We start from the raw sequence: 72,089 nt of genomic DNA on the forward strand, positions 1-72,089 counted from the left end.
TCTCCTGCTTGAACCTCTAGAACCCCTCCTCGCTTTCGAACCTGCCGTCGACGTTTCTCTCGCGTGGCCCATCTCAATAGAGTACGATCTGCGGACCGGTCCGACGACACTGCGGTGGCTAACTCGCGTTCTTTTCTGCGTTCTTCAACCTCTGCCTCTTCCTCTTTCATCTCCCTAAGCCGGTCGATGTGTAAGCCTGCAGGAATTGTGACGTGACTACCGGATCCGGATCTTTCTCGCAACTTCGACTAGATAATCTAGCTTCGTGTGTGACTAGCAAACGTATTTTCCGCGAAAATTGACCATCACGAGAGTAGGTAATAACTTCATTGCGAGTATAACGTCTCGATGAAATGAGACTTAATAGAGCAAAATCGCAATTCTCGCCCGTAATACGCGATATCGTCGGAGCTGTTACGCGAATGGTTGAGCCCGATAAAAAAAAAAGAAACAGCCGGATAAACGAGATCGCAATAACCGATACACCTATCCTCGTATTAAAGAATACCCTTGCGCCTTGTACGCCCGTCCGCGATATTATTGATCCTGCGCACGCAATCGTTCGTATCCCATTGCGATTTAATTGATCGTGCCGATTAATAATCGCGTCTCCGCATAGCCGCACTCCCTTCCGCACTAAAAGTTAGCTCTCTCTTCCCTTCCCTCCCTCTCTCTTTCTCTCTCTCTCGCTCTCCTTTTATCTTTCTTCTCTCTCTGATCCTGCCGATCTTCCCTACGCCGCCAAACGCGAAAGTGTCTCTCTCTCTTTCTACATCGACCTGGCACCTAATATAGCGAAACGAATTTATAACAGTCGATGAGTAACGTCGCGTATTTTATATTTCTGGGCTCGCCTGCTCGAGTAATCGAGCACGTATCGCGCACGTTTCCGATCGCACGCACACGCGTTTCAACGGTTCTGGTTGCGTGTGCGCATATACACTGTCGCGTAATAGTTCGTCGTAATAACAACGCGTTTGTAATCGATATTTCACATTAGCCCACTATACAGAAAAATATCATTCTATTGCTAAGAAAACTGATTACTTAATTTACTTGCTTTCTTTTAAGTAACATGGAAAAAAAAATGTTTCTGGTTTACAGCTAATTCTGATTAGCTGAAATTGCATTAGCTACTGTAGCTATGAATTTGCTAATACATACAAAGAATTTGCTACTGTAGCTAATATAAGGACGTGATAGCAAAATATGCATGTCTGTTACAGATCGATTTATTTAGCAATATGAAGTTAGTTGTCACAATTATCGGATATATCCGTGTAAAAGAAAATTGTCTCTATCACAGTTAAATATGGTTTGCTGAAACTGTACTTGCTACCAAATTGTCTGTTACACAGGTTTGCTGCAATGATCAATATATCGACATAATAGCAAAATGCTTGTCTGTTACAATGATAATATTTAGGTCTCACAGCTAATGGAAATTAGACCTCGCAGATGTGACGTTAGGTGTCCATATAATGCTACTGAATTTAGCTGTCATACCTAATTTTTAGCTGTAGCAGCTAATCTTTTTTTTCCGTGAATGGTTTTTTTTACAAAGAATATTTTCTTGATAATAATCTTAAAATATATCTACTTAAATTACAAATTTTAGAAAAATTCATTAAGTACTCAAATCTAGATTTTTTTCTTTTAAAGATATTAGAAAATTGATCGAAGAAACGAGTTTATATAATAAGCAAATCGAATTTGTTTTAATTTAATAATCTTGATAGAAATATTAAACTTACCAGGAGATTCAGAATATATTTTAGATAAATTTAATGCTTGTGATAAACTCTTCTGATAAATGAGGATATATGAATTTTTGAAACAAGTAATTATTATTCGAGTACACATTTTTCTGTGTGTCATCGCGTAAATATTTTTCTATGTGTCATCTCTGTGAGCTCGTATCAATAATGTCAATAATATTATTAATACGAGTACAACACTGATGTTCCAGAGGTCTAATTTACATAATTAATCCGTATCGTGATATCTTAAAGAGGAAAACTATTGAAAAAATTACATAAAATCGAAGAAATATCAATGAAAAAGGATAGAATGTTAAGTACAAGGATACATAAACATTTAAATGAATATTCAAATAACTCTCGATCCCATGATCGAGCAATTCAAGGGAATCGACGCGAGTGCGTCCCGCGTAGAAACCGCCTCGGGCGCCTATAACGCAGCCACTCGCTCGCCTATAACGCAGCCACTCGAGTTCATCGACGAGTAGAACGGCGACTGAGAATCTGCGAGATTAATGGGACCGCGAGAAACCTGATTCGCATTTTTGTTGTCGGTACACCAGACCCACGGAGTCTTGCTCCCGCCGCGAATCACGGTTTAGCCTCGCGACGTCGTTCGCACAGCAGTAACGAACAGCACGATGCGTTTACCCTTTGGAAAAAATACAGAACGATGGGGCCATCTCGATGTTTCTGTCGGCGAAATGAATTTATCTCAAGGTGGACCAAATCGCTTCATTGAGACACTCGTTATAAGCGTGACTCCGTTGATACGTACAGTATTTTATCATCATGGAAAATTGAGGAGGGCCGTCATATCTCCCCCTTACATATCCCTCCTACTTTGCTGTAATTAATTAAACACATGCAGGATCGCGCGTGATTTTTTATTCTCGTTTTATTGAAGTAAAAACAAGACGCGCCTCTTTGCCTTTGCTCCTTCAAGCTTCAGGCGCGAAAGCAACTTCGCAAATCGATTGGTCGTTATATTCCCCCGACTATGTTAATGTTCATCTCTTTCTGCGCTGCACGCGATACAAATTGTTATTTATTGAATTCGAATCGAGATCGATATTTGTTGAGATAGTAACGTTAGAATAAGTACAAGTATATGCATATACGGCATGAACGATTTTGCCGAAGTATAAAAATTGAGCTGGATACAGATCTGAAAATAATTTTGTTGGATTTATCATAATTAATCATAATTATGTAGAACGCTCAAACATAATATGCAATGCTATAAAAAATTTTGACAGTCTAGCAGTCAACTTGAGAGTTCTATATATATAGTTATTTTAATCGTCTAACAAAATTATTTTCAGATTTGTATCTAGCCAAATTTTTAAATACTTTAGCAAAATTGTTCTTTTCGTGTACATGAGACAATTCAAAATGTCAAATTATATCCAATAAGAGTTATTTTTAATCATTTCTATAAGTTACTAACTACCGCTTCTACTCAATATATCGTTAATTTAACTAAAATAATAGAGTTAATTAATTTAACTCAAGGAAATGTATTAAATTTGATTCAAATTTATTATTTATTAATATGGATGTTATTTACTTGAAACTAATTATAGAAATAGATTAATTTACATTTTGACATATATAGAAGTTAAAAATAACAAAATTTTATTTAACTCAAGAAATTGAGTTGTTATTGCTCCTTTGATAACTAATAGTGTACTTGCTGCACGTCTTGATCAACGATTCTCCTCTTTGGATACAAAAGGCTATAGCTGTGTTCGAATTATGGACGAAAAAAGCGAGAAAGTTTCGACCAGGATGACAACTTAATAGATTACCAAGCCATTCAGCCTAATTTGCTGGCCCTTATTATCAGAGCACATCTCGAAACCGCTACGCGATAATATTCTCTTAATTCGTACTCATAGGCGTTAATGACGTTAATCTTGTCGACGGACGAAATCGTGATTAACAGCGCTACTCGACCAGATTCGTTGGATGCCAGTGCCCTTTTCGATCGTCTTCCATCGTCCCGATCTGCTCGACTCGCGAGGCCCTCGGCCTGATTCGCGGCTCCCTTTATCCTTACTCGCATCCAGTTGATATCTCGGGGAATCATATTCGGCATGAAGACGTAATGACGATCATTCGTCTTTGCATGGGGTAATTACTCGTTATTCTCGTTAATATTATCATGTTCATCCCCCACGCGTCATAACGAAGACACAGTTCGAGAGTTCTCTACGAAAGTACAATAAAATGCTCGTGGGATTTGCCTCTATCTGTAATTACCAAAAGCTGCTAACATCGTTAACCCTTAACTATTTTCGTGAAAAAAACGTTATACTTTTAACGTCATGGGTTCATTGGATCCTTATTTTTCAAAGGCTAATAAAATGAAACCCATTAATTTTGAAAACAATTTCAGCTTTTTTATGTTTGGACCCTTATTTATCTATTTTTGATCAAAACTAACAACAGGGATTAATAATCTTGATCTTTATTTAAAATTTATTAAAGTATAGTTAATAAACTTTCTACTAACTGTAAGTAAAATTTGATTCGAGTCCGATAGATCGCGAGTCATTGTTTTATCTATACATCACACTGCATGTCTGCGAACAACAAAAAAAATCAAGCGGCGTTTGACAGACGTCTTAATATATCGTTACGTGCGTGACTTACGGTAAAAAAAACTTTCTCGTAACACCGTCAGCCGATGTACGATGAGACACTGACGCATCGTAAATATTCCCGCGTGAATTATATGTGGACGATGATATCGGTCGCTTGATGATTTCGATGAAGATCGACGTGTCGCCAAGTTCGACGTCGAATAGAACGACCGACACGGCGGAAATCGCGCGGCGAGGATCGGAACGATCCCGCCCGGCTTACGGTACCACGCACGTATACGAATAACCGCCTTCTCGGATATATTACGATGTATGTATTAGCATAATTATTGGTTGCTCGCTATCAGTGCCGGCGGGCTGGCGTTCACCGATTTATGATTTCATCGCCGTATGTGCCGCGCGCCGAGAGTACGTCGACCAAGTTCGAGAGCACGAGCCTGGTGCACGTCCATTGTCGTTTCTTGTCTTCTTTCGTTTCTTGTCTTCTTTCGTTTAGCAATCTCGGCGTCTCTGGCATAGCGAAAACTTACCTTACAAGCTTACCAATACTGCCAGCATACACCTACTTCATTTACAACGGATTTTATTCGATCAGACGAATTATCCTGCGCCATTTAAGTGATGCGATCACGTTTCCAATCGTCACTTAATTTTCGTTTTACGAACTTCATTTTACATCGTAAATCGTAAATTCATTTTATAGTAAATTAAACGCAAATGGGATACCTGTATTTGATTAAAGAGGAGTTAATTATTCTCCTTGGCGAAGGACGGTTGATCATGAATTACGTAATTAAGGATTAGTATACGAAGGCGATCTTATAATATCCTCTATTTACGCTATATTTCCTCAATAATCAGCTCATACTTGTATTCGATTATTTATACGTCGATCGATAGCGGTTCGAGAAACGTTCGATCCCTAAGGATATAGCTTCTCTTCTTTACCCTGCTCTCAAGCCTCTATTCTGCTCTTTCTCCGCTTTCTCTTTCTTTCTCTTAACTTGTTCGATCTCTTCGCTTGCCCTCTCATTCCCGCGGTGCAATCCGGTCCTTAAGTGGCAGGTGCTTAAGATTCCCCGCGATCGCGCGAAGAGAACCAGTCGCGCTGCATTCGGATCGCATTCAATTCGTTCTCTTCCTCCTCGGATATCTTCCTTCAGGCCTCCTTTTCCTCTCTACCGATTTTACAGGCGCGGTATTAAACGTCCATGAAAATATATATTCGTCTACGATAAACGCGAGTCCATGAATTTACGATACCGCTAACGATTTAACGAGCTCCGACAAAAAAGATATTTGATTAAGACACAGGAAATAGAAATTATCCCAATTAATTTCAACGAATTTAATGTTTATTTTCGGATTCGTCAGAGCGTTTAATTATTCTAAGAATCGTGCCGTCATCTTTCACGCGGAATTCCAGATGGTAATCAATCTCGGGATAGTGATGGCATCGATTTGATTAAAGAGAAAAAGAAAGAGAGAGAGAGAGAGAGAGAGAGAGAGAGAGAGATAAAGATTTTGTTGCTCACCTCCAGATTCCGAACAAAATCATTTCATATCAATCTAGGAACGTTTCGGGTATCCGTTATCGCCGACGGCATCTTATATCTATGAAACCTACTAACGACAGTAGAGAGAAAAATAATTTGTCACTTCACAAGATCCAGCGGGGAGTCTCTGCCTATATCGTTTACTATTTCGTTTCTCACTCTATAACGTCATTCTCGCGCATGTCGGAACTGTGGCGGCTCGAGACTTCGTGTTCATCGTGTCACGCTAGGCCCGCGTAAGATATATTTCTTAATACCATCGCGGGAGAAGAGGAACAGATATAGAGTGTATGAGAATCGTGTATGTCGATCGATCATGCGTCGTACTGACGTCAAGATGTTGCGATCATCCAAATGATATCAATCTGAGAGACCTATCTGTTTTATCAGAAAATAATGCACTTTGCTTTCGAACAAAACGTATGTTGCAAGTATCTCTTTCTCTTGGTAGTACATATACAAAGCGGAGCTTATGAGAACTAAAGTGCCTTCTATTTCAAGACGGCCAATTCGGCTTTTTCTTTCATTAGCGCGTTCCCATCGCGCACCCTCTCAATTATCGCGAGACCCAGTTTTTCAGTGGACGCATCGGAGCTCGGAGCGTATGGGGCGAGATTAGTTCTAGTCGTAACCATCCGCTACCCAGCAGCTTCTTGCCATCCGCCGACAATCGGAGTTAATTAGGCGAATGGCGAAAAGCAAAGCGTACGAGAGTAGTGCCCGCAATAAGAGCAAAGAGCGAGGAACGTCGTCGAGATCGAATCGCGAAAGAATGCGCGCGTTATATTAGCGAGTGCGATACATTATCTCATTGTCTTTCAGTTTTTGTCATGAAAGTATGCGTTCACAATATGGCCTAAGTGTTTAATATCACACACACATTATAATATTATCAAGTATTCAATATACTCTCTGAATCAATTATACGCTAAAACAAAATTAGCTAGATTAGGGATTCCACGTCTCATACAAATGTCAATGATTTATCCATTGATTCAGATTTAGACAGTAAAAACTACAAGCACTATCGTAAATAAGCAACGCTAATAATATTAATATATTTGAGATAATTGCAAATATATATCACGAAATCGTATTTCCAAACGTTTTATTTCAGTATTATATTTTTATCGACTTTTGTTTTTCAAAATTAAAACGTTTGCAACTCAAAGTGACACATTAGAAGACTCAGAGTTTTCAATTTACGATCAGACACTTAAATGTTGCAAACTCTGAACTTTTCTTTTCTTTTTCGACAGATATTCATCTAACTGTTTGGTGAAGAACATTAAAATTGCGCGTGTTCGTAACAAGATAATGCCGTAACTGTTACATAGCTACAGGTGTGAGCCTCGCCCGATACAAGTGCATAACGGGGAAAGGAAGGAGGGAGAAGGCTATAGGTGGCGAAAGGGAAACGAAGAGGAAGAAAACGGGTGAAGAAAGAGAGATGGGAACGGCTGCGTCTCCTCTTTCTCTTTTCTTCGCTCTTTCTAGTTCCCTCCAGCTTCTTCCTCTGCCTCCTTCTTTCTTTCTCCCTGTCCTCTGTATATGTGTGTGAAATATAGGTTGATATCGCGATAAATAATGAGGTGGCCTTCGTGGTGATGCCCGGGGCTGCCGCTACTGTGCTTCCACGATGTGCTCCCCCTCGTCTTGTCGAGCAAAACGCTCGCCTTGCGCTTGGTACGCCTCAACATAGCCGGGTCGGTTCTCCTCCAAACGTCCCACGTAGAGCTGGTGCGCCTACATGCTGAAGATATATATTTAAGTTTCAACGACAGGATAATCTCGCGAATCAAGACGCACCACCGTTTAGCAGGCTTCCCTCTGACATCGCAGAGATCCACACGAATTTCTTGCAAAATTGCAAAGCGATCAGTTTTCTATTTGATCTTTGCGAGATTAAAATCCTTGCGTTGGAGCAGTTGGAGCCGACTTATATATACGCGATTTACGCACTCGACTTTACCTCCATCCCGGCTCGCTGTCGACCAGGGGTCGAGGCGTGAGTTATATCATCGAATCGCACGTCGTTACACGCGCGCGCACCACGGCCGATCTCACGCGGACCGTACCTAATTATCGGCGGGCGGTCGAGTGTGAGCGCGCACCGCACACGGCGCGGCCGTAATGGAACGGGACGATCTATTTGTTGAGGAGGCACCGTGTCGGGAGATCTGTGATCCATGTCCCTCTCGGGGATATTCTCTCCCTCCACGAGGGACACGCCGCGGATCCCCGTTTCTCGATCGAAGTCCAGGTCCAAGTCCGTGAGGACGGCGAAGCGAGTCGAGACTTGCGTACGACGTTTTTCTGGAAGCCAATGAATTCGCCATTTGCGACTTGATTAGTGGTGTCCGGCTTTGATGTCCGTCGGCCGTTCCGTCCAGATTCCGGTTAATAATGCACGAGATTCGCCCCATCAGGTTATTTCCTGGGAATCAATTATGCGGGGCAAGTTTATGCGGCGAAGCGATCCTCGGAAGATTCCCCGCCCGTCTTCGATTTCTTAACGCTGAATTTTTTTTACTCAAGACACAATTAGTAAATCAGTCCCCATTTATTAACAAGAATGAAATGCCTAAGGACTTATTATCCAAATAAAATAATATGCTCTGAATGAATTAAGGTAAACGTCTTAATGACCGGACATGTATCTATGCCCGGACACTTTTACACAAAATTTATTATTATTAATCTCTCTCTCTCAAATGCTTTTTTTATTACAATATTATGATTTAATTGTATTTAAATAATACAATTTAATTATAATATTATATTATATTTAAAAAACCATTTGAAATTAAAAATAATATTAACAAATACACAATATATATATATGTATTATATATAATATATATAAGTTTTATATGAAATGTCCGGACATAGGTATATGTTCGGTTACTGGAACGTTTATCTTAAGTATTATGAAACCTTCGGAAGAATGGCAGCGAATTTACGATACGCATTCTTAATTGGTTTAATCGTCGTCGTGTTTCGTCACTCTCAATTTAAATAACATGCTTAATTTCCTGACGCCCAATTAGGACATAATTGCGCGTAGCGCCGCGAGATTTTGCTGATTGCTACCCACGATCGTCGGCAGATTAATGTAACTGGTATTTAGCGGTGGGAAACTACTTGCGTAGTGCACTATGCACGATCTTAACGTCTCTTCGTTCTGGAAATGACAATTTTTCACTCCGTAGGCGCGATCGGATCATTACTTCGAACTAATAGAACGTTTTAATAATAATGAATGTGAGAGAAAGAAGGAGAAAGTACTCAACCGAGTTGTATTACGTGTAACAATCGTTACACGCGTACAGTACAGCCAAGAGAGTAATCGTACAATATCTAATTATCGGCAGGTGGTCGTATAAAAGGATCGCACGCGCTTTTACGACTAATGGAGCGAAACAATCTATTTGTTGCAGCCACAGAGAGATAAATACGTAGCTCGTATCCGTGCGCAATTAATCGAGATGTGGGACGTGGGATCTCATCTCGATCTTTTTTTTTCTTATTATTTTTACCTACAGACGTGTCCCGCGAAAGTACGGTATCTGACAAGGCGACGATAACGAAAACGAGACACCTAATTTACTCAGCCGGCATATCCGAAAGTATTCGACTGGCAACATTATCCGACTGGTCTCGTTACGGATACTCGTTTACTCACGCGTTGAAATCTATCAAGTCGGCGCATCAACGCGATGCGACATACTGACAATCAGTTTCGATACATATCACTCTGAAATTCACTTGCGAATCGTGTGTACGAGCGCTTCTCTAATGCAGCAAGAGACAATCTATTACATATCTATTATGTTACCACATACTTGTCACCTTTCACCAGTAGGGAAAAATTGAAATAAATTCAGTAGAAATATTTAAAGGATGGATCTCTCTATGAAAAATACTATTTTTGAAATAAATATTTTGCATATAAATGTAAAAAGATAAATAGTATATACTATTTATATTAACATTTACTTGAAATAAAATACTTGTTTGACATTTCGACATTTCATGGTTAAATAAATTCTATTTTCTATTTCAACTATGTATTTTCTCCAACACATCCTTTCACCATGTCTGAAGTTCTCGAGATCCGCATCACGTTACGTCTCTCTTCAGCAAACAGCTCATATCGTACGATAACTATGCGTTGAAACAATCATCGCTCATTGTCAAGAATGATGCAGTATCGCGCGTGACGATTGTTTCTCAGCAGGATATCGAAGTAACAAATCCATCGAGTAAAGTATTCTGCACTATGATCCAATCGAGTATACGAAGTCTACATCTTCCATCCGACTTGTATAAAGATACCGCGGGATATCACATTTCATTCTGTTCCCCGTCTCTTTTTACTTCAATTAAAAGCTTCACATTCATGTGAGCATCAATCTTTTTAAAATGAAACATCTCAAATTTTCCCACGTTTTAACAATTCGTTACAAACATACCTCGGATTCTTCGACGATTAAACGAAGTCCATGGAAAATGATTAACATCGTTTAGTCGGTCATTACACGACGACAGTACTTTTTTTCTCTGTCCATGACAAATATCTGCGAATGATTAAATCTACGCTTTTGCGGTAGGTACAGTAACGAAACCGACGGCCGTAGAGGTGTCGTGGACACGTTTAGATTTATAGCGCTTTTGTGTGTGTGTGTGTGTGTGTGTGTGTGTGGGTGTGTGTGTGTGTGTGGGTGTGTGTGTGTGTGTGGGTGTGTGTGTGTGTGTGGGTGTGTGTGTGTGTGTGGGTGTGTGTGTGTGTGTGGGTGTGTGTGTGTGTGTGGGTGTGTGTGTGTGTGTGGGTGTGTGTGTGTGTGTGGGTGTGTGTGTGTGTGTGGGTGTGTGTGTGTGTGTGGGTGTGTGTGTGTGTGTGGGTGTGTGTGTGTGTGTGGGTGTGTGTGTGTGTGTGGGTGTGTGTGTGTGTGTGGGTGTGTGTGTGTGTGTGGGTGTGTGTGTGTGTGTGGGTGTGTGTGTGTGTGTGGGTGTGTGTGTGTGTGTGGGTGTGTGTGTGTGTGTGGGTGTGTGTGTGTGTGTGGGTGTGTGTGTGTGTGTGGGTGTGTGTGTGTGTGTGGGTGTGTGTGTGTGTGTGTGTGTGTGTGTGGATCCCAACTGCGCATTCAAATGCAATTATATTGAGCGCCGAGCGGTGTAACATGCGCGACGCGCCACGCCGTGCGTTCATAAATTGACAGGACGTCGCGCGTTCCTGTTCCGAACCTGTTTCACGCTTATTTCACGCGGAACCGAGAGGAATACAGCGCGCGTGTCCTCCGAGAAGAAGTGGCGTTACGAGAGATTGGTTTCGATTTCTTCACATATATAAGAAGCACGTCCCGGAAAACGCGCGAAACATTGCTGCAACGTTCTTTTAATAAACTTGCCTTATAGTGTGATATATATTTAAATCAATATCGCGCCAATAAAACAGAAGCCGCAGCAGGTTGGTCTAGTCCATTTCTATGCACTTTGCAACTTCGTTTCTATGAAGATCAAGACTCGCTATCGCCCGTCACTATCGGCGACTTTATAACAAATGACATTCCAGTCGTCATAACTTTGTAACTTCAATTCAATCTACGACTTTTACATTCGGAACCAGACGTTTCAGTTTCCTCCTCGATATTCTGATGGCTCGTTCTCGATAGTTTCACCTTGAATACATTACTCGTCAATGGAATTGGCATATTGATCTGCAATATGCAATAACGAATTGCATTTGCAACTTGTTGTTTAATGCGTTGTTAAATAATATGTCGCTTATTTGAAATAAAAATAAAATTTTTGTAGTACTGAATTTCAAATTTATTTCGATATAAGAATATTGCTCTTAAATCTAAATTAAAGGATAATCACGGATTATCACAGTCCCAAGTATGCCACTGATAATCGGTGAATTCACAGTGAAGTTCAACTAAAATATCTATAAAACGTGGAATCCCTAACTTAGCTAACCTTGCTTTAGTATATAAATTCAATATATAATATATAATATTGGAAATGACGTGCAAATATCGATATTTTAATTATATACGTAGAAAAATTCTATTGCTGAGAAAAGTGATTACTCAATTTATTTTCTTCCTTTTAAGTAACGGTTATCTTTAACAAAGAATATTTTCTTAAATATTATAAAATTGATCAAAGAAATGAATTTTTCATAATAAGCAAATCGAATTTGTTTTAATTTAATAAACTTGATTGAAGTATATGGTATATTATAAACTTACTAGAGGATTCCAAAATATATTTTGAATAAATTTAATGCTTGTGATGAACTCTTATGATAGATTTGCGGGTATATAAACTTTCAAAATATTTAAAACAATTATTACTTGCGTATTTTTCTGTGTGTATAATGCTTTAATTATAAATATAACTTCTTTCTTTTCCAGTTGAATTTCATTGATTACGTAGTGGCATACTTAGGATTGATAAACGGATTATTCTCCGATTCGGATTCAAAAAGTGAGTATTTTAATTCGAGCGTCGATTTGAAATCGACGTCGAGTCGTAATTCTCGTTATTTCGAGCGTGTCTGCGTAGGTAGACAGGCGATACGTATCCCGATCGAGTAAAACGACGCCGCGAACGCGCTAATGCGTCCGATCTGAATTTATGGTTTCTCTCCGACCGCCCTGTATCGCATCCGCTCTCCTCCGGTACGAGAGCGATTAGATTCATGCGTTTCACGCGTTTCCAATTAACACGTTGCATCCCGGGGTCATCGACACTTCGGCGAGAGCGCGACATGGTGCAATTCTCGTTGCTCTTTTTCTTTTCGTCTCCTTCCCGTTGAATCTTTTGTGCTTTTTTACTCACGATTCCAGAAACAGAATTGCACAGCGACGCTAAAGCAGTCCCTAGATGCTCAATATTATTGTGTAATTATTTTATATAGCCCCCATACAATCAATAATATTACATAATATTAAATATTGTGCAATAATATATCTGAGAGCCTTTTACTTAACATATATTTATGTAAAAAAAAAAACTAATTGCGACTTAAATATTTTTTATTGAAACTTAATATAATGAAAGTAAAGTATTGTAAACAAAGTATAGGGCTCTTATTATAAATATACGTCTTTGTTAATTGCACGTGGTCATTCTTATCAAATAGCGCGTGGTCATTCTTACACAGTAGCTAATCTTTATCATCAAGAAAACGCGTCATTACTATAGACTTTGTATCTTTTTTTTTTTAAGCTAAATCAATGAAACTATTTTTAAAACATATTAGGTGGAGCTATATTGGACGCAACCAACTTGCTGATAATTTAATAAAATTTTATTAAAAACAGAAACTTTACCAAATGCGTATACGGAAAAATAGAAGGAGATTCTACAAAGGTAGATATAAAGGATACAGAGATAATTCAAATAAATACGATAGGATATATTGTTCATGTACGTGAACCGCATGGAATTGGAACGGACGGTACTCGAAACAACGCTTGCAATTTCTACTTGGCAAATCAGAATCACTCTTCGTGTTGTGGCGATTCTTCTTGCTAAAAAAAAAATCTAAGCGCGCGGAAAAATCCGAGAGGCAATGTATCATACATAATGCCCGTGTTATAGCGCAGCGAACTTTTACAAGCGATTCTTCGTAATAGATGCGTCGTAATCGGTCGTAAGCTCGTAACGCGCATACAAATCGCAGTCGATGAAAAACGGGAGTCTATTGACTCCCACAGCATTAATCACTAGAAGAAGAGCGGCCGTCGAGTCTAAGGAGGGCACTTAAAGCGCAGTTTGGATCTCCGGCCGCGTGCCTTTATTCTTGCGGGACATTAAAAAATTAGCAGTTAAGACGCGAGCGAGAGTTTAAACCGATAGCAAAGAACAGAGACAACTTTCGCGTAATTAAATGTAAAATTAACGGAGTCGAATCAGTGATTGGACATAATGGCGATCCTTCGAAGAAAGAAAGAGAGAGAGAGAGAGAGAGAGAGAAACTTGCAGTTCCTTCTCCTCCTCTCCTGTGCTCACCGATGCATATGCGCCATAATTTGGTTGCGATTTATGAGTAATTAATTCGCGATCTCTTGATCCGTTATATCGTCATTTCAATCTTATTCTCCTTTTTATCGCGCGTTTCACTCTCTCTTTCCTTCTCCCTTTTTCTTTCTCGCTTTCTTTCGCTGTCGATCCACATTTCTTTTAGTTTTACGAGTATATGTTCGTTGCATTTGAGCATAATTCTTGAGAGAATCCGAAGATAATAGTTGTAATAACAAGTTATCGCAATTATCATGCGCTACACAATTTAGAATTTAAGTACTCGTAATTTTAATATTTTTTAATTGCAGAATCGCGGATATTATACATATACACCCCGATCCCGATCGTCGTGTTCTTCACTTTCTCCGTGCTACTTAACATCATTTCGTGTACCGACGTCGCCGTTCCAGACTTAACGATCCAATTTCGAGACGCGAGATTGCGAAAATCAACGATTTCGCGTTATAGTGATATTGCCTCATGCCAATAATTTGAAATTCGCGTTGAATTAATTACAGAACGAAACAAATATTGAATTCGTGCTCGGAAAGAACGATTTTGCTAAAATATCTAAAAATGTAGCTAGATAGAGATCTGAAAACAAATTTGATTGGACCATTAAAATAATTATATAGAACGCTCAAACTGATTACTATAATAGAGTGTCACTTTTTGCCTCATCATCATCAACTCATCATGCTTGAATTTCGTATATATAATCATTTTGATGACCCAACAAAATTATTTTCAGTTATATCTATATCTACTTAAATTGTGAGATACTTCAGTAAAATCGTTTTTTCCATGTACCTATACAATAATTTCGATACCAAAAATATCAATCACTTCACTTCAGCGTCGATGCTTATTTATTAGAAATTTGTAGATGTGTGATCTAAACTATTCGGTATAGCCATTTAGGCACGAAGGCAATAAAGATCTGTCGACAAGATAAAGTCAAGATTTTTTCCAGCTGATCGTGATAGACGCGGAGGAAGAAGGGAAGCGAGTTAAGTAGACAGAAGGTTACATAAAAAACGTCGAGGAAGTAAATTCTTTTGGTACTCATTTATCCCACGGATTTTCAATTACGTAATATCACCGGGTGTTCTTTGAGGAAGTAATGTATACGTACCAGAAAAAGAAATGAACGAACGCACATTGGAATCTGAATCTTAATTCCGCGCGTTATCCCCGCATTCTCCTAAACGCTAAAACGCTTCCACCCAAAGTCGGGTAGCGTTGAAGGCCGGCGCAATGACCGATGAATCCATCTCACAAGCGTTCGATCTCTCTCACTCGCCCTCGCCCAACTTTGCCGTAAGAATTTCTCTTTATCTCGCTCTCACCTCGGTCGTTATTGATGCCTCCATTTGTGTATCAGAAACGTCGAGCGAAATGAGTAATGTCGCTATTAGCCTCAGCCGAAAATCTTACGTCTCAATGTATCTCGAACCTCGTTATACATTGTACACTTTGCCGCCTTTTCGATCTCGCCCACTGTGACTGATACTACGATCACACTGTGACACGCTATCTTGGTAGAGATATGTATATTTTTACTTGACGGTAATCATATTGCGATAGAAAGAGAATTTAAACGACTCGATATTGAGATTTGCAACGTTAATCTACCTAGAACACTGCTAGTTAATCTCCCTTCGATCTACTCATTATCAGTCAAAATATGTTAAGACACTAATATTTCGTCAGTTATTATCTTATTTTCAGTGTCAATAAAAAAAATCATTTACTCAAATATGAAAAATCTGCGAAAAATATCTGAAAGATCTTTTATATTCTACACATTTTGTGTAGAATATAAAATATAAAAAGTTTATGTATTTTATATTTTAGATACACATTTTATGTAAAATTAAAAAAATCTTAAATTTTCAAATTCATATCTAATTAAATTTTTATACAGATTCTGTATATATAATAGACTTCAGCTTTTCTTCATACACACACACACAAAATTACCATTTCTTCAAATAAAAATATACACAATATATTCTACAGAAGTACTCTGTGTATGTGTGTATGCTTCAGTTTGACTTCAGTTTGCGGTACAAAGGTAAGAGATGGTAAAAAAGATAACTCCGTATCGAAACATATAAAAAAAAATAAAGTTGATGAGGAAGGAAAGGGGTAGAGTAAAAGGATAGAGAATAGAGAGAGAAGAGCACCAGGATATTGTCAGGAGTTACGAACGCATTACCGCGAGCTGGCGAGGTGTCGAGCATGTTTATGCCCCGGATCGCTGGACTCCCGATAGTCCCTAATGGGCCACGACCGCGCTGCGGTAAACTCCGTTCTTCTTCTCCACCATCTCGCACGGAAAAGTTCCCGTCAAGCTTACCCTTTGTCGTTCCACCCATCCGCGCTTGCGATCTACGTACATATTTCGTTCCTCCGGAGAGGTAGGACCGGAACCTTAATTGGTAATGGCACACAGGGCGGACGTCGAGCGAGGCCTTAATTGGGGATAATATAAGGCAAATGTGGAGATACGATTGCGATGAAATTATGGAGGCCCCTACGCGGAAAGAACGTGCTCGAAAGGTTGCTTCTTTTTTTATAATTTTTATAAAAAGGTTTCAATTACGGCGTTAATTGTCACTGATTGTTCTTGGTTTTGGGTGTGCGAGAAACAAGACGTAACAAGAAATGGTAAAAACAAAAGAGACCGAGCAACAGTTTAAAATTAAATTAAAAAATTAAAGAGAAAAATATGGAACTACTATCTTTCTTATTCTGTAATGGAAGAAGATGCGTGTATCTCAGAATTCCTGAAAGAAGAATTCAATGTTACCCGAAAATTTCAGGATTTCGTTCACATATGCAACGATCGAGCACAGTAAGAAAGTCATGCGTGTAAAGTCTGGTGTGTTGCGTGCACATCGCAGCCTATTTGAATTAAATAGGGTAGTGCGCGCCGCGGATAATGCCAGCGACTGTCGGCGGGCCCCGAATTGCCGGGCCACGAAGTGAGATGAGTTTAGCGCCACGGAATAATCATTCCATGCCGATCCCGGCATAATTCCCGGAGCGATTGCCACCGGACGTGATTCGTGGTTGCATTTGCATAAACAGCATCCGCGCTGCAACAGCGGCGGAGGAGGAAGAACGGGGGGATAAACTCTCCTCGTCTCATTACCCGCCGGGAGTGTTAGTGCGCGCGGCTAGGGACCCTCTATTTTTATTTTGCCTCCCTGTCTGCCTCACCACTCTCGTCAATTTCGCCCGTCCTCTTTCAGACTTCGCTCGGAGATATCTGGCTCGAACTGGCAGTCGCGTTGAATACAGGAAAGCGACGACTTAAGACGGGGGCAACATTACGTCGTGCGGGAGATCGGATGAAAATGAATGAGGCGAAGCGGTTTCTGCGGTGAATATATTATGCGGCGCGAGAAGAGTGCACTTAATAATGCAGCTGATAAATACGTACAGACAGAGCGCTTTAGAGTTATCGACTAAGCCACCTAATTTTTACGTACGTATCAATAAACAATCCCGCCTTTCAAGGGAGATGTTCGCGAGGAGTTGAAAAACGCTAAAGGCTAAATGAAACATATCTCATTGAGTGAAACGTCGAGATGTATATGTGGATTAATAACGATCGTTTCGAGACACCCCCGGGGATAAGACGACGCGGGATCGTCGCGAGAGCTAATTACGAATGCACCCGGGTTCCACTCGTAACACCGTACAAATTAGGGTAAAGGTAAAAATCGAATGTGCGGCGAGAGCGGACTCGTAGAAGTCGGGGATCCAGGCGAAATTCGCGGCGAATACCGCGGAACGAAGGATATAGGCAGAGGGAATAAATAAAGAGACTGTGTAGAAAGACTTCCTCCGCGGAAAAAGAGGGAGGGAGAGAGGAGACAGAAGAGAATGACGAAGCGAGTAGATGCGTGGCGTATGTGCGCGCAAGAAGGAAGGAATGAGCGGTACGGTTATCAGCAGGTAAGTGCCCTCCCGTGTCGAGATAACACCGACACCATGGGCGACAACATCATCCACGCCGGCGAATCGAACAAACGTAATCCCCGGCGCGTCACTAGATAACAACCGGTAGATAGATCCGTCCCACTTCCACTCAACGCAGCTTCCTCTCTTTAGCGCTTTCTCTCTCTCTCTCTCTCTCTCTCTCGCCGTCTGCACATACATCGGCGCCAAGAAGGATTCACCGAAAGCGACGGGAGTAAAGAGGTGCGCGACGAAAGGAACGAAGAGTAAATTGACACGTCATCTCTCTTGAGTAGCAAGCGCCCGATTGCCGACAAAAGAAAGCGGATCCCGATCCATGACCCGATACGCTCTCGGTGATCTACGCGGTAGCAGGGAAAAAAGGGTGGAGTAAGGCCGGGTACAATGTTCAGTCAAAAGTCAAACATTTCGCGATTTCTGATACACATTTATATCCGGGAAAGAGAGTTATAGGCCAGTAGTATTCATAGACGATTTTTATATTTGAGACTGTCTTAGTTTTAAAATATGCTAAGACAATCAGAGAGTTGTACAAGTCAGTTTTATAATAAGAACAGACTGTATCTGATATTCATAGTCTGTTCTTGTTTCAAGATTGTCTTAAGTATCTTAAGATGCTAATGCGACCCGCTGATTAGTTCGTGACATCTCAAGACTGTATTTAAGATAAAAATAGCCTTAAATATAAAAATCAACTGAATGCCGGCCATATAAGCTCTATTTATTTGCTCCAATAAGATATACTTCGTTAGCGTATATAAGTGTAGATTCATAATAAACCGATGTATTTATAGCGAACATTAATTTCTGAATGAATAATATAATATGCGGTCATCTAAACGGGTCACACCTATTATCGTAATCAAATAACTATGTGTATGTTCTGATGTTCTCTAACGAATAGATATGATGAGCGAATCGCGCGACCGTAGATATCTCCGTTAGAAAGAGATCCATCATCGTCCAGACATGGATCCCGTCCTGATAACTACCGTATAATATATTAATTTACTCTCGAAGCAACACTTCACGGTTGAAAAAACGCCGAAGAGAGGAGCCTCTGAACGATTTCGAAGCGGCGACACGCGCTCTGATCCTAAGGAGAAGAAGAGTATCGATTCGAGGCACGCAGGTCTTTCTTTATCTGTAGAAGTTTCTTTCTAATCGTCAAATCACCGACACGCATGTGCGCGACACGTGTGTGCGTAGATCCGTCGAGCATCTACGACGTGGTACGACATACATGTGAGTGCATCGGACTCGAAAGAGTCAGGACTGTGCATCCTCTCTCCTTGGACTCCTATCAAACGGACCCATCGCTTTCCGTTCGCGCCGGGCCTTGTCCCGTGTCGGTCATTATCGGCACTCATTATATTGGAACCGATCAATCACCTCACGTCTGAACCTCCGCCAGCAACTACCTCCCTTTTTCTCTCTTTCTCTCGCGGAGAGTCGCCAAGTTATCCGGATCCACGTGAAGGCACGGGCACACCCGCGTGCATCAGCGGCACTCATCGTCTCGGAGATACGCCATCGAAAAAAGCCCGGGGAGTTGCGGGCTAATTACAATGTTTCGTAATAATGTTCTGTGCCACGCGGTAGATTGCAAATTATTTGGATACAAAAAAGGCGTACACCTCCGATCCCTGCCCGGCATAATGGTCCGCTCGGCGAGCTTATGGCAGTAAAAAACGCTTTGCGAATATGCTTCCTCGGTCGGCTGAATCCGATCGGTCGAACACGATGATTCCCCCAATGATCTTCATCTCCGTTAAAACTTAATAACGCGGCACAAACGACAGTGATCGGTAGATTGTCATATTTATTAACCTTCTTATTATCAAGTTTTTCTTAATATCATAGTTCGTTTAATGCAGAAAGTTGAAATAAGACTCAAACAGATTCATCAATTTCTTACTGTCTAACTGTACCGAGCATTCAATAAGAGCCACATTTACTGTACATATATGAACAAATTGTAGTCAACAAATGGCCGTGTAATTCAAGTAAATGTTTCTAGCAAAGTATAACCCATAACGCTACGCACTAGAAGTAGAAGCATTATAACATCCGTGACTATTAATTTCAAGTCAAGTACTGTTTCGCGCATTTAGTGCTACTTAATGCAAGTAGATAACATCCGGTTTGCGTCGCGGAACTTGTTAACGTGGACTTCATTGAAGCAAAAAGCGCATCGTACGGGTTTAGCCACGCTACAGCACTGTTGGCGAACTCAACCGACGGTATAATGACTGTGGTATAAATTCATAACGGTGTATCGCACGCAGCAGCAACGTAATTAGAAATTTTTCAATTTGCCCTTGTGCGATAGCCTGCGGCAGAATCGCATTGGAAAACAACAATAAATCGAATGTTTCGTAATTGCTATCTCTATTAATGTCGTTGTCATACATGAAAAGTACAGAAAATACTTCTGTAACGGAATGGAAACTTTTTTTATGTTCCCTTTTGCGTAAACATCGTGACAACGTACGGCAGAATGTAACAATCCCAATGACTTGCGAGACCGTCATCAGTAGCATTGGTTAATGTTGTTTTATGTTAATAAACGGTAAAACAGCGAGGAAACATTTGTGACGCATTTATTTGCGAAAATTTATGGCTGACATTTCAGCAACGCTCGCGATGCGAGAAAGAAAGAGAGAGAGAGAGAGAGAGAGAGAGAGAGAGAGGGAGAGATCGATGAGGCCTTTCATGGAGTTCGCGGAATCGCGAGATTTCTTCTGTAGATCAGAGAAATAAGGAAAATGACGTTTCGAAAGGTGCCGAGGGTGCGGCGAGCGTATAGATCTTATCCGATTATCGTACTAAGAAGACGATCGCGCGTGAAGGCGAAACGAATAACGGCGCTTATCTCGTAAGAGCGATCAATGGCAGTTTAAACCGAAGTAATTCGAATGGGATATTAAATCAAACAAGGATTAATAAATCAAGCGCGTCCATATTAAACGGCCCGGTCGACCCGCGCGTTACATGGTGAATGCAGAAATAAAGGAATGTCGAATATCTATTCAGCAGGGGCGTATATAGGTGTCGGCGAGGGAAAGGGGCGTCGGGGGGATGGGGCACAGCGGCATAACGAGTCCGGGACTGCCCCCGATGGCCGAGCGGTTGATTAGCAATTTTAAAAGCAATAAAAACGATTCATAATTCGTTGGCAGAAAAAGCGGCCGCGCTAATGAGAAACTGCCGCACTCGTTTAGTGTGTGTGTGTACATATACATATATACATACATAGATATCTATCTATATATATATCTATATGTATATATATGTAGCCATAGTTGACTACCTGCGTGTTATGGTGTGCACCACGCTTTGGAGAATCCGGACGATTCTTTTCTTTCCTCCACGCGTTACGAGGCTCCTGCCGAAAACCTTCAAACCTTCCACCGGAACTTGACGTACGATGAGATTTCAGTATAATGGATAACGCGTGGGGTAAACCACGGGGCGGTGATTCCAAGCGAGTCGCTAAATTGCAAGGAAATGCTTTGTTACTAGACAGTGATGTACCGCGGACGTTTAATTAACTCTCGGCTTAATAACGATGTTATGATGCGATCGCGTACCGCGAGAAGCGATCACCTGCGTGTGCACGCGTGTATACTTGTGTGCGCGCCCTTCTGCTTTCGGGTAAATTGATATTTTTAATAAACGCGAGAGAGAGAGAGAGAGAGAGTTGCTAATTAGCTTAATTACGCGTTACTACTGTGTGCACTCTATCCCGACGCGCGATATGAGTACGTGTGCGTATACGCACATACGGGATTTGAAGACGAGATGATCGGACTTGGCCACTTACTGACGCACTCAGAAAGTGCTTCGGTACCGCGATCGATCCCATTTCACGCCTCTTCTCTGTCTTTCTCTCTCACTCTCTTCTCTCATATACGTATCTCAAAAAATATAATAACCGTACTCCATACCCAAACGTTATCACGGACATTAGAGTGTACTCAGGAAAGGGGAGTGACTGAGGCCGGAGTATCCGTGGCGAAGTATCGAAAAAAATAAAAACGGCGCGAAAGGCAGAGAACAGAGCGCGACTGGGGCCTCTCGTATCTCGAGTGCTCCCCCTTTTCTGCGCTGCGGTCGTTATCTGCATAATTAGTTACTCTGAGTGTAGGTATATACGCGCTGGGGGAACAGAAGCGACTCAATCCGTATTGCTCTCTCTTTGCTCTTTTCACACCACGGAAGTTCGCCGAGGAGCCGAGGAAAGATAGGAAGAAAGAAAAGAATCGTCGAGGAACGAAGAGATCCCCCGGAGGCTCGCTCTAAACACGCCCTGTCAGATATTGCGTCTCGATCAGGTAATATTTTTTCACAGCGGATACTGGTAATGGGGACAGCAACGAAAAAGGGAGAGATCAAGATGAAGAGAAATTGGAAGCAGGGAAAATAGTGACAGCGATACATATGGATATACCTAATTCTTCGCCACGGGATAATTATTGTCCAGTAAATTAGTAAAAACTGGCCAATTTCTAGCTAGTGATCAGTTTTTTTCAGATATTTTTCTACTTAGAATGTAAACGAGCACAGATACAGCATGATGCAAATAACGCGCGAAGCCATGATAAGAAAAAAGTGATCACTGTTTGATATTAAACGCATTATCTGATTGTGCTAATTAATTCTCAGGGCAATATGGGGTCTTTAGGCATCATTGATGTGTTAATTGCGAATTTTGGAAATTTTTCGTAAAAAATAAATAAAATACAATCCAACTTATTAAAACGTTGGCAAATGTACTAGAATTTTTTTAGATTTTTATATAATCCGAAACATTAAAAAAATTGCTATTTTTCAAGGCCCTGTATTACTGATGGGAGAGTTAAAATGCCAGCAGAGAGGTAGATATGTATATACACTTTACACTATCGTCCATCAGCACGTTTTAATTCAGAAGTTGCCCGCTTGTTCGCTGCAACGTGCTGCAATTGTTGATGTTACCGATCCCGTGTACCTCATCAGCGATTCCAGAATGAGCGTATAATAAACTACTCGCGTTCTTTCCAACCGAGGAAAATGCACGACAATACTAAAGGTGGGAAAGCCCGGCGAACGAACGCCGATTGCATAATTTACTTAACATTTGCATTGAGATCTTTTGAGAATCTCATAATTCACCTCCATCAACCTTATCGCCCCCGGCTGCGCAATCAATCAATTTAAGAAACTAATTTTATACAAATGCGTAACTGCAAAATCGATCTTTCTACGAATTGTGTCGGAGAATATAAGAGAGAAAGAAATATATTTTATTTCTGTTTCACTATTAATTACCGGAGAGCCTAAAAAAAATCTGGGTGTATACAGCGCGTTACAAAGCAGACTTGCGCCGGTCGTAAAGTACATACGTGGAGCTAAATTATTCAGGTTGTCATCGATCTTCCCATCAGGTGGCCCGATAAGCATTTCCATCGTGAAACGTCGGCAAAAGTCGCCTGGGTGCGACCGTTATACGTGAACGATTTGCATCACGCCGCATTTAATTGGACCGAGTCGGCTCTGTCGGATGTACAGAAGGTTAATTATTTATATATAATTGAAAGTATACGACACGTGCGCGCGCGCGCGCGTAGCGTGGTAGATCGCACCGATTGCGTATTTCGTCATCAATAAAGTTTTGCGCAGGTAGGGTCCAGGCGGTATCGCCTCTCATCTGCGAAAACATCCCGAGGCCCTGGGTCTACCCTTTTCTCTCTTCCTCTTTCTTCCTTATATGTAGTATAACCACACACACACACACGCATACGCATGCGACATCTTTTTTATTCTCTCTTTCGTTGTCTCTCTTTCACCATGGGCCCTACACAAACTTGAGCCGTGCATATAAACGTGTGCACCGATTCTGGCAAAAGTGACCTGCAGTCGCATTAATATCACCCGAGATGATAAATTACACCCGAGACGTGGCTTTGATTTATTTTTATTTCCATGGCAGTGCCTATCGCGCGTCTCCATTATAGATATGTATATATATATATATATATATATATATGTAGCTCCATCGTTCTTATCGCGTACACTACACGTTAAATCGACTGCGCAACATGCGGACGAATCGCAATGCTCTTGCAATTATAGAAATGAACGATGCACCGAAGAGATGGTATCACTCCATCAAAAGCCAATACTCTTCCTCCTGCCATTTCCTTCGATATTTTGCAATATTCGCACATGTTTAAAATATTCCAATTAACACAATCGATGGTTCGCACGACGACGGCGAAGTCATCGAAGTGTCGCGCAACTGCTTCTAGATTATTAAAAAGTAGTTTATGGTGTATATATATATATACTTTAGAAGGAAATTAATATATTTTACGAAATGTTTCTCTCATGATGTCTATCTTCTTGCGCTTTTATCGTGTCTCACGCGTTTTCGTGTTCGAGACGCGGATTCAATTAATTTACGAATTTGTACTCCTTTCGCGCGAGCATTCGCGTCAAGTCGAACGACGTGATTTATCAACTACATATATTATACAATATAATACAACCACAACACACGGCAACGTGTCACGACATATCACGGAAATGTTTTACCATATGACTCCCACTAAATATTTACCTGCCTACAGCGCCTACAGCAGATACCAGATTTCTGACGTATATCGACAAACACATACAAATCCATGCTGCACACGAATCCATTTGTATTCCCTCAGAGATCTTCGAGAGTAGTTCACCTGGCGCTGACATTTACGGTGTACGCATATATATCCATACATGTTTAGGACGTTTAACATTTCGCCGGCATGTTCGATTCCCCTTATTTACGTTGCTCACCTCCTCGGCCGATTTGTTAGGCAAGTGCCCGGTACCATATACGCGAGATTAGTAGATACTAGATACTCTCGGTGGAATTGGTCAATCTTGTTGAATCTCCTCTCCTGCATTGCCCACGGCGAACATTGGCCGTCTCTCACGTTCCGATTGCTATACGCTCTTTTATCCGCAACGTCTCGCAAAGTTCATCATCTCGCGCGTTGCGTTGAGGATAGTATTATATTTACCGCCTAGTATTTTATGCAAGCCTCGTTAAACAATTCTTTACCGATTATCCGTTGCGAAATCGCATGCCGATGTATAATCCACCGGTGGAGTACCAAGTTTAATAATATTATATCGTGAACACCGCCCGACACAATTTAAATCAAATGGCATAATAATTACCATCTAAATCAAATAACACAGTAATGATGCTAGAATTTCTTATTATTTCTTCTCGCGTGTAAATACATGAATAAATGGAACATGAAGGATTAAAATAGAACAGTCGGATTAGAATACCATCGCTTCTTGGCTTACGTAATCTTGCGGTGGCATTTATATGCTTAATTGAGCCGCCGTTTTACTAACCGTTTTATATCCATTTCTACCAATGTAGATTAACTTTAATAATCTCAGTTTAATTTACTCTTCATTTTTTCTAATCCTTAAAACTAGAAAAAAAAATAGCTGATTCGAAATTAAAATTAAACTACATTTATAGAAACAGACATTAAATATACTGAATTCTCTTTTCGTTTTAGGAAGAAGCATGAAGAGTATGAAGAAATGAAAGAAATGAAAAAAAAGACAATCAAATATTACTTAAATAAACTTATTCTAAATACACTGAAAAGCAAATTTTGTTAAAAAAACGCGAAATTTGTTTTATCTAACTAAATTATTTTGTTCAACACGAGCAACTAAATATGTGTAAGATATAACAAAATAATTTGTTACTATTGTAAACAAATCACTATTCAAACCAACAAAACCACTTTATACTCAAACGAGAAATTACTTAAAACAGCAATATATTATATATATAGTTTGATAAACACAAATTCAATTTTATTTATTAAAATATAGTTAAAATTTATATTCACAAAAATATAAAGCAAACAATATTTTGTTCCTGAAACTATATATATAAAGTCTGTATCAAAAGATAAAGTCAAAATAACAAAATATGTATTTGATAACAAATAAAAGCTTTGCTGAATGACTGATCAACATACGTTCGTATATTTATTATTAAAATTTAACGAACAATGTAGATGATCGGTGCATCCGCACATTTTGTCATTTTAACAAAAAATTTTCATAAAGCAAAGATATTTATTTTAATGATAGAAATATTTTGTTAAAGAAATTCTACATTGAGTAGAAGCAACTGAATTTTCGTTCGAAAAATGAAACACAAAAAACGTCCACAAAAATATAAAGTAAAAGTAATTTGTTTTTCAGTGTAGGACTTCACTAGAGTGGCAAGAGAAGAAAGGAACGCAAAAGGGAGAAACGGAATCGAATAGGTTGCGGAAAAGGAAAGGTTCACAAGAACAACCTAATCAGCGCGTTAATGCACCGATCCATTATGATGCGGGATGACCGCACCAAGATAAGGCTTGTGAGGCGCGTACACACACCCCCGGATTCTACGACCAAAGGAGGACCAGTCACCAGATCCTCGGTAGACGAGGGATCGCTGGTATGGGTAGTGGCCGATCCTTTTGGCGACAGGTGCTCGACGGGAGAGCGCCTCGCTTTCATGCGACCTTACGGAGATGCCCCTGCCCAGTCGCATACCTGCCGGCATCGCACGGCACGCACGTGGGGTCCGGCACGATGGACGCACACGCGTGAACACGCTGGTCGGTCTCGCTCGCGGCGAGAACATACGCGTGCGAAAACGAGTCTCGAGTACGCCGCGATGAGCATCGCAAACCGTTGAAAGTACAAGCGGCGAGAGTCGATTTTATTCTGAAATACCAGTTCTGAATGTGGTCGAAAGCTCATCGTTTTCATCGGGAAATGTAACGAGACTGAGTGATGATAACAATAATAATAATAATAATAAATGTTATTGATATACCAAAATATAAGTTTACAAACATAGGACATAATTTTAGAACAGTACTCCAAAAGGCATCAGCGAAATGCTTGTACGCCTAGACTTTGTATAAAGATTTTATAACGAAAGATGCATAACAGTAAGCAACGAGTTTCATCATTAAAAAAAATAATAACATAGTTAATATGACGATAAATAAAAGTATGAAAAAATGAAATGAAAATAAAATATCTAGACGCAGCGTTGACAATAAAAAATGAAAAGCAATGCAGAGTGAAGCAGCTAATTTGAATGTAGAGTTGGAAATAGAAAAGCGAACATCATTAGGTAGCAGAAAGAGTTGAAATGCAATATAAGAGAAGGCAATTTGAAATTTAGTTGTACGATGATTATCACTGTTATCTACGTGAAAATTGCCTAGAGTCATGGATATATAGAACGTTTGCTAGAATAAATTAAATTCGTTCCCACACAACATAATTTAACTATTAATCTACGTATAAATCGAGAAAGAGAGAGTTGAGAGCAAAATGAAATTTTAGAAATGCATCTCTGGATACAATCTGACGACGTAAAGAGATGTAATTATATCGAATAACGAGTAATAATGATTTATAACTCAATCCCGAAGTTCCAAGTATCCACAGCCTCCAACGTAAAATCACAATCGTGGAACCTCCGGCGACAGATGCTGGATGGGAGTGTGTATTTCCGTTTGCATCGCGTGTATATTGCGTACACACGTTCGACGCATACTAATGTACGAATAAAACGTGCTTTAAGGCCTAATTAAAATTCATTATCTGACGCTTTCCAGTTCACAATGCTGACTTGGGTTCGAATTTCAGGTGGAAATCGCGAGGCATAATAACGGAGAATTAATCAACGTGTTACGCAAGACCTGCGCGGCCGTTTTGTAAAGAGGAATCTAAAGAACTGACGGGGCACCGACACGACGAGGCTCTCTCGCGGTACAGCCTGCAGCGGCATTGCGCAGCTCCTTCCAAGAAGAAATCGTTAATGAGCCAGCGCACGCGCGCTGTTAAACGGCGCGACGCTTCCACCTGACGTCCTCGCGATAAATAAGCGACGCGATTATAATCGCGGCGTGTTGGCAATTATGCAAAAATCCGCGAGCGCCCGGTATAACATCAAATCTTCATGCGATATCCCTGGCAAACTAATTAACCCCGTCTTAAAATATTGCCGGTCAGATCGGCATGCTGTAACTTCACGATGATGTCCAGCTACGTGACATCTCGAGAAAGAGAGACGTCTCCGCTCGAGTCATCGTATCTATATTAGTCCACAATTAAGACTCGGAGACTCGCGCGTCTTTAAAAGGGTGTTATCGTCGCCCGCGAGGATACGACTCTCTTTAATAACATTATTTCGCCGCCGAGAATTTCGATGATTCTGCTGATGCACTCGACGCACTCGAGGACGAAATCTCCAAATTAGTATATATGCCAACCGGTTTTCCATGAAGCGCGATAACGCTGTGAATTCGACAGATGTTTCTCCACACCGGGACAGATACGAAGACCCGATTTGTTCCCTGACAAAAAATGAGGATAACGGAACAAAAAAATAGAGAGGCAAAGCCGAAAAATGACAAGGAAATTTTTTATCTCGATATTCGTTATTTTACCCTTTTACTGTTTTCCTTCGCCTTGCGTGCTTTTTTTTGCTTTTAGAAAATCATAAATCATGTTACTACGATGGCTGGAAGACATCCAATTCTGACATTAATGACGCAATTACCGGTGCTGCTGCGAGGTGATTTCCTTTTCGTTCGTACAACTAAGACAGCTTCAAACGACATGGCCAATATATGTTAATGTTATGGACATTCGCTAAATATTGGCCTACATTTATGTCTGGGTTGTTACAAATTTCTCATCCTAAAATTTCATAATTTTTCCCGAATTTCCAGACAAAATGTCATGATTTCCTCATGATGCTTCCAATAATATCTTGAAATTTTTTATTTATATTTTCGTTCTGATTTGGAAATTGTTAAATATTTTGTTGAGAAAGCAATTTAACGTAACAATGTTAATTAATGTTGCTAACACTGCTTGCATTTAATTGTAAAATTAGTAGTATTCTAAAACTGCGTTGGAGTGACGTACACACATTAATCTTCCTTAAAGCCAAGAATTTTAATTTTTCAAAAAATTTTACAAAATTCTTTAACTTTTCCCTGATTTGCCTGAGCGTTTTCAATTTTCCTAATTTCCAGTTTTGTAACAATCCTGATACAGATATTTATGCATGTCATATGTGTATAATATTTGCCAATATTGACAACATTGGCTTATGTTGTCTGGAGCTGCCTTAATCCGAATTAACGTGACTTCAGCGGGACGAAGTACGATCGCGAAAAAAAAGCGGAGACGACTTTGCGGTCCAGTGGCACGGAATGCGTCGGGCCAGACTAGGATAAGACCAGCTTAGAGATTGCTGCGTTTATGGCCAATAAAGTCGGCTTCTTGCCGGTCGTTAACATGTCAGCTCCAGTTTTTCATCGACGCAATCTCTTTACCTCGCGTTTATTCTCTCCTGTTCTTGTCATCTTCTCATCGTGCCTCCCACTGATGTGTCTCATACTGTCGCTTCTTACTCCTATATTTCTAACTATATATCTAACACGCGTGTCACCGCATCTTCAATCGCGATCTAATTTCTAAGAGATGCAAGAGGTGGAGATTGCAGCTACTCAGCGCGAAAGAAAAGGGACATAAAGGCGCAATATGACGATGACAATTTAATATCGCATCTTCAGATATTCATCTGTCTACATATTATCGTGTTTCCTGTCTGTCTTATTTTAATTTTATTTTGTCAAGATGTTAATATTCGAAAGTAACAATGATCAAGAAGTGTATAAAGTAGAAATAAACTAAGAAAAATGTTTAATACGTGTAACCATTTATTTTGTTGATATGTGACTAAAAAGATTCTTACTTTTTCATTTAAAAATTGTATTATAATCACAAAATTTGGTTATTCTATTAATTTTATTGTTCTAATCAATTTGGTTAGAATAATAAAAATTGTATTGTCCTAATCGATTTGGGTAGAATAACCTTTGATTAAAATACAATTTTTTAATGAAAAAGTAAGAAAATTTTTGTTATTGTACAATCAACAAAATATATGGTTATAACTCTTTCAGTGAAGATACGAAAGAGAGATCGCAATGGATCATACGGTAGTACGTAAACTGTCAACTTAATTAAACGTTATTCATGGTTGGGAAATCATTACGAGTCATCGTGGAAAATCTCACATTATCGTTAGAAATTGTAGAGAGATTGCACTGATTCCGTTAGATAAGGGAAAATGTAGTGTACTTGACACGACGGAAGGAGAAGGAGCGAGCGAAAATGTAATCTCGCGCCCACGTTCGTGATCCCTCTTCCGGTACGTCCCTCTCTCACGATCCTTCGATCCGCCGATCTGTTTTCGCGGATACACCAGATCGGTCAATCGGCTGATCGCGCGCGGTTATCCCAGCATAAACGACGCCCGGCGCCAATTCCATCGCTAGAAATCGTCGATTATTGCGGACGATCGACCGATCTACGATCTTGACCTCCTACGTGCCGGCAATTCTTGCTCCGCGCCGTAGATCTCATGAGTGGCAACGTGGCGAAAAATCTTGGCCATGACTGTATCTCATGGAAGCGAAACGGCGCGAAATCATTCTGTTCATCCCGTTAAGATTATGATAATAACATTCCCGCGGAGAGACGAAATATCACCGCGATAGGCATTTGATATTTCTCGCTTGCTTAATCCCGCTGGATTTTTCTCCCGTCGTATGAAACTCAAGACGAATAATTAGCCGGGCGAAGAGAGCGAAAAGTATCTTCTTCGGTCCCTCCGAAGTATTTTCTGCGGTTCCTCTTCTTTCCGTCGAAGAGGCAGCGAGGACAGGTTTAAGCGATCGTCATAAGCAATAAACTCACTAAATTATTGGACGGAGTCTCGAAGTGATCGGCCCGCTCGCAGAATCGCTGCGCGTTCTGCATGTCCCTCGCAAATTCACCGACTTGTAATACCGTCGCGTCGTCGCGCGATCTTGGTCCATGACGCACGCTTTTGGATTAATTATTATGAGAACCAGTAAAAGGTGCGCGCTCCCGTCCTCGGTGCGCGAAAACTGCAATAATAGTTACTTTCCAGTTTCACTCAAGTGATAACACTGAATCTAAAGTATATGTATTTTATACTTAAATAAAGTTTATAATCTCAATATTAAAGTATTAGACCGCGATGTGAACACATAACAGTTAAGAAATAAAGAGCGGAGCTTGGATCTTTAATGTTGAAACAATTCCGTGTGAATTTATGTTAATATATATCACAAATCTAATCCTGTAAAAACTGTATGTGAGTTTATTTTTAGACTTAAAAAACAATTCTAACAGAATTAGAGTCAAATTAAATTAACGCAATTTAATAATATTAATCCTCATAGGCATTTTTATAATAACCTTTAAGCAACTTAAAATCTGTAAATAATTTTATTGCGAAAAATATTTATAATCTCACTTTTAATGTGAGAGATTTAACAAGACCCAGTAAAGCACGCGATCTCGAGATTTATACTGATTCTAAGTAAAAATTCGGTTGAATCTCACTTGCCGGAATGAAAAGGAACGTGCAATTCAACTGAGTTATAACTTCACAAATGAGAATTATCTGAGTGTTGGTGTAAATGGAAAGCAACTACTGGCATGCAGGAGAGAAAGAGAGCGAAAGAGAAGCTTTTCGCCTCTCAAACACGGCGAGGACAGGTTTAAACGATCGCGGTGGACGATAAAGTCATTAAGTTATGGACAATGTCGGGTCGCGAACACAGTCGCGTGTGCACACGTGCGTTCGAGCGTGCGGTCGCGTACGCAGTCGTACGCATCGCGGTAATGCTGCGTACGACACGACGTCGCGTTAATGCAAACATTTCTCCCACTTCCGTAACACTGGACGAACGGACCGTAAAGCCTCTTTCGCTCCGCTTTTACGCGCCGATCTTCGCGCTTTGCACACATATTCCTTCCTTTAGCATTCCTTCCGCATCGTGTCGCCGTACGTCTGCAATTTCGACACGCCATTGCACGCGTTTATCCCTCATTATTGACGCATCTTATTTCCGTGTGTATACTCGGCTTAGCGTGTTCTTGGAAAAGAAGTTAAAGCGCACGGGAAACGCGTTTCTGTATATTTATAATTTCCTCTTTTCCGCGTCGAGAATCGCACGAGCGAGCCGCCGAAGGTGTACACGCGCATGCGAGAGAAGACGTACGTGGGTGGGCACACGAGCGGTCCGAGCCGGTGTGCGTTTTGACGTTTCGACTTTACAATCCACCTCGGCCAGGATCGGACAACCCGCGGAATTAAGGATGTAGATTGCTATCGCCGCACGGATGCGAGCACGTACACCCGGACCCCCTCGTGAATCCCGCGAGGTTGTATCCCGAAAATCCAAGCGCGAATCTGAGATCCCGCAGACGCGGGATTTCGAGGTGCAGGATCGAGTCGGACGATAAGCACTAGACTGTCAATTTGAATTTGAAATTATTGTCATTAATCCCTGGGGGATCCACGCAGCGCAGCGGGTCGTTCTAGCCAATGACTCTGAAGAGCGTTAACGTTCGCCTTTACGTTCCACGTCCGAAGTTTACAATCCCGACAACGTTTACACTGTTTTAATATCGTGAATCACTTTGTTTTCGCGAAGAATTACACCATGCTGTGTATACTGCCGATCGGGAAAAAAACGAAATAATTCGTGCTGTTCTGTTGTATAGATACTATCTACACCAACATTCTTGATGGTCTCTGATAAATAGAAATGATCATCGCAAAAATTGTCAGTAAACACATCAATCGACGAAGGTAAGTTCCCTGAATGCGTTACATCATTGAGTTCCCTTCGACTTTATGAAAAATAATCCTGGTACTCTTTTTACATTTAACTATTGCCAGCAGAGGATTAATGTTCGTTTTTACGAATATAGATTAACTTTAAACTCGGTTCCACTTACTCTTCATCTTTTTCTAATTTTTAGAACTAAATTTTACAACTAGATGAATTTTTAGAAAGAGAATTAATTGAACCGAGATTAAAATTAAATTGTATTGGTAGAAACATTAATCTTCTGCTGACAACATGGAATTTTCCCCCTTCATCAAGAATAGGGATCATTGAAAAACAGACCAAATTTCTTTTTATTGTTTCAGATTATATAAAAATCAGAAAAATTCTGATATACTTGTCAAAGCTCTAATAACAAGTTTTTACCATCATAGAAGTAGGATTGCATTTTACTTATTTTTTATACATTTAAATTTACTAACCAGAATTCATAATCAAAATATCCGATGGTACCTTTGAAGATCCCATGTTGGAGCGGAAGATTAATTAGTGCAATAAAATCAAATGGAGGAATCGAGATAATTTGGATAAGTTGACAAAAATTTTTAAATTATATAAAAAAAATTGAAGTTATACAGTATATATTCAATCAAATATACAAAACATACACTATTGTGCAATAGTATGTATTTTGTATGTTTCATTGAATACACTATGCGATTTCAAACTTTTATATTTGAAAATTCCTGTTAACCTATCCAAATTATCGCTCTTTATTTTTAGCTTTATCTTATTTATCAAATAAAATATGCATTTAATGCATATTTATCAAACAGTAATCACTTTTTTCTCATCGTTTCGCATGCTATTTGCATCGTTCCATATCTGTGCTCGTTGACAAGTATTTGGTGGGTCAAATGAACTATCCGTTTTCAATAAGTGTGAACCGATCTTGCTTCGTGGACAATTCTCCTCTTATTGCGTTCTCATGGTTGGTCGATGGAACGATCTGGAAATTGCGATTCTTCGAGGTCGACCGGCCGGTCGGCTGGTCTGTGGTAGCCGGGCTCAACGAGCGCGGCGCGACTTACGATCACTAAATTCCAATTAACCGTACGGGTTGTGGCACATAACCGCCGGTGGATTCTAACTCATCTTAGACGCGTCCGCCTTGCGTCGTGACCACGCTTCCTCGTCCGTATTTAATCATACCGCGTGTCTGGGAGGATCGGGAGGAAGGACCGACCGACCGAGCGTACTTCTCGCGTATATCTTCCCCGTGTTTTCTTCTGCGTTCCTCCTCGCAGGGTTAACCACGACGAGAAGATAACGTGCTCGGGCTATCTCCGGGCTGGATGAACTAACCGTAACGTCAGAACCGGCGTGTTAGATCTCCGTTACGCTTTATATCGCGGTGTCATTGCACTCGCGCGAAATGCACAAAGAATACTGGACACGAAGAAGTCTCGTCATGGATTTTGAATAACGAGCTAAATATAACATCTGTTTACTAACTGAAGAATTGCACGAAGCTTCTAATTATATTATAGTAATATGTATTTATATGTAGTTTAATAGATTAATGAGCATACAGGTCTAACGTGTAAAGAAACATCTGATTACAGATGAATGATAAACGTTCTAGTAGCTAAGCACGTATGTATGATCTTATTAAAACGGCACGCGGACTCCGGTTACTTGGTCGAAAAAGGAAATTCTAGGCGGGACCAAAGATCGTCTAGCGTTCACCCGTACACCATGCACGATTATGCGGGTTTAATTAATGCCCCCAAAGCATACGGGCGCAAACGCAATCTCTACAAGAATTTACAGCGTGTTTGCGGAATATCCCGCGGGTTTCTTTTTTTTTTCCTTTCCCTCCCTTTCGGCGAGAGAAAGAGCGAAAGAGCCCGAAGGGATAGAGCGCACTATGAGGCCTTAGCGTTATATCGGGCCCCGCTACGCGCGAGGCGGACCCCATCAGAGCGGCTTAGGTTAGTTTCGAAGTCTCATCTTACTCTCACGTGGGGCGGCGTAATGAACCAACATGACTTGCGGTTTGCCAGGCCCGTGTTCTTGCCTTATTGAAACCAGTGTCGCTCATCCGCTCGGTCCCCGACGGCTCCCTCTCGTATCCTAGTTCTATCTTAGGCCTAGGTGGATTCTTAGCAATTATTTTCAATGTTCTCTCGCGTAGGTACAGGTGCAACCAATTAGCTAATTATTTCTCTTTCTACACAGCACGATTTGATAGCATAGCAATTCCAACGTTCCGTCAATGTTTCTACAATTCTACCGCTGCTTTTCAATGAGACTAATCTTCCTATCCCGTTCATAGTGCTAAGTATAAATTATTTGTTGTTTCCTTAACTCTTCCTCTTTCATGATAAAAAATAATAAATATAAATAAAATAATATAATATAATAATATGATATAATATTTTTCATCCAAATATTCGTAAAAAATATAACGATTGACCAATCTGTACAGATGACATTATCGCTCTTCACAAAACGAAAAGAATAATTTTGCTAAAGCATCTAAAATTTGGTCAGATACAGATTTGAATATTATTTCGTTAAACTATCAAAATAATTATATAGGAAATTCAAACGTGAATAATACCGCAAAACAATTTTTGACATTTTAGCAGCCAGTTTGAACGTCCTAATTATTTCGGTAGTCAATTAAATTATTTTCAAATCTGTATTTAGTAAAAATTTAATACTTTAGCAAAACCGTTCTTTCTTGTATCTTTGAGCATCTTTGAAAGCATCACGTAATACTCATCGATAACTGTTACGCCATTACGTAACGCATATTTCGACACTACGATATCTCGCTGCGATTCCGCGCAACTTTCGACGACTTGATCCTCCTTTTTATGCACGCGTTCGAGACAGACCGACACTCCGACGATCAGAAACGTGAAATACGCGCGACGTAAATTTCGATACAAGCCGCCTCGGTGAATTTTCTTCGTATTTAAATCGCTTAAACCGATATGCTCCGATCGCGATGATGTATCGCGAGATGCAGGATACTGAATTCCGAGTTTAGAGGCCTGAGAACCTGAAAACATACTCGCATTGCCATTTACACGATGCGAGAAAATTGCACGTCTCGCAGATTATCGAGCACCTAACGTGTATTCCCGATGTAAGATTATTCGATGTTCTCGAACATTTATGATTCGCAACACCGCTTAATTGGATCGCTCAGCCGGCTGTTTTGCGGTAATCTATACGGCTTGCGCTTTCCACACATTTTTGCGGCTAATCGCGCGAAAGACGCGTTTCTTCGCGACGCGGGCAAAGACAATGCGCAAAGAAACAGGCAAAATTCCAGAACGAACACGCGCGCGTCGTTCCACCGGTTCTGAATTCCAGGGTGTCCAAGTGTCCTTGAGCTCGTACGCGGTGGAACGTCGTCCGACGAGGGACTGTCGACGATTCCTTCGATGGTCGATCATGATCTCGACTTGGATTGATATCTTCCTCGATGTTCCGTTCGTGAGGGTATATGGTATTCCACTCGTACTCTTGTTCCCGTATGAATCAAATAACTGACTGATACATAATATTATATCTTTTTACAGCCGTTTCTCGTATTTGCTTGTCACGATATGCACAACTAATTAATATTTTGTAATTAACGCTACGAGGCTCAATGATTGGAAGATAATGTAAATCAGCGTTACGTACATTTGAGGGAACGAACGATTTTCCAAAGTACGTGAGACGTGCGTTCGCTTTACTTTTAAGCCGATTTTGAAGACTAATAAACGCGACACGTGCGACCGACTTTCCTTCTCTGAATCGTAGGATTGTTAGCCGGTATATATCAAACGAGATACATAGTTTTTACACGTCACGCCGTGCATTCATAGATTGGTCAATCGATATAGCTTTAAAATTAGTTTATAATACTATTCGTTACTTCTCATTTCGTATTGCTAGATACTCTTACAAAGTATAACAACAATCTTATTAAATATTGATGCTAACGCATTTCTATAAAAGGGTTATATGACTTTTATATTGTCTTTTTGTTATTTTTTATAGTTAATGCTATTATTATTAACATTAATTAAATAACTAAACCCACTGCTCTTTTGACGAAAGAATATCTGGTTTTAAAAATCAGTGAATTTTCTTTACATCCTCTTTCTCTCTAAAATCGATAAATACTGATAAAATGTTCTTTTAAAAATCTTGTCCTAAAAATAGATTATGATATACAATAATTTACGTCATTGCCACGGTTGTACGGAACGTGTACATTTTTTTTCGGTGCACCCACGCTAGCTCGAATGTGATACAGGTGCAAAGACCGATTCGACTCGCTCGTCATCAGTACGGATGACTATTACGGCCATTAAGGACCGAATTTGAATCGGAAAGGCATTAAAGATATTTTATGGCCTCCCGTGGTGCGGGACCGTCGAAGTACGCACGTGTACGCGTGTTCGTACGTACGCACATACACGCGATTGTGGCCATGACTTTGCACTCAATTATCGATATAAATAATATTAACGCCCGTTTCGTCGCTTTGCCCAGCACGCGGCCGGACGATGTCGCGTTGTATTTCTGTCAGTTACTCTCTCGCTCTATATCAATATCTTGTCTTCGAAATCTATGATATACCAGACGGACATATTTGAGTACATCGGATCGTAATTCGTTGTCATTTAAAATAATATATTGACTAACAATTTATAGGTCCGTCTTTTTTATTCCTGCACTAGACTACTCTAGAAATCGCTTTCTCGCTCTCGCCAAATATCAAACATATATCTTATCTCATTTTAAGTTCCAAAAGTGTACACTCGTCAGCTAAAAGGTCACAAAACACTTTTTTTACGATGCATTTCGGATCTCAACCTTGCTCGTAGAGCGATTGAACGTAAATGGTTACATCTATAAGTAAAAATCAATCACTCGGCTAAGCAGGCTGCATTTCGAAATCTATCAAAAAAAGTATTACCTTTTAGCTGATGAGTGTACATTAGTTCAGCCACAGAAAACAGACCTCGTAAATCACGTTTTATTCTATGTTAATAAGTGGAAAATTATATCTTAATATACTCGTACATGGACTGTGCCAAATATATGTCGACAAAGGCTTAACGAAAACAATCATCTCCTATATCGTTACTGAAATCTGCGCGTAATAATAATCTACGGTGTAATAATGCATAATTTATCCCTAAGCCAAATTAATTCCACGCCTCGTTACACCTCGGCATTTCGCTGCCCCGCGAGAGATCGACGCGCGTGTAAAGTGCGCGCGATGGTGCGGTACCGACTTGTCCCTATACGTCCGCCTCGCCCATTCGCTCTTTCTCCTCTTTTTCCCCGCCGCGCTGTTTCTATTAGTGCGCGGCCCGGTGCTCGGAGGAGTCTGTATAAATTAATTAGTAGATATGTCCTGAGATACGCGGCCTCCCACCGTACGACGTGCCGCTATCTCGTTCTCCATCGAACGTCCGACCGCCGTGGGTAACGCATTACGCTAACCAAGTATAGCGCGGTGCGTGTGCGTATTGCGTTATCGTGTACGTGCACGCTTGTACGCGCTGATGTACATACACGTGCACGTACATATAGGTACACGCGCGCGACACCGCGGTTGCGCTCGCACGCGCGTACGTCGTGTGCAGAGGTGTCGGCTGAAGAGAAACTTCCTCGCGAAGAGGTTACCAGGAGGAGGGGGAGGGATACTAACGGATCACTGAACAGTACAACAAGGTCCACACAAGAGCTGACCGGAGCGCTGCGATCTTCCTCGAGGATTATCTCGCAATTTCAACCGAGCTTCGACGTAATCGCCCGATGCACGCGTTGCGAACATTACGCGTGCGATACGTCGCGGTTGAGCTCGAATGATCGTACGTGAACAACAGAGAATTAAATTAAACGAGAGAATTAACCGCTTCGCTGGCGACGTGGAGTCTTTAAAGACAACATCAATATTTTTATTTTGAATTCTAGTAAATAAATTTAAATCTGTAAAAAATAAATAAAATACAATTCGACTTCTATAATGGTAAAAACTCGTTGTCAATGCTTTTTTCAGATTTTTAATCCAGAACAACAAAAGAATTGGCTCTATTTCTAAAAGACTCCCATGGACGTAGCCAAAGAGAAGCAGAGGAGAGCGTGGTCCCCTCCCTAAATCTTAAAGAACAAAAATAATTAAAACCGCTTAAACAGATTATGCTTAATGAGTATTCACAAAAAAAATTAATTTTGGAAAAAGAAACAAATGGGAGATGAAAATAGAAAAATTTTATGAGAATGTCTCTTTCCGAGATTTGATCAATTCAAGTTTTTTCAATTCAAAAGGTCAGTTTAAAATTTTAAGAAAAAAATAAAGTGAATTAGTAAATCAAATGTATATGATTTTGAGATTTTTCTGCAAGTAATTAATTAAAATAATAATATAAAACAGAACAAATAATTCCAATAATTCATACCACTCGATTATCTTCAAGCCCAGGTCAAAAATCTCTCTCAACTCTAGTCAGCCCCTTCTTCCCCCCTAAATAAAATCCTGGTTACATCCATGAAGGAACAGTTAAAATGTTGCCGGTGGAGGATTAAATAATGACGTGAAAGTTTCCCGGATGTGCGTAGGATTCGGTAAATATCACAACTTATGCAACGACAATGTAACGATATCGTTACTGTAGTTGAGAGTTGCGAAATAGGAGCCCACATGAGATTGAAAATTTTACTATGAGTAAAAATTTCACATTATTGGTGGAGGGTTAAAGCAATGGATCTATGAAAAATCTATGAAAATAATTTATCTTTAATATTCTTATCTCTTGATTCAATACATATATCTATACATATTCGACACGCTCTTATTTTTCACAGATTTATTAGATTATATTTCAGATCTGTTAAGATTATACAAAAAACGTAAGCAGTAAGACATAAACAGTAAGCAAATCAACATTTTGTTTGCTACTGTTTATTGCCTTACGTCTTTTACTGTGACTGACTGATTCGCTTACGGCTTATATCTTACTCTGCCTTTTACTGTGTGCCATGAGCTTAAAGGCTAATCTACAATGTGCTCTTTGCTTCCTGTTACTTGCTTTTAGCACTTTTTAACACTTGCCTTCTTGCTTCTTATCCTGTTTCTTCGTCGTCCGAGATAAAAGTTAACGAACTTCGGTGAAGAGACAAGAAACACGTGACAAGAAACACGATTGTCGATAAAGCGATCGCGAAGAGGAAAAAGGTAAGAGATAAAAAGGAAGAAATAGAAAGCAAATGTAGATGAGCCTTTAGATTTCACAGGCTGCAGTCCGATTCATGCTCACAACGCTCTTTAAGTAATTTTATCTTTGTTGTTTATCAAATGTTAAACAAGAACAAATGGGCGTTGTGAGTGTGAATCAGTTCATAACCACAGATCTTGTCTTGATTATAAAATAAATAATACTTCGTCACTCACCAATCGATGCGTAGCGGCGGAAGTTGGATTGCGTCCAGCTACGTCGATCTGTGTAAAACATAACGGAATTATAGCAGCACACAAAACAATCATCGCGAAATTGTCGTAAACTGGAAATCCTCTAATCAAAGATTGGCATCAGAGAGTCTCTTTTGATTGGTCCGACATTTTTTTTATAATTCGTATTAGTCAACACATTTTTTTCTTCCAATGCACACTGAGAAAAAAAAGTTGCTATTTAAAAAAAAAATCAGTTGATTCTAAATTAAATTACAAGATTCTGTTAACCTAAATATATAAATACCTGAACTAAATAATGATCACTATGAATGCATTTAGTCAAGTTAACAACTTTTTTCTCAGTTCACACACAGAAAAATATTTTATTGTTAAGAAAAGTGATTACTCAATTTATTTTCTTACTTTTAAGCGAACGATTATTATCTTTAATAAAGAATGTTTTCTTGATAATAATCTTTTTCGTCATAATAATCTTAAAACATATTTATTACAGACATTAGAAAAACTTATTATTATGTACAAAAACAAGAATTTATTTTCTTTCGAAGAATATTATAAAATTGATCGAAAAAGCGACTTTATAAAATAAGCAAATCGAATTTGTTTTAATCTAATAATCTCTTAATTAAAGTATTAAGCACTTACTAGGATTTAAAATATATTTTGAATACATTTGATGCTTGCGACGAACTTATGATAGATTTGAAGATATATGAACATTTGAAATACTTGAAACAAGTAATTATTACGTGTACAGTAAATATTTTTGTGTGCAGAGCGAGATAGCTATATATTTTCACTCACAGAATTTTGCTAGAAAAAAATGGACGACACTCTCTTATGTATGTGTGCCTTTGATTAGAGGATCACGATCGATTTTGGCGACAAAACGTCATAAAACGACAAAAGCGTTACTTACCCTGAAGTTGTTCCGCCATTGCTCCGACGCCTCCTCCTGCTTCCAGATTTCCTTATTTGAGGGGCGAGTTTTTTCATCTTCGACATCCACAAGTCACTCACGGCACTCACTCGCGAGAGAACGATCGAATTCAACGTTATTAGATTGGACAACACGAGATTAATTCGTGGTTGAATTTACTAATTAAATTGCGCCGCGACTCAGAGCCGATCCGTTCCGTGCGACGCGACGCGACGTTCCGTTTACCGTTGAGAATTGAAAAACAGTGTTGCCAACTTCATCCCGGTACTGCGCGAGCCAAAATAAAAAAGTACCTACAATTCAATGTCGTATGCGCGTGCTAGATTTTAGATAAGAAACCTCGCAAAATAAATGTAAAATCAATAAACGATTGATAAATTACGTCTTTCTTTTACTTTAATTCGATGCTACGTTCAGCAAAGGAAGCAGTTTTGAAACTGTTGTAAAATTCTTCAATATGACGATCCATGAGAAGTCGAAAGCAATAATTAACATCTTATTAAAGAATTTTACAGTTGCAAAGCTGCTCTCTGCTAAATGCAGCCATTTATTTTGAACAAATAAAACACGTGAGGTGTACTTTCCTGATGAATTCCCTGCAAAATGTCTTATTGTACGGATCGCGTCTTGTCACTATCGTGTCTCGAAGGGGAATATAATACGTAGAGAGAGAGAGAGAGAGAGAGAATGGAACGCGCCGGCCGGCCGGTCGCGCAAACGTAAACAATAGGTCTGTTTTTTATTTTTGCACGAGAACTACATTCCACTTAACGTTCATAACGATCGCGAGCATCCTTGTTGTTTATCAAAACAAACGTTAAATGGAACGTACCTTAAAACTTTCGCCAAATATCAAACAGGTAATTCATCTGTATCATTTTAAGGAGGTTTTTCAGTCTTTTCACATAATATAAGGAATTAATTAATCAAATGTTGAGAATAAGTTTGTAATTAATACGTAGGCATCTTTTAATTTTTTCAGATTTTTTAATTGTATAGCTTTCTTTAAGTAATATTCTAAAATAGCTTAAATTTTATGAGGATTTTAAGTAATTTAATTGTAAATAAAATATAAGAATTTTGAAAAGTTATATATGGATATAAAAGAATAAAGTTTAAAGAATGTATTGAAATTAAAAAAATAAGTTTCACCGTATCATTTTTGTGTGAGAGTATAAGATGTTGAATTATTCAATTCTCTTTAAATGTGACGTCACACTAGTGAAACGTTTCTAATTATTAATATTTAAATTAAACTTAAATAATTACTATAAACAATTCTTTTTCAATATTTTCCACGTAAAGATTCATATTTATTATAAAGAAAATATTTTTTAATAACAAATTAAATAGTTTTACTGATTAAATTTTATTTATTATTTATTTTTTAGAAGATGAAATGGAATTTTTCATCCTTTGTGCTCTCGTATTACGAGAAGAAAAATCTCGTGACTTTCCTCCACTTTTTTAAACTGAAAAACCTCTTTAAGTGTACACTAGTCCGACCACAGAAAACAAACCTTTTAGGTACTATTCAAACTATTATATTATATATATTTATTGTGTAATATACTGTCAGAACTTTCACATACGGTAATAGCTTCAGTGATGGCCGTTATAAATTACAGGCCTGCTAATTAATTCCGAGAGGAATCGTAAACATATCTCGCATAATTCTCAAGAGTTTTGTCGAGCGAGACAGACCGCAATTTATCTTATTTATTACAACTCGTAGAATTGTCACTTGTATTTTACCTCTATATGTATACAGAATTGAATTCCATAGATTTTAGAAAGATCATATGGCCGTGTCAACATGTAAATTGTAGTTAGAGTAATAAAACCGGTTGTACTTTATAGAAATTTCCGTAAAATAAAGCTATATTTCCTCGTTAAAAACTAATGAGATTGTCGTGAGATACAAATCTAGACATAGAATTTATTTCGTTAAAAGTGTGTGATCAAACATTTTATAGTCAATATTGTTCGATCAATATATGAATTATGTCGCTCGACAAAATAAATAAATAATATACTATGATATCAATAAGCATATATCACTTATAATCACGCTAACTTTATAATTTATATAAATTCTCTCTCTTACGGCATTTATTATGCAATGAATAATAATTATTCCTTTTTTTAAGTAATGAAATTACAGCGCAAATTGTTATGTTGCGCAGAGTAATAGCGAGCTCGACGCTTATAGGTGATAAATTATCGGGAGGCATGAGACAATTGAATTTACCTCGAATCTTGATAATGTATGGATCGCTTATCGTCGTATGCTAGGATTACGTCATTGCCGTAACTTGGTTAACGGCTGACTAGCGCCTTCGTGCACCAACGTGTGAGGTCTATTAACGGACCATTCAATCGTAAAACCTCGACTACATAAAGGCCCTCGTTGTGTCGGCTTGTTTGCAGGCGTCTTTTTTCCGTCGAATCGATTTTCCGGCACCGCGCCGCATCCAAATACACGAAGAAGGATTCCGCCGTGATTATTGTTCCGATCAGTACAGAAAAAATGTATGACCATACCTTTGTGTCATATTGAATGCGTTATACGTGTACCCTTTAGTGACAGGTTTAAACCCCCGGAACTGACGGTGAGTCTATTAAAACTACTTAATTATATTGTTTATATCACATCTACAAACTTGAGTTATTGTTATTTTAAAATAAATTTAGTAGATATAAATTTAGTAGATAGTCTTTTTTATACGAGTTATATCATTGAGTTCCTTGAAATTAACCCTCCATCAGTAATGTGAAATTATCCTCTTCGTTCGCAACTTAAACTTCGCATCGAATTTCAATGCAGAATTTTATATTGCTCCGAATTATAAAAAAATCTAAAAAAATTCTTATGAAAGCATACTTGTGAAACATTGAGTTTGTACTATCACAGAAGTTGACTTGTATTTTATTTATTTTTTACAGATTTATCTATCAGAATTCACAATCAAAAAATTGACTGTACCTTTAAAGTCCAACATTGCCAACGTTAATTAGTATAATTAATAAATTTCACAGACCCAGCGTCAATAACTGCAGTTATATGTATATACATGTATGATAGATTTTGATGTTAGCTTTGAAAGGTTAAATGTAAGTTATTATTATTATTTCTAGATTTAACGAGTCTTTTGATCAGCACATGTACTTTGCACTACTCTACAACAATTATATTATATCAATTATATTATATACGACGTAAGGAGAATTTTTTCTTGCAAGGTGATGATCCAGTTGACCAAAAACAATCGCGCATGGATCAGCCTGCAGTACTTCCGGCACATGTTGCCGCCTGGAAGTGCAAAGCCGAGCAGAAGGAAGTGAACGATGAGCCGAAAAGTTTGCTCGCGGGGAGGCGCGCGAGGGGCTGAATGCTGAGTTGAAGAGCGGGTAGAAGAAGAGAAAGGTGGTCCAGGGCGGTCGAAACATTCTCGGTTCAGAGCGTGCATTAAATATGATATATGCTTATTGAATTTGTAAGTAAAACGGCCGACGCGACGGTAGGACTGCAGCACCTCGTGGTAATCGGGGATGCGCGGGAAGGTGAATGAGCTTGAAGAAGAGAAAGAGGAGAAGCGGGTGACATGTACCGTCTTCCTCTCACTTGGTCTTTTCCGCTATCTTCGTCCTTCCTTTCTCTTGGCGTTTCTTTCTTCCTTTCCTACAACTCGCTGATTTCTCTCGCTCTATCTTTCATTCCCGCCACTTCTCTCACGCTTTTTAACCGCTCCTGTCTCTCTCGTTCTCTCGGCTTGGTAGCAGCGGTGGTAAAGCGTGCATAATTAGGAGGAATTCAACAGGGATTAACCCTCGTACGGATCCCATACAGTCATCCCGCTTCTGCCCCTCTTTGTCGAGCAACTAATTTATTTAATCATTCCACTGAGCGGCAAGCGGCGCCTTTGCTCGTCTGCGGTCCCTAAGTTGTTTAATCGTCCAAAGAGTCTGTTTCTCTTCTACCCGCGCCATCGTCTTGCCCGCCGCTACCACTTCTCTTCATTGCGAATCTCGCACGACGTCTCCGTTTCCTCGCGCCAGTCCTCGAGGTCGTCGTTGTCGTCGTCATTTAAATCCTCGAGGACTGAAGACCGGCAACGGCTTATTCAAGCAATTATTGCAACTAATTTTTCATTATATCCATCATTTCATATAAGATTTAAATGCGTTCCTTTATATGTACAGCTGAATAAAGTGAAAAAATCGATTTCGATATCTAAGAATATCTACTCCTAAAAATAAGCACTTAATTAATTATAAATGTGAGAGAAGAAAAATATACTCTGTGAAACTTTTAAAGCGAATCTCACTCTCAAAGATTGAAAATTGAGCCACTCTTTTTCAAGACCGGCTCAATTCTCACTCTTTAGAATGAGATTCCGCTACAAAAAATTTACAAATTGAAGCAAAATGCTGTATCTTCATAATATTTAAAGCAAATACAAATACCATCTTTTGCAATCTCTGCAATTTCTTAATTTGAATTAAAACGGCCGATTTCTTCGACCTATATTGTTGTGAATTCAATCGTGAAATAATTTCATACAGCAAGATGCCACGCGGATCAATTCGGTACCGACAAGAAGAGTCAAGAGAACGAAAGACAGAGAGTGGACACCGAGAAAAAGGTGAAGAGGGAACGCGAGGGAAAAAAGGTGGACTAAGCTCGTGGACTCGAGGCCAATAATCGGGGCGAGCGTGCCAAGGCGGGTGTCTGCTCCAACAGTGTTTTGCCTGGTCGCGCGTACATCGAAATGGAATCCGGTCTGTGGAACAAAACCACGCATCCTCTTTGACAAATTGAGTCTCGAAGAACGGAATACGCGCGCGTACGTCACTGCCTCCGTGCTGCTGTCATGTGATCCGTATATCACCGTTTCTTCTCCATTACCAATTGCCTGATGTAGTTATAAGGTCAAGCGCGAATTGGTGAATCGAGGCGGTTGCCTTTTTTCGTCGTTGATTAATAACTGAATCACTTTAAGCAAGAACTGACACGCTAATATTATTGCTCTTGCGTATAACGATGATATAATAAGTGACAATAAACGAATGGGATCAGTGATCGAAAAACTGAACAATTGGAACCCGGGCATCCTCTTACCCACGAGAGGTATCTATCGCCTTCATTCCGAAGGACTTTCACTCTACCTATTCCTTTTCTTCTCACGGTATTCTTCTCTCCGTCGGAGGATTAATCAAAACGCATCTCACGGTAATTTAGAATCCATCACTCTGAACAGGTCATCGATCCTACACGGCGAACGTCTTCTCAATCGCGCGGGTGGAGAACAACGAACGAAAGTGAGAGGAAAGCGAGAGAGGCAGCTCAAGTATCCGCACGAAAAGATGAAGAAGAGGAAGAGAAAGGAGAAAGAAAGAAACAGAAGAACCATTCGCTCAAATCGAACGCGTATAATTTTAAGCGCGGTTCTTTCGACTCGAAAGTTAATCGGCCTGGTATTCGCCTGCCTGAATTATCGTTGACCTCCAACACGGTCTTACAAGGCACTCTCCTCTCGACTACGGGATTTCTCCCGGCGCTCCTATCCTCGGGTACCTCCCTCCGACACCGGGATGAGGACCTGGCGCGCGTTCCGACAATGTTGCACCGCATAAATTGATACCCGCGGCCCCGGAGTTCCTGTGTTGCCGTCGAGCATCGACATGGGGCCGTACACCGTCGCAACGAACGAATGCACGAGACCAACACGCATCGCACGCTTATGCTTCTTCTTCTCTTCTCTCTTTCTTCTTCTCTTCTCGCCGCGAGAACCCGTCGAATTCGAGGATTGTCCGGTGAACTCCGGGACCCTTATATATTTTTGCGCACTCACGCATAATGCGTTGTTTTCGAGCTCTTGCCCGCTGTTCCTACATTTCTCAACTATATGTACGACATTAAACAATAATTTAGAAAGATATTTATTATTCAAAACATTTTTGCTTCTTATATACTGCTATAAATATATATTTTACTATAGAATATTCTATAGTAAAATATATGTTTCATGTTTTTATCAGAAATGTTTCGAAAAGCGGTTTATTATTTTGAACAATTTACTATTTTTAACAATATTTTTCATAAAAAATTTTATTATAGAAAATAATGTTAAAAATAGTAAATTGTGCAGAATAATAAACCGCTTTTCGAAATATTTCTGATTTCTAATTTATGCAACATCTTAGATAAGAGGCCTCAAAATCAAAATCGTGCCTGGGGCTTCTGTTTGAAGGCTTCTTATATTTCGTGAGTCGGGCAATCAAGGTAACCATCTATCACTGTGCCGATCCTATCATCAAAAGCACACAATATAAAACTTTAAGCTTTCGGCGAACACGATCACTTCGCGACTGCAGGGGCTATGGAAAAAAGGAGGCGATCAAGTGTACGTACGTTACAATGAGATTCAGATCTCAAGGTTAGCGCGTCGTGGTCCAAGATCCGGGTAAGAATTGAAACTGCACCGAGTGAAATCGCGAGATCATGAGACGGGGGCGGCGCGGTTTAATCGAAGTTCCAATCAACGAGCGAAATCGTATTGCGAATTGTAGACCGTGCCAGATCTTAGAAGTGTATCGGGATCGGTATGCGCTTTCTGTACGTGATTTCCGCGGTACAGTCGATTTGCATAAACGTATCGGTGTCGCCGCTTGCGACGTGCTGCGCAGCACTGCGTTGTAGTGTGCTCGTCGTGTCCCATGCCGCTAATCGATTTTACCGGGCGAAAGCGTGCCTCCGCGCTACGTCTAATTGGTAATTAAGGTTACGTTTACGGCTCTCGAAAGGAGTAGTAGGCTACCGTCCAGCCGAAGCGAAGGGAAGAAAAAAAATGTGGAAGAGCGAAGCCGGGAGCGAGCAAGAAGATGACTTTAGATGAAGAGAGGGCGCAGAGAGAGAAAGACGGAGGGAACGACGAAAGAGAAAGAGAAAGAGAAATAACAAAGGAGAACGGTGGACCAGTATCTGCAAAAAGTGTTCCCTATGAGTTAAATGGACAATACCGTTTAATTGTACAAAATGCAGCGGAAATATCTACTCTCTAAAACCTTTAAGAGTGAATTGTCACTCTGAAGAGTGAAATCTCACTCTTTAAGATTGAAAATTGAGCCAATCTTTTTCAAGACTGGTTCAATTTTCATTCTTTAGAGTGAGATTCCATTCTAAAAGTTTAAAGAGTCGACAATAAAGGGAATGATGCAAATTAAAACCTATTGAATGCGAAATATAATATTGTAAATAATAGTGCGTAAAATGAATTAGAGATTTTCCTAATGTTATCTATTATCCAAAGGAAAAGAACAATACAAAGCGTCTTTTTGGACAATATCCAATAGAAAATTTGCAAGAATAATTGAAAGGAAAAAAATCTATCGATTCAAATAAACATTCTTTAACCTCTCTCTCTCTCTCTCTCTCTCTCTCTCTCTCTCTCTCTCTCTCTCTCTCTCTCTTACAAAAAAATAATAAAAATAAAAATTTTAACTCCTATATTTTATTTTATGTAAAAATGATAATTATAAAAAACTTTAGCTCTAAATAATTCGCATAATAAATAATAATTTTTTAAATCTAGGTATAAAAAACAATGAGAAAATCTGCAATGTTAAAACTCGTACAAAATTTATTTTGGATGTGATATTATATTTTACGCCACTATCATGAACGACTATCATCTTTAATGTCATCTTCAATATTGAAATACGATTAAAGAAACGGTTGCATCTCGATCGAGATACGCGTGGAGTAATTATTTCTTTATGCTCATACGATGTTGCTCTTCGTGGCACATTGATAGTCATTGATGTCAGTTCATTGAAGAAACCTCGAGCGGCGAGCTTTGCTCGGCTCGACGCGCAAGTGCAAACAGGACCGTTTTGTTAGTTCAGCCGAGATAGTGCTTTTCTTGCCTTCTCTACCGGTTCCATTGTCCGCGGGACGTGGCTACAGTGTTTGTGTTTACGTTAATTTGCCGAGGATAATTCATCGCGGGGATACTCGGCCGTTCTGTTCGTTGTTGTTCTCTCTTTCAGGTTCTTCGTTCGGTCGTTTCTTCCCTTTTCTTCCCGAGCGGTCCGTGATACTTGTATATTAGCTCTACAAGCGATCTCTTCAGCATCACGGCTTCTGCTTTAATAGAAGAGGTCGCGTTATATAAGCAATCGTGACGATATTCGAAACGTCGATCACTCGTCATCGATTTCATAATGCGATCATTATTCGGAAACACAGACATATTCGCCTAATCCTCAATAAACAACCTTCCCTAATCGGATTGGCTCTCTTTCGTCTCGTTTTCACCCGATTCATCCCGTCAAAACAGACACTATCTGTCATGCCGCAGGAAAGTCATCTTCCGAATTCCCGGCATCTTAATCCCCATTTTTATCTTCAGCCGGTTTTTTAAATCCGATCCGTGTTACGTAATAACGAAAACGGAGCTAAGTGGATAACGAAAATGATAAAATCTAGGCATCTTCGAAACTGTAGCGCGAAAATCTCTCTGCGAAGACATTCAGGAAATCTTTTAAATTCGCACGTATTATATGCAAGAAAAGTCATTACGCAGCAACAAAAAATACGAAATGATTTTTATTGAATGTCGTCACTTTGAGATTAGATCGTCATGCGCTCGCGATGTAATAACGCTTGGATGAAGGCTCGCATTATATAGGAAATCGCAATTCAGATGTAATTCAAAGAGAGACACAAAGCGTAACGAGAGGAGCCGCGTAAAAAGCTCGCCGCCTTGAAGATCGCCTGGAACAGCCAATGCAAACCGAGACTATCGTGGACGATCCACATCGACCTCTACGAGGCACGAGTCATCACGATTCCGGAGCTGGTCTCGCTTTACCTTTCCCTTTCTCCTTCGTCCAACCTTTCCTCCGCGTGTCCGTTTCGCTTCCTTCCCGTATTCATCTTCTCGCGTTTCGAGATGGCAGGAAAGGAGCGGCTCTTCTCGCGACTATCGTTAGGATCGCAGCCACGGAGGATTCCCCGAAATAATACAAAAATCTTCCCTGGTCGGTTCTACGTGCGCACGTTTCTTTTCGGTGCTTCATCGTCACCGCGTGTGTAACGTACGTGCATTTACACGATGTAGATAGAATACATATGTATACGTCTCTTCACGGACTGGAGGGTTCACATCGGCGCGATCATCCTCTCTTCCTGGTCGCCTTCTCTCCTGATATATAGCGCGCACAAGAGATGTAGTCAGATCATGGTTTTCTTCATGACGCTGCTGCTACATGGGCGAACACATTCTTTCCTACGATAAATCCTCGTGGAATGTGAAACCGCAGAATAGCCGCGTCCTTCCCCCATGTTACCTATCTCCGTTGTCTCTTCCGCGTCTCCTCGTGTGTCTCTGAGATTTTGTTCTTTCTAACAGACCTTGTGAGAAATCGTGCGGGGCTGTATCGCTTTCCGTTAGGACACCGCTTGGAATTCCACTAGAGAATTATGCTGCCTGTTTGTCAAAATATATTAAAAGTTTTGGCTGGATGTATTTAAGAAAATGAGATTTGAGAACATAACATTTTTTTCCTTGCTAAATCGATTGACTTGTCATTGGCAACTGGAATCTTTAAAGCATCGATATTTTGATTGTGAATTTTTATAGATAAATTTAAATCTAAAGTAAAAAATAAGTGAAACACAATCCGATTTCTACATTGAAAAAAAATTAAATTTTAATTTGTTTGAATAGTTTCAAATAAATATTTATTAAATGTAAATATATTTATTTGATACAAAAACCATTAATTTGATTTAACTATCATTTTTTTCATTGAGCAAATATTTATTAAAAAAAATATGTATCAAGATTTAATAATTGTTTTTTTTATGCTGGAGATAGAAATGGGACGACGATGTTCCAGAGCGATCGCCTCGTTTCGCCGTGCTCTCTTTTCACATTTCGGATTTCCGTGGGAAACTTTTGTTCTGCACCGTATGCGTATGCTCAGCACGACTCCATTCGCGTTCGCTAATTAGGAAGTAAGTACGTCCGTTTCGTCGTCGCATCCCAGCGAATTTGGTATGCGCATGAGAATGGTTCTGCCTTACGTAAATTCGCGTAATTAACATATAGGATCGTGCATGGGTGCACGATCGCACGCTGTGATCAACGGAATCGATATCGCGGTTCGTTTCGATGGGACAGTTCTCTCATTTTTGTCCTCTTTCCGAATTCGGCCACGAATTAACAGGACAGTCCGCTAGGTTAATTACGAGCGAAAGCGATGCGCGAAATTGCATCGCGACAGATTGAGATGGCCTTTCTTGAATGACAGCCTTTCACTGCAGCTGCGATACATGCGACCATGTTTTTGTTTAAGAAATATTCATTAACTTTCCAAAATTAAAAGAAAAACGAGAAACACATTAAGATTCTCTTATTTATCACGGAAAGGTTTTGCTGAAATATCTGAAGTGTAGCTAAATACAGATCTGAAAATAATTTTGTTGAACCATTAAAATAATTATGTAAGACGCAAACTGATTGCTCAAGAATATTCAGCGCGTCTCAGTGATGAGCAATGTTCAAACTTATTGCAATATTGCTCATCATTGAGATTCCTATGTAATTATTTTGACGACGCAATAAAATTATTTTCAGATCTGTATCTAGCTAAATTTCTAGATAATTCAGCAAAATCGTTCTTTACATGTAAATGGTATTTTAAGAGGTCATTACAAATAATTAACTTAAGATTTCAGAAAATTATATTCGTCCATATTAATTAAAACTTGCATGTTTCCAATGAGGCAAGCTTCAATAAAAAGAGCGGCGCCATACTTTACAACCGTCGTCCGTATAAACGCAATGCACTTTATGACTGCTGATTGCTATACGCCGAGCGCAACGATCAGCATCGGCCAATTGGCAGTCCACAAGCACATCGCGAAGTAACTGCGACTGCATGAAAAAACACATCAGATATTTCGATACTTGTCATCAGAATACACCTGCGGAATTATGATTAACGTCGGGAGTTCGCACTTGAAACAAAGAGACAAAAAAATCAACTCTTTGGAAAATGGATATAAAATTATATAACGTTGTAGAAGCTTACGCTGTGCGCCTCGCATTTGTCCGAGGCACTAATGAATCCGCGAACACATTTCATTACGACAGGGCATTATGCAACAGAATTAATTTGATGTTGGGGACCATGATATCTCGCGTCGACAGACTTGGATGAAAATTAATTGTACGGCCATTATTTCGATAGGATTTATTACGCGGGCTTTTATGGCACGACCCAATTTATCAGAAAATCTCTAATCGCAGCGCACCGATTATTCGATGTACTCCATATAAAGCGACTGAACCTGTTTGCGACCCTCTTGTCCGCATTTGGCAGCAGTTCTGTTCTCTTTCTAAAGACACCAAGTTTTTCTTCAAACATTGTGCAAATCTTTAAACGTGAATTAAATTTCAAGCTCAAGTATTTAAAAAATTCTTTCCATGCAATATTTTTCCTTTCTATAAATCACACAAATATAATTTTGCTGTCGTAACTATAAAACGACATCTACCATATTGCTTTATATATAATAAACATAAACAAGTTAAAATCAATAATAAAAATATATTCGTCGAAGAAAATCTAATTAAAAATATAATTAAAATCGAAAATTAAAAAGATCAAGCTCCGAGAGAGTCAAACTTTGAATGTTCAATCAGCTAACAAAATCTTAGTTCTCAATTGATATCTAACAAATAAATTTTAATAGAAACTTAATTTTAAATCCATGCTCAACGCTGTACGTTGAGCATGAGATTTGCTAATTGCGACTAATGAGGATACTCGATTCGAATCTCGCTCAGTCAGACTTCGTATTTCAAACATGCGCATAACTGATTTTCCCATTTGCAAGCTCATCCAACGTGTCGAATAGACGCTTTATTTCATCATAACGGCATGCAATTAAATTCGGATAACGAACGTAGCGTTACGTGCGAGGTCAACCGCGCACATAAATCCATTTCACCGGAAACGCCCTCCCGCTCGTCCACCTAACGACCTAAGGAGCCCTCGAACGAACTCGCGCGAATTTGCCTCTCCTCGATCTTTTGCCATCGAGACACGCAACAGGCATCGCGGAGAAAGGAACGTACTACTCGAGGAAGTCGATCGGGAGAACTCGATCCCCGTCGTTTCAGCGGTATCGTTCCATAACCCGGCACCGTAGGCGGTATACGCATTCACGCACGCACGCACGCACGCATGCACGCACGCACGCACGTTCACATTCGTGCGAGTGAACGCGAGGCGACGCGGTATATTGCACCTGTTCGCACATGCGAACAATTCGGCCGCGCTTTCGCAGGTGCGTCTAGCAATAAGAAGACCGTGTGTTCTTTGCGCGTGACTCACAATCCCGATAAATAGAAATAAATCTATCAACGTCACACACATGTGGGAATGTCACTATAAAAAATTCCCTTCCTTCTCGCAATGGTATACTTACGAAGTAAGCCGATTTCTCTAGAACGCTGATATCCATTCAACAAAAGCTCATTAGTAATAAATGGAGAGCTAATTGTGAAAACGGAAAACTCGACATTAACTAAAGGTAGAAAGAAAACGTCAACACACTAATTATAACTTTTCCTAATTATTAAAATCTAAGTATATTACCAATCTTTATAGAAAGAGGTCTATTTTTTTAATTTTACAGCTTTTTCTTGAAGATTTATTATAATTCATTATTTCATTCTTTGCCTATGAACACGCCTATGACACTATTTCACTATAGTAAACTGAAAAGTTTACTAACTCTTGATATATATTTCTTTGAATAGTATACTAAATAAACATTTACTTACAACAAATAAATAAATATTTATATTTAGTAAATATTTACTTAGAACTATTCAAATATTTATTAAAACTTAGTAATTTTTTTAGTGTGGCTTTCCTATTCCGTAAAGGTTAACGAATAGCTGCTGGTTTATCTATAAGAAAAAATTTTGAAGTACAAAACATTGAGTTCCATAACGTATTCCAAGATCGTTGCTGTAACGATGTATCTTCCGTGAAAAAATATGCGTGTGCTAAAATAAATTCATGAATGATTCAAACGAATATTACTCGCTTTGTTTGATTTGTTTTACAGTTTTGATAAGATCGATAGAGACCGAACATTTTCCTTCTTGAATTAACCATTATGCGAAGTGAAGTTTCTACAAGCGAATGGGTAAGTTTCGCGCGCAACATACGGGAGATATACTATTAGGTGTTTCCATAGCGTATTGCTCTCTCGTTTATATTCTCGACTTTTACAATTTTCCCGTGTTTGGTAAACGGCAATAAAACAAGGATTGTATATAAAAACGCGTTGCTTACATCACCTCTGATACGCGAAACCTGTAAATGCCTTTAGATCGGCAATGCAATTTCGCACAGGAGCGAACTGAAAGCCACGCGAGACTAATCTCTTATCCGGCGGTGGTTGGTGCAGCTTGGTGTCCCGATGCATTATATCGTCGCGGCGTTATTTATTGCCGGCGTAATGCCACCGGCTGGGTTAAGATATCGCTCTCAAATTGGACGGCGTGTCGTCGTCCACACGGCGATACGACACCCGAGAGACTTTTCCATCCGTTTTACGCGACCTTTTTCCTCACTGCCGTCGTCCAGGCTGCAAAGGGAGAGCGAGAGAACGCAAGAGAGTGAGGGAGAAAGACAGAGAGGGGCAGCAGAGTGGCTGAGATTAATTGCCTATCGGCCGTTTGTCTCGAAAGTCGGGCTCGCAAGGCCCCAGTTTCTACGCGGCCGGTTTGTCCCTCGTCGGACAGCAATATCGTGAGCGCGGATCGCCGCTCTCTCGAAGGACCTGCGCGTAATTATTGCAGCGCGGCGCGACGCTGCCAGGCTTTGAGGAACGACAGTAAAAATATCTACTTCATCTTGCGATTTTTCAGAGATACTGTCGGGGGAATGGTGACTAATCGACAGATGAGTGCCACGTACTATAATTATCGTTGATTAGATATGTACTTCGACTAGATATTTCTTTATTTTATCTCCAAGTTAGACATGATGAACTATGAATGAGTAAATATCTCAGAAAAAGGTAAAAAGATAATAAGATATGTAATTGCGCGTACTAGGTACTGTTAAGACGAAACAACCTCGCGTTATGATTGTTGTCGCCCAATTAACGTACAAGGGCCCCGGGCGTAAAGCAAGCGGGGGAATCCCGAGACTGACATTAATGCAAACGTAATTATCGCCTCGCATGAAGGAGAAAAGGAGGCGAAAAAGAAACCGCGGAGAAACCGCGAGGATGAGTGCAATGAAAAAGGGTCCTTCTACTCTTTCCTCGAGGTGTGAGATGAATAAGGTTGCGGTGTGACCGGTGTGGGCAGAGTATTACGCTCCTCGTATTACTCGCCATATTGTATTATCGCCATCCTGACTCGCGAGCGAATCGCAAACGAGCTCATATCAAGTCGCGGATCGCTTCGCACATACGCACACGCTAGAAAATAATTAAGGATACGCGCTTCTAGTGATTTTCTTTCTCGTCCCTTGCTGACTTCTTCTTTGCGTCTTGTTCCAGATAGTCATTATTTTTGTTAAGCAACAACCGCGACGATTGCCGAGATCCTTCATAGCTTCACAAATTATTTGTTACAAAACATTTGAAGCGAGATGATTGCGGGATCTATCTCATTTGTTGAATAGCTGTCGACTCGGTAAGTTTTGTAACTCGTTTCGTAACAATTCTAATTTAAATGTTACAAGATCATTTATCGCGTGCGTGTGACGTTAATGTACCTGCGACACGCGTTATTGTCGAAAGTCCATGATTAACGGATCGATCAACGTTTATGCGATCGCTAAAGCAGCGCGATTTCGTGCAGCTAATAGCAGGACTCGTGTGCTCGTGTACCAATTTATGCGCTTTGAATTTAATCAACGCACGCGACTTACTGGCGGCACCCGCAAATTTTGGGATATTAGATGCAAGAATTTTTCGGAGGCAAGTCGTCTTTATCGACGTAACGTGCCGTACGTGCGCGTTATGTGTCCCAAGAGCCCACGGCCGGCCATGCGTGTTCGTAGCAGGTGCAGATTGCAGCTATTAGAATTAGGAGCGGGATCATGTGCGATTCGGTTCAGGCGGCATCGTTCAGCGAGTCGCCCGGGGGTACGAAAGTGCATTCTTGAAAAGAGCCCATTTAGCGCGCAGGAGTCACGGCAGCGTCGCGCTAAGACCGTAGAATGTTCAATCGAAAATTCAAAATAGTCTATAATCAGAAAGATTTTATTCTACATTGTTAAATTCATTATGTCAAATTATATTTGAGTTTTTTATTTTATTTTTATACATTTCTATATCACCACTGCTCCTACTCAATATGACGTTAATTTCAATAACTAAAATAATGGAATTCATTCAAGAAAATGTATTAAATTTGACTTGAAATTAGTTTATTATTTACTAAGTGTATATGTTAATATGAACATTGTTTACTTTGAAACTAAACACAAAAATGGATTGATTTACATTTTGACACATACGTATATACACTGAGAAAAATGGTCTGGTTGGATTAAATAGTAGGTAATTCTGGTGGAAAATAAACGAATTAGAATTTTCTGGTTACAAATCTACTAGAATTCTAGTAGTTGAGATAATTAGAATTCTGATTAATAATTATTCTGGTAAAAATAAAAATTCTAGTAGATTTGTAACCAGAAAATTCTAATTCGTTCATTTTCAATCAGAAATATTTTTTTTAGTATAGAACTGTTATTAAAAATACTTTTTAATTTACTGTGATTTTTATATATGCTTTAAAAATTACAACATTTAAATTGTTAACAATCGTTCTAATAGTTTCCTCTTCCATTCTCAAATAGTGGATTTCATAGGGAATGGCGCGCGATCACCCTAAATTGCTGTTTGTTTAATGGTCGAACGCTATTATTCGGAGATCCGAAACTAACGAGGGACGACCCCGTGAGATTTTTTTCTGCCCTCCACGCTTGTCTCTCCTCCACTCTCTGACTAAGCATCACTCCTCTTTTTTTCATTTTATTATTGCCTCTTCTTCACTCAACTTTCTCTATTTTTTCCTCTCTTTCTTTCTTCCCTTCTCTCTCTCTCTCCTCGCACCCGTACATCCCCCACATCTTAACAGACTCCATCGCACGCATACGTCGTCATACTTGGCTTTTCTCGAGCGTCCCGATCTTAATCTCCCGTGTGAGGAATTCGAGAACGCTGCGCTCGCTTGAGGTTCTTAAACGGAATACCGGTACCTCTCCAGTGTTCGCCACACATCGGACGTTGCCGCCTTGGAGACCGGTAGCGCGGCCGACTCTTGCGGCTTTTATTTCCGCCGCAATGAAGGAAACACATCTTCACACAAATCTTTTTGAAGAACACTCGATTAACCATGAAATTGATAAAATGATATCAACGTGTAAGTCCATCAGAATTTCTTTCTTGGTATCATAACGATTGTTTGCAATCACAATAATTTATATAAGACATATTTGCATGAACCTCTATATTTACGTAGGTATATGTAAGATGTTCTACTCAACAATAAATATTTTAATATAGATAATGTATTCTAGAAATTAATTAGAGTTAATAATTGTTATATAAAAATAATTTTCGAATTCTAAATTATTTTAAAGTTAGATAAAAATCGATATTGCACAAATTGTATAAAAACGATCAATAGACTGATTTTCATTAATTTCCAAAATACATTATTAAAATATTATAGAATAAAATACTATACGCTTCATGTAGAAGATAATACTACGCGATTGAAAGAATCTGCGTAAATAAAAGCTTCTTAAATTGTATACAAGTATAAATATAGAAACGAAATGTACCTACTGTAATCTTTGGGATATTTAGGAAAGAAACGCATTAAGCTTGGAACTCGTTGGAGAGCTGTAACATAACATGCACATTTCGAAGGAACTCCAATGCACCGTTATTATCATTCTGAAGTAGGCGGTCCTGACGTTTTTGCACTGGTCCTCCTATCCTCGATTACCCAAGTCGTCCCAATTATATAATTTATTTCCATTCGTTCATTAAAAAGGCTTACTTAAAGTACCTTTAGAATCCTCGAAAAATTTATAGAGAAAGAAAAAAAAGAAGATATAATAAGATAAAGGCGCATCGCACGGCATGACTTATCAAGAATCCATCTGAAGTAAAACAATATCCATCTTCGCGCCTAAAAATTGTTCCGCCATGAACGGAATCGTAACGATAACAGCAAGAGTCGACAAAGCGAGCAAAATGTATGTATATAATCGCAGATAAAAATGAGCTTCTCGTACTTTCTCGGAAGGCCCGTAAATTATTTCCCCCCCGCGTGTTCTCCACGACGTGACGGCGCGGCGGTAACCGTTTGCGCTCGTTACGGCAAACGCACGCGTAACGCCGCGAAAATCGGGTGCAGGACGGAACATGGGACACGCTCGGTCACGCAAAACGATCCGCGAAGAGGGCAAACGTGCAAGGGAACGGACACAGGGGACCATGAGCGAATCCTCCGCGCGATCGCGGAACGCAAGCGTGGATGGCGAGAGCGTGTGCACACGAAGGCCGTGAGTAATAGTAATAGCTTTTAAATTGTCCCTCGCTTTAATGGCAAATAATATCCGTGCTGTTTCGCCGTCCCTTTTTTTCTCTCTCCCAGGAATCCCTCTCTTTCTCTTTCTCTCAGGCTTGCTTGCTAAGCTCGCTACCATCTTTTTGCCCGAGTCCCTCCTTCGCCTCTCTTTTCTCTTCTTATGTCTCTTCCCATCGGCTTCGGCGTCTTTCCGCGAGCGAGCTGTGCGATGCCGGGCCTCACGGGTCCAAATCCCAAAGCTGGTTCACGGACGCCGTTCTGGATACCGTCGCGACACATCCAAGAACGTGATACATCAGGCGCTCCTCGCATCCTCCTACTCGCACGAGGTCGTGTGTGCGGCACGAAAGTTGCGTTTTTGCGCGCAAGAGATCGGAGTACGTACGGCGGTGGCGGCTTTTGTCCGACGGTGTCGGCAAAAAGGGCGTAATACGCGGCCTTCCGAATACGCTCCTTGTACGTTATAAATAACCGCGATTGCAAAAAACGCGTGCGCGATATGAAATTGCGGCCTGCTAGAGATTGTGGCTTAAACCGCGGCCCGATTTACTAATAGCCGGGCCTGACTGACGCCCGACCATAATTTACGACAGTTTCGCTGTCGATGACAAAGACACGCCACATTGAACCTCGCACATCGATCTGTTCTTCGTAATGAGGGGTTATCACGGTATTATTTGCGCAGTGTCGTAAATAAATTATAATTTATGTCTGTGTCAGCTTTTTCGATGCAGCTCTTTTTTCCAGACTTTTAATCTCTTTTTAATATTCTATCACAACTGCACTTTTGCGTGCTTCCTGTCTTAAGCAAAACGTAAGTATCCTCTTACATCTTTAATCATTTATAAATGCCTACTAAAACTGTCTCGCTACATAAGCACATGGAAATCTTTCAGATCTTAAAGAGATGAGAAAGAAAAGAGAGGAGGGGAGGGGAGAGAGAGAAGTAAACCTAATGTAATCAATCTCGGTTAAATAATACTCTTCCGTGGACATTGTCGCGAGAGGCCGAACCTTCTCATGCGAGCCGAGCATTAGGCAACTTCCTCGCCGCCGCGACATTACGGCAGCGCATTTCTTGCGTAGATCTGCGCGATTGCGCCCGCGTGTCGACGTGTAATACGCGCGAACAGTTTCTTGCGCGCATCACGATGCACTCGCGACTGGTCGCGTCCGCGCGACGCTAAGACCGTAGCGAATCGTCGATCGAGTGGTACTGGGAAACGCGGCTTCTTTGAACTTCTCGCACGTACGTTCGTTCCGTATGCGAGTTCACGTGTTACAAGAAATTTTCTATCTGTAATAAAACACGGATTACGCGGATTTCACCTTTGAGAAATATCTCTACTCGGTTCTTCCCTTTCAATTCAATAATAGATAATTTTTATTAAATTTTCTATTATTAAATTAAATATTATCTAAATTAGACAATTTATCTAATAGATAAACACAAGAATAAAAGAGTAAGTTTATCGAAAGGTGGAACAACCTAGCCTAAGGCACGTTTTTACAATATACAGTTAACTAAAGGCTAAAGATCACAAAAAATTCATGAATAAATTTCATTAATAAATGTCTTCGTAACCTTCAATTTTTAGGTAACAATATATTATGAAAACGGACCTAACTTTGGTATTCTTACTGCCAGTAATCGATAATCTACGCGTCATGCAACGTCGCTCTACATTTTATTTTCAGTTGTCAGATTCCTCATCAGAGAAGAAATCAATCATGAAGGTATGTCTGGCAGGAGGAGATGGGAGGAGAGAGTGATGCGACGTGGGACGTAGGCAGCGTATACGCGTGGGCAGTTTCTCTTCGATATTCATTGTCTATAACTTCAAATACCACGTATAAATATTCAGCAATTGCCGCAGCGAGGTCAACTAAGCTGGTATGGAGGAAAGGAGGCGTGTGGAAATCCCTATCTGTACTTGCCCCGCGGCCTAGGTGCGTTCCCCGACAGGTCGATACCACCGACTCAATATCTCCCACATACTGATCATGCTGGCTTAATTGAAACGACCGATTCCGTCTGCTTATCGGTCTATATTGAATTCTTTCCATTTAGGGACACAAGTCGACACAATGTCTTTCTATCTGTCTTATTCCATTGAATGTCAAGAAAGATAGAATGTTGCTTGTATCGACTTGTGTCACTAAATGGAAAGCATCTACTTATCTACGGCAATATCGTTACATAGCAGTACAGATTTTTGTAAAAAAAAAGCTGCGCAACAATATAACGACATTGTCGTTAAGAATTATAGATTAGAGGCCTTAGGCGCGACAAAACGAAACTTGCTTGCTTCTTCCTATTGGAGATATATCATCAAATTCTTTAATAAAAATAAAGAAATTAATTTTAATAATCAATGATATCCAACGAAAAGGGAAATATCGAAACACACACAACACACAATAGCGAAAATGACATCAATTATTCAGAGTCATGGCAGTATGAAAAATTATTCTGTTTTTATACGACGAAGTACGTTTAAATGATGTCACGCGATACAGAGGCGGAAGAGAAGACTGAAACAGCATGTCAAGCATGTCGTAACGAAGGAACATGAGGACCCGATAGAGCTTCCAATCTCGATCTGGCCGACGTACTTACGTGCGTACGTGTGTGTGAAAAACTTGGACAGGTGCGGAAACCACCTCCGCGTTCCTGCGTCGCAGATGGAGGAGGGAAAAGAAAGGAAAAAGATGCGAATTTTGGGAGTAACGACGGAGAGGAGCTGCGACGAAGAAAAAGAAAACGAAGGGAAGAGAGAGGGAGATATGAACTCCCGCAGCGAGCAAAGCTAAAAAATGGTCCGAGCCTCGGGTGAACCCGTGGGCCCCGACTGAATGGCCCAGGCTGAAAGTTAAGCCAAAGAGATTCCACGCGCGTGCGTACGTTGCGTCACGTACGTTGGCACGTTAAAGCTCAACCACGTACGCGTTCTCGCGCGCGGTACGTGTGAGGAGGGCACTGCCTCGTATATACGTACACATTCGCGGGGGTATGCGCAAAGGGTACGCTCTTAGCGACCGGTTCGCGGCCCCCTTAATGACTCGTAATCACGGAACGGTGATGTCCCTGAGTTATGACGCGCCTTGCCCAGGGGAAGAGGATGCACAGGGGCGAGAGGGTCCAACGTGAAGACGAAGGAAGTGAGAGATACACTCTTAAAGAAGGAGAAAGAACCTCTCTCTTATGTAACACCCACCGGGGTTACCGCTGCATCGTCACTCTCCTCTCACCTCGTTCTCCTCTTACGGAGAACTTACGAGCTTACTCGAAATCCAGATTCCCCGCGAGACGGTCGTTATGCCGTGCATACATGAGCTCAATCCTTCTCGTCCTCTCTTACATTCCTCTTGTATACTTTATGCTGATTTTTGTTCTTTCGCGCTTTATTTCTCTTGCTTATCTCTCCAACTTTCTCTCTCTCTCTCTCTCTCTTATTCGTTTCCGTCTTTACAGATTGCAGCGACGCAATCGCACTTTAAAGTATTATGGATAACTTTAATGAACTTGTCTTATGTCTATTTTATTATCGCTAATGCATACCCGCAACTTAAATGAGTCATAAGCGTATTCCGATTTTCGTCGCTTTGGGAATGACTCAGTCTTGTAGATGCGATACAGTGGATTAATCATTCGAGGGAATCACCTAAACGAACTCGTTCTTAATCGTATTTATCTATCTTATCTCTGTATTCCTTTCATCCTTTTCATCATCATAAAGTGGTACCATCATTTGATTACTTCACGTAAAACCAAAGATACCTTGTTAGGTTAATATTATATTTATCCGATTTTATCGTACAACAAATTTGTCAAGCCTGTTGATTGGCTGTAGGATACAGAGATCCGAGAACCTCTGCAGCTAATTAACACACTTGAAAGATTTGTCGCATGATAAATATAATCCTTGTGCCTGTTTCTACCAATGCAATGTAGATTAACTTTAATCTCGGTTCAAATTACTCCTCATTTTTTTTCTAATTCTAAGAATTAGAAAAAGATAAAGGGTTGAACTGAAATTAAAATTAATCTACAATGGTAGAAACGGGCATTATACTTTGCTGACTGAGGATAGTGTGCGACAGTATTACGACTTGCACCGGGGTAACCAGTTCAACATATTACTCTCCCTTTAGTTAATTATTGTGACAGTAATAACTCTTAATCCAAAGCTCTCGTTTGTTACGGGACATTTACATTCTGCAACGCGACACGCGCGCGACGTCGAGGCTGTGAGCCAACAGGTCGTACAAAATGATCGTCCCCGATACCAATAGATCGCGAAGAATTCCGCGATCCAGACGGCTACATCCCGTAAAGGTGTTGCCACGAGCTTCACCTTTCGCCTCAATGATTTTTTATAAGAGCTGATCCTCGTTCTTCTCGTTTTCTCTCTTTACCATTCCTCGCCGGATATCGCACTGGTTGTGCCCGTCGGTTTCACTCGTCTTCTCTCTCACCTCCTTTTCGACCATCTACCACCACCTGCGGCAACTCACCGATTACTGCCCCACCTACGCGTGCCATACGGAGGAGTCACTAATGACTCCACCGTTTATGAATACGGATTATTCAGGTGAGATCGGTATGGCGAGGGATTATCACGAGCGAACTCCCTTTCGAATACGGACGAAGAAAGATAAAAAGAGAGGGCATAAAAACGTCAGGGTTATTTTCCATCTCCACGCTTGTAGGAATCTCAATCTTTTCTTTCTTCTACTTTTTCAACTACGTTCTGGCTTTCTTTTTTCTATTATACGCTCGACCCTTTGGCTTCCAGGACTGATGACTAACGCGGATCAAGGACCTCAATTCAACGAACCACTCGGTCCATGTACTATCTTTATATCACTGTCAAATACTTTTCTTAAATAAACTCCAATTCTCTATATGCATCCCTCCTAATAAATATGTATTATAATGTTGCTTTTGTCTATTTGTTTTTATTATTTCTAAATTTTTTCAAATTAAATGTTTTTATGCATGCTTTGAGAAAACTTTTAGTAAAACAAATGCGTAATGCCAGAATCTTATTTCATTTCTGATTAATTAATTAATTATATTTTCTTATAGAAAAGTATATACTACTAAAATGCTCATATACTTGCTCTCAATCGGTCCACGCATACTCATGCACACACAAGTATACACATACATATGTTTTTATTTTTTTAAGCATTATTATACGTATTTCTTTATATATTTACATAATTTAAATATTTTTTGTATTTCTTGTACTATATATTAAATTACTCTTACCAGATTACTTATAATTTTTGTATACCTGAGGAGATGTCATCCCAAGGCGCTTTAAATGTATTCTCTTTTTCTCTCTCCCTCTTTCTCTCTCTTTCTTTGATAAGTATCAGTATATAACTGCGCTTCGTATTGAGAGATTTTCAGCTTCCAACATTGTCGAGGTATGTAAAATTTACGACTTACGTTACCGAGAAAATGCATTAAATATGACTTTCAAATGAAGTTATTATGAACGCCAATACTTTGATGACGCGGCCCAGAACGATCGCAAATGTTTTTGCCTAGAACGAATGGAACGGAAGTCGTGTTCGCGAGCGGAATTGTCGTAGCCTTGGTCGCTCGGCAGTGTCGAGCGAATCGGCGACCGGTTCATCGACTTTCATGAGTCCGTAGCGGTACCGTGACTTTCGTGTAGCGAACATTTTTCTCACTGCCGAGCACCGCGCGGCTCGAAGATGAACGAAGAAATTGCGAAAGTGGACCGTGAACTGCTCATTACATTCCGGTACAAATGGAACTTAACTTCACTTTTTCTTCAACGCCGAAAAAAGAGATTAATCGCATATGTGGCGTGCATAGCTAGATAGTAATTAGACCATAAATCAAATCAGAAAACATACGAATTGTATACTTCTGCGAATGGCTGCAATAAATGAAAGAATTAATGTTTCAACATTTTAGAAAATCATGCATATGATCAAATATAACATATCGACGAAAATCGACACTGGATAGTTCGTAACAGTCAAGGTGTATAATTATCTCAGTATCGACCATGTACGTGTCTAAACAAATGGTAAAAAAAAGTTTTAAACCTCGCCGAGATATTAATGACTGCGCATTAAAATTCACATCGTGTTTTGAAAGATGCATTACGAAAGCTTAGAGCTAGATTAGATTCACCGGCATGACAAATGGCGCGAAGCGGATAGAAGAGTACTACCGGCCGGATAGTTTCCCACAAATCTCTCGCTATGCCGGTTGATTAAGAGAGTCGCGGCCATCGGTGATCCAGCAGGAAATCGCCTAGACATAGCTTGGCGAATGAGCCACGTTACACGGCACAGCTCGATAAGGGAACCAGTTTCTACATAAGCTGTGACACGATCGAATAACTTCCTCGGATAACCATATCCCTCGATATTCTTGAACCGGTCAAAGAATAAGCTGATAATGCTATCAATAACCAGACACTCTAACTACGCCCTAAAGATCTAAACAAACGGTACATAGAAGCGAATTTATTATAAGGCGAAGGGAAATGGAAAATTCAGATTTTACTTTTGACGTGGCGCGTACTTTCTAAAATCTTTGGAGAGGAAATCCAACTCTAAAGCGTGAAATCTCACTCTTAAAAATTGACAATTGAGCCACTCTTTTTCAACACTAGCTCTTTAGAGTTAAATTCCACTCCAAAGATTTTAGAGATTATATGTTTTTGCATACATTATTTCCCCGCACAAAAATTGACGTCCGGCGCGCTGCCAAGTACTTCCGCATTAATTTTATGCAAATTTCCAAGCTATCGAGAATAACACAGCAATCGATACAAACGAGACGGGCTGTGAAACAGTGCTGTGCTGTTTACACGTTAATTGCTTCGAAAGATTACTTGGGAAGCACGGGTCAATCTTAATCACCATATTTCCGACATCTCGAAGAAAGGAGTGATGGTGAGGGGAGTCGAGCGTTTTGCATAAATATTGACCGAAAATATTTCGACGTGGATTGCCGGGACGATCATGCCACGCCGCCGGCTGATGCGCTGACACAACGTTAATTGAAAGCGCGATGCTCGGCCCATCTGCGGACGAGCCGGGAAAGGCCACGAAGAAAACAATAAACTTTACGCTGAACCATCGTTATCTATATGTACACTCATATATACACATATCGGATATTTTTTTAACGATATATTATAGTAATTACAAACTAATGTATTTGCGCAAATTAATCATCGATCTGTCTGCTTTGGCATCGCGGAAGGGTAAAATTAAATATTATTTACAAGAAATTCGTACGTGTTCATATTTGCACCCAGAGAAAAGTTTCTTCGATTAAAAAATTAAAGAAATTTGTACATTGCTATATTGATTAAAGAAAAATTTCTTTGATTTAAACATCATTTCTTGAAAAATCAAATAAATTTTTCTTTAATTCGAATGTCATTTCTCAAAATTAAAAAAATTTTTATTTTCCTCAAAGATATTTTCACTTCAACTTAAAAAAAATCAACAGAAGAAACGAATTCTTCAATTTAAACATAATTTTTCTCTGGATGCAACAACATGTCGTAATCAGCGTTTCGTGCTTATCAGTCAGTGACGTTTCTACAGACAGTCTTCAGGATGCGATGGAATAGGATGTGATGTATCTTCAGAATATGACATATCTGCCATAGGAAGATGTGGTCGGTCGACTCCTTGCGCGGGTCAGTGTCCGATCTCGTTCTTCCTGCGCGTGTGTATGTCTTGGTACACGCCAAGTACCTTCGTCTCTCCCACCCGAACGACGACTGACGGGAACGCGAAACGTATGTATCGCAGATGATATCATTTCGAAGACGGGAGTAGCTTGGTAGGTATAAGGAGAGATATTGTTTAGCGTACGACGTTGGAAAATCATAAGTCGATGACTGGCACGTTGCCGACGGTCAGGATTCCGGATACGATCGCACGTCGCGATCGTTGCACGTTGCAAAAGGAGGGAATGATGATTAGCGGCGTGCAGATCGCTAAAAATAGACCCCTCGTCCGTGTCCGTTAATTGCGTACGCCTTACTATCTGTATGCGTACGTTCGCGATTAACGAACGATCCACAAACAAAGCCGAGGTAATTTAATACGGATCATGATGTGAGGAAGACTTGGCGCTCATTGTTATTTCGAGTCGTCTATCAATAAGCGCGCGCGTTTTTCCCAGCAACGTTGATCTCATCGCGGCCCGCGAGGCACCGTAATGAAAAGTCAGAGATAGGATCGATTGTGTTGAGAGTCAACGAACGATCCGCGAGCAAGGAGCAACAGTTTAACAATCCATCCGTTCTTATTGCGGAACTACTTATCTATCGACAGAGTTACGGGAGTTTTGTAGATTCGATCGATTGACCAAGCCGTATCAAAAATTTAGGTCGTAATTAATTATGCAATAATTTAACGAAGGAAGAGCCACTCGCGAGTCGATTGATCGCATGGTAAAACCTAATGCACAATTGAAAAGCACAAGCAATATAAAAACAGATTTCAATCTATTAAAAACCATATACCAGAATACACGATTATGTCACTGGCATGATGTAAAAAGAAGGGTACCTATGGATGCGCAGTAGGAGAATGAATTCCTGGTCAAATTTGATTGCTTGTTTTCAGTACTGCTATCACCATTATGTGCAATGATACACCTTTCTTTTCACATCACATGGTCACTGGTAATCAGTGAATAAAACGTGAAATTCCTAACTTAGCTAACCTTGCTTGGTGTATAAATTTAATGTATATGATATTGAAAAATTGGAACTAACGTACAAATAGAGTGTTACTCCCTGTTTTTATTGCCTTACTTTTTATTGAGATAAAAAATATTCGGACAACCACAGCTAGAAATTCAGAGAAATGTGGCTAGAAATTGATACAACTATGGCTAAAAATTTAGACAATATTCTGTTCGAAAATTCAGACAATGTGACTGTAAGAAAACTTCAGCTTCAGAATTTTAAGCAATTTTTTACAGAGTACGTTACATCGCCTTATATTAAGTTTTGTAAAAACCATAAAAGAATCCTTACAGTCCGTCCTTATACCCTTGATAGGATTTATCTTGAAGCAGGACGATCGACTTCGCGTATATGGCAATGAAAGATCCATCTCTTACCTGAAACAGAAAGAAGAACGCTGGTTAAGCTCGGATATCACACCGCACGAACGTTTCAATTACATTGGCCGATAAATATCGCGTAAAACGAGCCACGCACTTCTGTCTTCGCGACACATGCAAATGCGAATAAAATAAACGAGGCTATGAATTAATTTTTAAATCGACTGTATATCTATTTACAATGGATACTTTTTCCAAGAAATCAAATATTCAAGCTGTTTAATCATGTCGTAACAGTTTCATGGAACAGCAGTTGTCCATTAAGAGATAACGCGATAATAAAATTATTTATTGCTCCGTGCCCATATAAAAAAACGGCAAAGGAAAGGCCGTCTGTAGATATTTCTGTATTTTTGCGACGAAGAATCTTTTTTCGCGATAACGTGATAGTAAAGTTATTTATTGCTCAAGTATAAAAATTCGAATGGAAAATTGAGGTATTTCTGCAATTTCCGACGACAAATCCAGTTTTTTGTTTCTTTTTTTACATATCAACTCATGTTTAACTGATATTGGTTTACTCTAAAAATGCGATTTCTGCTCCTGATCGTAATTACTGATAACATCAATACCAGTACATGGTGTAATTAATTTCTGTATTGCTGTAGAGGAGACCCTGCGATTTCTGTAACATCGTGATAATCAAAGCCTAATAAATCGGCGCGCCGTAATTAATTACGACTGATTCGTAATTACTGCTTTCGCGAATAATCGTAATTATTGCTATCGCTTTTCATGAGGCTAATTGTAAGTGTTAGCTTGCCGACGCGTATTCCTTCGTTATTAATAGATTAAAAATATAGTTGCGTAAAAGAATCCTACGTACAAGGAGAACGTGATGAGAAACCGGCAGCCGAGGCAAGTCATCTACTTTGTTATGCGATTATGCAGATTAAACTGATAGGGATGTCATTTAAAAGGCCGTAAAAAGGTATCTTTATTTTTTTTTCGCGACGCATAATTTCGGATGACGAATTCCATCGTAAAATCCAGAATGTAGAAACTCACTTCGGTCATCATACTCGTAAAACTCGCAAGATTTTTTTAACGACCATTCTGCGTGACATCGGCGATGCTAAATGCGACAAAAAGAGGTCAGAAGAAGAAAGAAACATATAATTATATACCCATGCGCATATGGCTGACTATTATGCGCCATATCTACTTAATCGTCGCACAGCGAGAGACGAGATTTCGAGATAAAAATTCCGCCGAGGAAAAGTGTGATGATCTGTTCGCGTGGGGGCTCCGCGGTATATTCAGGTTATATTGTTATCAACTTTCAACGAGCTGCCTAAACGATTCCCGGCTTAGTGTCCCGACAGAGCGTTAAAGGAGACAGCTTAGCTCGCCACGTGTGGTCGACTAAGATGACAGTGGTATGGCTTTTGGCATCGCGCACGTGGGAGCGGGGCAACAGGAACAAGACAGCGGGAACGACGAATTCAGACGGGGAAGAAAAAAAGGAAGACAAGACGAAGCCGGTAGACGAAGGGACACGTGAGTATTGCCGAAGCAACGGGTACGGACGTAGGAGGAAGGCGTCTCGAGTGCCCAAACGCCCCCCGTCGAGCATTATTACACATTTAACTAATTTCCTTGTCTCGTAAAGTACGAGAAGACACCGACTGGAGCTCACATGCGCTCTCACAGAGCCGACACGGGCCGAGCTGCGATACGGTGTCTCTATATAGCCGGGACCCTGGTCTCTCTCACCCACTAAAGAACGCCGTTTCGCGTGCTCGTTTTTGCGACTCCGGCGCGTAATCGATGCAATTATTAAATTCTGAATCTCTCTCTCTCTCTCTCTCTTTCCCACGGTTATATCGCCGCGATTCGCGCGATTTTTTGCGCGACCGTCCAGTTAGTTCGTATCGTTTGAGCGCATTAACCCCGAGATTAAAGTGTACACGCTATTCTGGAAAAAAGAGCATTTGCGGCGATCAAATGCAATCCGATTTATAGCTCGATATTAACCCCGTCGACGTCGCCAGCGACTTAAACGGCGATGCGTTATATCCCGCCGCTTTCACACCAAAGCTATAATATGGAGAAGCTAATGAGCACGTAATCAAGTGACTCACAGTTTCTTCGAAAGAATTCGAGAGAATTCAAACATTTTATGATCCAAGCAGAAAGAGAGATCGTCATGGCAGACGCGACATCGTAAGCTTATAAAAGTTACGATAGTTAAATGTACGTCGAATCGCTATTAACACGTCGTATCTGCGTTAAGACGATCGTAAAAACTTAGGTATACGCTTTATATCGTGAAATATTTGCGATTCAAATTGGTATTTAGTAAACTACCAACTACGTTGCGCAACATTATATATACGTGTATCCCCCGTTCCCGAGTAAAACTCTTTGGAAGTAAGAGTTACGCGTGAGAACGGTGCCGGACTATCACTTCGCGTTACAAAACTATAATTCAAGCGTGTAGAAATCGGAGGTTATCTCCGATCGACACTAATTCTTTGCCTGCACAATCGAGTGTTAGAGATCGATCGCGCACGATATATCCGTCGATCGTATGAGAGAAATGCAACGTTCGACACAACATCAGGAGAATATTCTTTAGCGGATATGAAGAATTAATCATCTTCATAGAACGAATGTACAGGACTATCCTACGATAATCTCATTATCGACCCTCAACCGTTACAACATCATTAACGGAATAACGGAAAGAAGCAGAAATGAGACAACGTTTCATGTTTCACGCAATTTTGTCCAACAGCGAAATCCTTTTTTATTCTCCTCTGGCGGAGAGTTACTTCATACTGTAGTTTTGCAACTTGATGCTTTTATGGACATTCTGATGGATACACAACAACGCTACTACTTAAAATAATTATGCCGCGATTTTGTCATGATTGGTAAGGAATATACTAATAATAACTTGTGATTGAATTATATTGTTTTCTGCCATAACGTTCACATCGGTGCTCAGAATCATGCGATAATGTTTCTGTCCGTCATGTAATTTTACTGAAATTTTTACACGTGGTCGAAAAATGATCCACAAATATGCGTTCGCCGCAATGAACACGAAAGAGAGGAGCTACTTCGTACACCATCCGTAGGCTCCTTCCGCCGCTGTCGGTGAAAGAGATAAATGTTCCGCACAGCAAAACCTGTGAGTGAAGAGATGCTGCCGAAACGACGTTCCTCATTTGCGAGTATTGCAAAGATTAAGAAACGTTACTCACGTCCCTGTCGGTCAGACAGCTGCAAAATATTTTTAACAAATTATGCGCATACGTGATTTCTTTACATAAGGTATTTTAATGTAAATGCTTGATCGATGTATTATACAACTTCCAAAATAAACAGCTCAATTAATGACTGGTGCCGAAATTTTATATCATGCGAATATCAAGAAATGGGAGAAATTCTCAGATGTAAACACACACACACACACACACACACAATGCTAAAAATATTATGAAATTTAATGTACTTTTTATAAAAAATTTTATGGAATTTAATGTACTGTACTTAAAATTTTACATGGATTTGCATAAAATTTAATGCACATGTGTTCATTATATTTAAGACTACTTAAACTAAGTGAAGACTACTTAATTTTCAGTTTTCAGTTTTCACTTAGTTTTCAGTTTTCTGTAATTTCATTATTATTTACTTGTTACTTATTTACTTTTCGTTTTTAATTTCCCCTTTGCGATTCTATTTTCACTGTATTATTTTTTGTATTTCCTCTGCATCTCTATTTTCTTTGTATTATTCACTTTTTGCTTTATTTTCTTTATTTTTTCGTTATATTATTTTCATATTTTTTGCTTGTACATTCGTAGAGAGCTTACCCAGAATGTTGATAAATGCTGTGTCTATGTACATCTCTCTCTCTCTCTCTCTCTCTCTTTCTCTGTCTGTCTGTCTCTGTCGCTACTTCGCTTGGAAAAAAAGAGAGCCCCGTGAGAATCTATGAAAATCAGTTAGACATTGATTCTACGCCCTTCAAGTATTTATGGCTCTTGATTTCGAAAGTACCCTTGACGGCGCGATCGTCTCTCGGTTCACGATTGCTCTCACAGATTCACACCATCGTATAACGATCGAGCCGTGGAAACAATGGCTGCTTACGGTTCGACCCTGGAACGCGAAGGTA

This window comes from Mycetomoellerius zeteki, unplaced genomic scaffold (assembly GCF_001594055.1).
Source record: "Mycetomoellerius zeteki isolate Tzet28-1 unplaced genomic scaffold, Tzet1.0 scaffold49, whole genome shotgun sequence".
In the NCBI taxonomy this organism is placed as follows: Eukaryota; Metazoa; Arthropoda; class Insecta; order Hymenoptera; family Formicidae; genus Mycetomoellerius; species Mycetomoellerius zeteki.